This window comes from Miscanthus floridulus, chromosome 7 (assembly GCF_019320115.1).
Source record: "Miscanthus floridulus cultivar M001 chromosome 7, ASM1932011v1, whole genome shotgun sequence".
Taxonomy (NCBI): Eukaryota; Viridiplantae; Streptophyta; class Magnoliopsida; order Poales; family Poaceae; genus Miscanthus; species Miscanthus floridulus.
This window is the reverse complement of record NC_089586.1, coordinates 97,992,260-98,064,348: the sequence shown is the minus strand read 5'-3', so window position 1 is coordinate 98,064,348 and position 72,089 is coordinate 97,992,260. Positions and strand designations below refer to the sequence as shown.

The following is a 72,089-nucleotide window of genomic DNA, read 5'->3' as shown; positions in this document are numbered from 1 at the left end:
TCAAATCCAATAGCTAGTTGACTATCAGCAGTCACCGAATAGGTGACGGTGGCACCAAACAGGGGGTGGCGGTGCCCGCGGTGGTGCCCAACTCTAGTTCACCCATTCTCTGTTGAAAAGGGGTGATGCCACCGGATAGGGTGATGGTGCCTAGGGTAGTGCACCATCACGCATGTGGCGATGCACACTGCCACTTTTGGTGCCAGCCCTAGCACCAGCCCTTCTTGGCACGTTCAGGTGGGCACCGCCCTAGGGGTGGCAGTGCCACTGGACAAGGGGTGGCAGTGCCACTGGACAAGGGGTGGCAGTGCCACCCAGAACACCTCCCTCTCGGCCTCCTCTGCCGGTCACCGCCATAGGGGTGGCAATGCCCTCGTGGCAACACCCCGAGCCCGGCAATGCCTACTTTTCTTTATCTTTCTCACCACCTTTGCAAATGTGCTAACACTCCAAGTGTTTTACCATCATGTGCAACTGTGTTAGCATTTTCACAAACATTTTTCAAAGGTTATTCACTTCTCACCGATTGTGCACTAGGCCTAAAATGCAATGCAAGTATTTCAACACCTAGTGGCGCTAAATGATCGAGTTGTCCGATAAGAGCTCCCCTCTTAATAGTATGACCACCTATCCTAAATGTGATCACACTCTCTATAGTGTCTCGATCACTGAAAATAAAATGGCCCTATGGATGTCACCTTTGCATTGAGCCCATTTTGTTTTTCTCTTTCTTCTTTTCCAAGTCTGGAGCTTGATCACCTTCACCACATGTCCACAAACAACACCATAGACTTCATCTTGCGCCACCACTTGGATTGGACCATCCTATCTAGTCACACACTTAGATGCAAGGATTAGTCCAAATAGGTTTCATCAATTAGCCAAAACCAAACTAGGGCTTTTAATCTCCCCCTTTTTGGTAATTGATGACAACCTTCACAAAGATGTGAAATAAATTCAAATTTGAATCCATGTTGCTTGTCCAAGCATTTTTACCATATGTAAAGAATTTTGGACAAGTTTTATGAACCCCCATTAGTAGCATTAGCTCCCCCTCCATATGTGCTAAGAGTTTGGATTAAAAGCTTGCACATATGCATATATTTGAAATTTGAAGGGCAATGCCTACCATATGATGCTAATGTATAAGAGATGGACCTTTGAAGCGTGATACCAATTGGAGTGCACCAATATACCATCCTTAGCATCATTAATAACTAGACATGCACACAAAAACTAGAATATCTCGTGAGATCAACATTAGAAGCAAGGGTCTAGTTTTCAATATATAAACACAAGTCTAGTTACGCAATCTATGCATGCTAGTTTTTCATTTCATCATTCAAACCTACAACTAGCATACACCACATAAGCATGGAATTTTAAATTTAAAACTTGTGTCATGCAAGCAAACATATGAAATGCACATCCAAATGCACCAATCAAGTTTATGAGCTTGCTCCCCCTACTTGCGTGCTCAAAAGTATAATCAATCCCCTTACTTTCTCATATCTCTCCCCTAAAAGCTCTAATTTGGTTTTGGTGAATTGATGAAACCCTAAGTGCTAACCTAATTTATCTAAGTGACCATGAGATAGGTAGCACTATTCCAAGTGGCAGAGTAATAATGAAGATCATGATGATGGTGTGACCATGGTGTTGATCAAGTGCTTGGACTTGGAAAAGAATAAAGAGAAAAACAAAAAACTGAAGGCAAAGGTGAAATTTGATAGGAGCTTTTTGGTTTGGTGAGCAAGACACTTAGTGAGTGTGATCACATTTAGGATCGATAGCCGTACTATTAAGAGGGGTGAAACTTGTATCGAAATGCGGTTATCAAAGTGCCACTAGATGTTCTAACTCATTGCATATGCATTTAGATTCTAGTGAGTGCTAACACCCTTGAAAATGTTTGTGAAAATATGCTAACACACGTGCACAAGGTGAAACACTTGGTGGTTGGTACATTTGAGCAAGGGTGGAGAAGTTGGTGAAGTGAAGGAGATGATTTTCACTGAAATTTAGTGATCGGACGCTGGTGACGTGTTGACCGGACTCTGCCAGGTAGCATCCGATCAATTGTAAATGAAGAAGGCATGCTCGGGCTCTGTTGGTGGAGTGACTGAACACTGGGTCAAAATGTGACCTGACGCGATGGTGGCGAGTTCGGTCCAATCTGACGAACGCTGATGCAACAAGGTGAAACTAACAAAGAGGATCGGATGCTGAGCGCGTTAGGTCATGTTGGACCAGATGCATTAGGTCATGGTTTTGCCTCTGGACCCTCTCTGGAGTCGATCGGACTCTGAGTGGGTAGCGAGTCAGGTGGCGTAGCGATGAGTCCGGTCGTGGTGGTGGCCGAGCGGAGGCGTGTGCGAGCGGACTCTAGGTGGTCGTGTCCGATCGTTGTTCACTGAATTCGGTTGCCACTTGACTGTTGAGATCGAGCAATCATGGCTGAACCAAGAGGCCACGTGGCGGCCATCCAAGGACTAGACGCTAGCTCAGGTGCGTCCAGTCGCCCTGACCAGTGCGTCCGGTCAATGCGTAGAAAGTTGCAGAAAGGGGGTAACGACTCTATTTCATGGAGGCTTCTATTTAAGCCCCATGGCCGGCTCAAGCTCACCCTCTTGTCCATTTGCATTGATATAGCAACCTTGTGAGCTTAGCCAGAGCCTTCCCACTTGTCTCCATCATAGATTGATCATCTTTGTGAGATTGATAGTGAATCCAAGTGCATTGCTTAAGTGATTGCATCTAGAGGCACTTGGTATTTGTGTTTTGCTATGGATTTTGCTTGTTACTCATGGTGGTTGCCGCCATCTAGATAGCTTGGTGCAGCGAGGATTATCGAGCAAAGGAAGGTGCTTGTCTCTGGCTCTAATCGTGGTGATTGTGAGGGGTTCTTGACCTTTCCCCAACAGAGAGCCAAAAGGTATTCTAGTGGATTGCTCGTGGCTTGTGTGATCCTCATCTTGTGTTAGTTGTGCGGCACCCTATTGAGGGTTTGATGTGTGATGCCAATTAGCACGTGAACCTCTAAGTGAGTGTATCGCCACAACGGGGAGTAGCTTGCTGGCAAGCAAGTGAACCTCGGTGAAAAATCATTGTGTCACCTCTTGTCACCAGGACTCTATTGTAATTGATTGGCTTCATCTTGTGATTGGCACATCTCTCTACACGGCGGTATAAACATCTCAACCACTTGTGTATTTGCATTCATAGTGTAGCTAAGCTTTTTAGTGTAATTACTTTTGAGAACTAGCTTGTGTCGTATCTAGTGGTTAGTGAGTCTCTTTAGTTAGTCATTGAGAGCTCACTAACTTAGTGTAGTGACATAGCCTTTATGTACCTAGAGATCATAGAGACTAGAATTGTGGTAGGTGGCTTGCATTTTAGTAGGTTAGCGCAATATTTGCTTCGCCTCATAATTTTCTAACCATTTTGTTTAATGGTATTGTAGAAATTTTTATAGGCTATTCACCCCCCCTCTAGCCACCAGGACCTTTCATCCCCCTATGTCAAAGTTCTCCCCCTTTGACATTTAACATTATCTTTGTGCAACTTCTCTCCCTTTGTCATCAATGACCACAAAGGTTCAATTTTAGATAGGTTATGATTATCAATGTCAATCAATGGGGTGAGGATCATTTTCCTAAATTTGGTTCAATCTAGAACACTTGCCAAAGATATTTAACTCAATTTGATCTAAGCACAAACTTCTTCACACCTCATTTTAAGGGTTATCTTGTACCATGTTGAGTTAAATACTTATAGCTCATTTTCTAGACCAATCACTAGGTTCACAAGCCCACAAACATGTCATATGCTACCACTAGACCAAGACAAGCATAGAAGCAATAGTGGTACCATACAAGCATCAAATTCATTTGATTTTCATGAATGAGCCTAAGACATATGAGGAATGACTAGATGCACTAAACAAGTCCTTAGCAAAGAATATATGCCATGCCAATCAACTTTTACCTTGGTTGCTCGAAAGAGAGGCATGTTATATAAGTGGGGGGGTGCATCAACACATATTTGAGAAATCCAATATGTTCAGCTCATTCCTTAGCTTGTAAAACATTTTCTCATCCAATGGTTTGGTGAATATATCGGTAAGTTGATCTTCGGTACCCATACTCTCAATGCAAATGTCCCCTTTTTATTAGTGATCTCTAATGAAATGATGGCGGACATCAATATGCTTTGTTCTTGTATATTGAACTGGATTATTGGTGAGCTTGATTGCACTTTCATTGTCATATAGCAATGGCACTTTCTTGAACTTGATTCCAAAGTCATTCAAGGTGTTCTTCATCCAAAGAATTTGTGCACAATAACTACCGGTTGATATGTATTTGGCTTCGACAGTTGATAATGCAACACTATTTTGCTTCTTTGATGACTATGAAACAAGTGATCTTCCCAACAATTGACAAGTGCCTAAGGTGCTCTTTCTTTCAATCTTGCATCCCACATAATCTAAGTCGAAATAACCAACTAGCTCAAACTTTGCTCATTTAGGATACCACAAACCAATATTTTTGTGTATGCTTTAAGTACCTCAATATTCTCTTTGTTGCCTTCAAATGACTTTCTTTTGGTGAGGCTTGAAATCTTGCACACATGCACACACTAAACATGACATCCGACCTTGATATGGTCATATGGAGTAGGCTTCCAATCATAGACCGATACAACTTTTGATCCACCATATTGCCACTTGCATCACTGTCCAATTTATCATTTGTTCCCATTGGTGTACTAATGGCCTTTGCTTCATTCATGCTAAACTTCTTAAGCATGTCTTTGATGTACTTGCCTTGACTCACAAATGTACCATTCTTCAATTGCTTGATTTGAAGACCAAGGAAGTAACTCAACTCTTCAATAATGGATATCTCAAACTCATTAGCCATCATCTTTCCAAACTCTTCATAAAAGTCTTGATTGGTTGATCCAAATATGATGTCATCAACAAAGATTTGCAACACAAACAAGTCTTTGCCAATCTTCTTGATGAAAAGAGTGGTGTCAACCTTGCCCATTATGAATCCCTTTGAGAGGAGAAAGTTCCTCAACCTCTCATACCATGCTCTAGGTGCTTGCTTCAAGCCATATAATGCCTTCTTCAACTTGTACACATGGTCGAGCTTCTTGTCATCTTCAAAATCGGGAGGTTGCTCAACATATATTTCTTTATTGATGTAGACATTGAGAAATGCACTCTTGATGTCCATTTGGTAGAGCTTAATGTTGTGTGCACAAGCATAGGCTAGCAAGATTCTAATTGCTTCCAATCTAGCAATGGGGGCATATGTTTCTCCAAAGTCAAGACTTTCAACATGTGTATAGCCTTGTGCTACCAATCTTGCTTTGTTCCTTACTACTATCCCATCTTGATCTTGCTTGTTTCTATAGACCCATTTGGTTCCAATCACATTGTGTCCCTTTAGTCTTTTCACTAATTCTCATACTTGATTTCTAGTGAAGTTGCTCAATTCTTCAAGCATAGCATTGACCCAATCAACATCCTTCAATACTTCATCTATTTTCTTGGTTCAATGGATGACACAAATGAGAAATGCTCACAAAATAAAGCCAATCTTGATCTTATTTGTACACCTCTAGAAATATCTCCAATGATAGTGTCCAATAGATGATCCATTGCAATATTAGTTGGTTGGAGTATTGGAACATTGCTTGCACTTGCTTGATCATTAGGTTGAGATGATGTACTAGTCACTTGATCTTGCACATTGTCATGAGAGCCACTTGTACTTGCTTGATTAGTGTCAACTTGCACATTTGAGTTAGAGAGCACTTGCACTTGATCATCTTCATCATCAATCACTTGCCTAGGCCTCAAGTCACCAACATCCATATTCTTCATGGCATTTGAAAGTTGAATGCCTCTAATATCTTCAAGATTCTTATTCTCATCTTGGGAACCCTTGGTTTCATTAAATTCAATATCTTGCACCTCTTCAAGAGTACCACTTGCCAAATTCCAAACTCTATATGCTTTGCTTGTAATGGAGTATCCTAGTAAGAATCCTTCATCATATTTCTTGCCAAACTTTTCTAATCTAGCGCCTTTTTTCAAGATATAGCATTTGCAACCAAACACCTGAAAATATGCAATGTTGGGCTTTCTACCATTCAAGAGCTCATATAGTGTCTTCTCTTTCAACTGGTGACAATATAAGCAGTTGCTACAATAGCAAGCCATGTTGATAGCTTCAGCCCAAAAAGATTGACTCACATTGTACTCACTAAGCATAGACCTTGCCATATCAATGAGTGTTCTATTCTTCCTCTCAGCAAGGCCATTTGATTGTGGAGTATACTTGGCCGAGAATTGATGTCTAATTTCAAATTCATCACACAACTCATCAATTCTAGTGTTCTTGAACTCACTACCATTGTCACTTCTAACTCTCTTGATGGTTGTTTCAAACTCATTATGAATGCCCTTGACAAATGATTTGAAAGTTGCAAACACATCACTCTTGTCCACTAGAAAGAATACCCAAGTGTATCTTGTATAGTCATCCACTATCACAAAGCCATATTTGTTTCCACCGATGCTAGTGTATTGTGTTGGCCCAAACAAATCCATGTGCAACAACTCAAATGCTTTACTAGTGCTCATCATGCTTTTCTTAGGATGGGTGTTTCCAACTTGTTTGCTGGCTTGACAAGAGCTATAAAGTTTGTCCTTCTCAAATACATCTTTTAAGCCTCTAACCAAGTCATGCTTAACCAATCTATTCAATTGTTTCATTCCAACATGACCAAGCCTTCTATGCCATAACCAACCCATACTAGATTTAGTGAATAAACATGTTGATAATTGAGATTCACTAGCATTGAAATCAACCAAGTATAGTGTTGGTGCGAAAAGTGACCAACAAGTAAATATTTGTAGTTTTGCCTGCGTTGTGATCGGATGTGGCCTAGCACTCAATGACACATGATTTATACTGGTTCAGGCAACGTGTCCTATGTCCAGTTTCAGTCGATCGGAGACTTTATTCCTGAGCCCAGGTGCTCGAAGTTTGCTATGGGGTTACAAACGAGCGGGAATAAGAAGGGGGTGTTAAAGGCCCGGTCGAACTCTTGAACATCGGTGCCTACAATACTATTTGTGCTCTAACATGCCTGGAAGGTTGCATAGTGCCCGTCTAGCATGGCCTGGTGGCCCCATCCTGAAGGTGCTTAGGGCATGGCAGGGTACGGTCCTCGGTATTGTGATTGACTTGAGCACCTTACCTTATCTGCTTTGCCTGATCCCTAGGCCCTCACTGAGCGGGTGTCCTTGGTCGGTCGTTTCTAGTTGGCCCTGACCGTGTCGGTCGAGGAAGAATCATGAGCAGAGGTCTAGCGTATCCCCAGTTGAAAAAGGAGGTCAGAGTCGAACTGTGTCCCCACCTTGGGTAGGCCTTCTGGTTGGGGATTGGATCATCCTCCTGGCCTATCATTATGGATCTAGGCCGGCCTAGGAGGCACGTGTTGTCACAACACCATCTGCTGGGATGAGTTTTTTGTAGGGAAGCGGGTCCATTGGGGACCCTAGGTTTATGAACCCAACAGGAGCCCCTGAGCCCTTTTGGGACTTCTATGAAGTCATGAAGGGGTTGTTTATACTCATTTCATGAGCGTGCCCAGTGGGTGTAAGATCGTGGGTCACCATTGAATGAGATAGAGTGCCAACCCAAGCGTCGAGTGCGGCTGAGGGGTTGGGCGAGGCAGAGCACCAACCCAAGTGTCGGGCGTGGTCGAGGGGTTGGGTGAGGTGGAACGCCAACCCAAGTGTCAAGGTGGAGCTCCAACCCAAGTGTCGGGCGCGGCTGAGGGGTTGGGCAAGGTGGAGCGCCTACCCAAGTGTTAAGGTAGAGTGCCAACCCAAGCATCGAGCACGGCTGAGAGGTCGGGTGAGGCAGAGCGCCTACCTATTGTGTTGGGGTGCCAACCCAAGTGTCGGGCACAACCAAGGGGTTGGGTGAGGTGGAGCACCTACACGAGGTGTTGGGGCACCAACCCAAGCATCGGGCGCAGCCAAGTGATCGGGTGAGGCGAAGCGCCTACATGAGGTGTTGAGGCCCAACCCAAGCGCCAGGCATGGCCAAGGGGTCAGGTGAGGCAGAGCGCCAACCCAAGCGTCAGGCGTGGCCAAGGGGGCATGGTTGAGGGGTCGGGTGAGGTGGAACGCCTACCCAAGGTGTCTGGGCATGGTCGAGGGATCGATCTCATTTCGTGTGTTACCCCATCCACAGTTTCCACAACCAAAGGGGTTGAGCTAATGTTGCTTTCCTCGATGGCTCGAGTGATGTGCTTGGTGAGCTTAATAACAGGTACATTTAAGTGGAATCTAGGCCTGTCATTCATAACTGGGTTAGCACAACCCTCATGTGGCATTCCACTGCCCCTTAACCCGCCTCCCGACAAATGCCCAAGCCATTCTAGAGATTGACTTAGGTGGCCTGCTAGCCTCCCCTCGATGGAGATTCTATGGGCATGGCTCAAGGTTAGGATCAAATGAGAAGGTCAAGATGACCCTATCTGCTTTGGAGCAGATAGGGCAAGGGTTGCTGGGGCTCATCTGTGTTTTCTCCCTTGGCTCTGTTTGACATGAGGCGAACTCGAACCCTTCGCAGGCCAGCCTTCGAACCCTGGTCAGTTGTCGCTTATCGAATGAGATGACTACCACTTCATGACACAACGTGAAGCGTTGTGATGCAACAATTGCATATGCGATGCTTGGATGTATGAGATGAATGTATGGATGAATGTATGCATCAGAATGGATGAATGAATGATCATGCACTAGAAAGCAAAAAGGGGTTTTGGTAGAGTTACCTCGATGGCTTGAGTGATAGGTTCAGGGAGCTCTTATTGGATATGTTTGAATGAAATCTAGGCCCATCATTCATGATGGAGTTAGCATAGCCCGCATGGGGCATCCCACTGCTCCTTACCTATCTCTCGACAGCTGCCCGAGCCATTCGATCGAATTCAGGTGACCCATTGGCCTCTTCTTGATGGAGATTCCATTGGTGGACTCTTCCAAACCCTGCCTAGGAAGGCGAAGTGTCGTTTGCGTGTGGTTGCGCCTTGTTTCATGTGCCCAAATTGTGATAGTGGTGGGCCCTACCCAGGCCACGTTCCATTAACCAGGTGATGTTTCACTAGGCAGGGCGCGTCCCATTAGCCAGGGGCCATGTCCTGCCGCACATCTTTCCTCTTTAAATAGGTGGAAGGGAGAGGGTTTTCCTCCAATCCTTTCACCTTTCTCCAACTGCTGCCTCTTCTTCTTCCTCTTTATCGCTAAGCCCATTCATGTGCCACGGCGGTTTCTAGGAAAGAGGAGGGTAAAGGGAGGGAGAGAAAGAAACTCACAGATTCGTCTGTAAATCCAAGGTGCAATGTTGAACTGGAGGCCTCCTACATGGATGAAGAGGTGATGGCTGCCTTCACAGAGAAGGGGATGCTCCTATTGAAGGAGGTGGTGCATTGGAGGGCTCCTGCACCAGGGGAGGTTGTTCCGCACCCCCAGGCTGATAAGGTCGTATCCTTCCTTGCCTTCCATGAGTGTGGGCTCGGGTATGCCATGTACTGGTTCCTGCGTGGGCTCCTCACTGAGTGGGGTCTGGAGTTGCAGCACCTCAACCCGATTGGGGTGCTGCACATCTCTAACTTTGTCACCATCTATGAGGCCTTCCTCAGGATGGAGCTGCATGTGGACCTCTTCTGGTGGATCTTCAACGGGTGAGCCCTGTTTGAGGGGAAGCCACCTAGAATCATGCTGGTTGGGGGGTTCGCCTTGCAGAAGAAGCCAAAGCCATCAGCCCCCTACCCTACGTACCCCCACTGTGACTCCAACTAGGGGTGGCACGGTGAGTGGTTCTACATTAGGAACCCAGTAGAGGCACCATTCCTGATGTTTACTAGAAGAAGGCCGAAGAGGAGGGAGAGCTAGTTGTGGGGTCCCGCTGGTCGGCAGAACAAATTAGAGGTTATCAAGATATAGCTTTAGTGGCTTGTGCAGCATGGCCTTGATGGGTTGTGGGTCTTCCATACATTCTTCTACTGTTGGGTCGCCCCATTGGCAGAGAGATGGCGGCCGATGTGGGAGTACTCTAGCCCAATGGATCCCGACCGTGTGTCGCTAGAGGAGTTGTCGACGGATGAAGTCTAGAGTCGACACGATCAGGTGCTGCAACTGAGGGATAAATGTTCCCTCGAAGGGATGCCCGAACCTCTTCATGCCATGAAGTTGTCCAATCTGGTATGCCCCCTTTTCTCGTGACCTTTTCCTTCTTGTTTTTGATGTTGTGATTGATTTTGAGTTGCTCATTTCGAAGGGACTTGTGGGCTATAAATCCCATCTACATCTTTTGAGGGGGCCAGAGGGCGTAGCTCGACAAGCTACCTAGAGGGAGGTGGTGCTTGCTAAGAAGAAGAAGAAAGCTAAAAAGGCCTAGAGGAGGTTTGAAAAGGAGAAGGAGATTAGTCAACGGGTCTGGGCAGGTGAGAGCTAGAGCGATGTGGAGATAGAGCTCGAGTAGGAGGAGCCCATAGAGATGGGTGGCGACATGAGTGCCTCTGAGGACGAAGGAGACAGGGGTGTTGTTGTGATCTCAGCGGAGCACCATTGGAGGTGGGCATGATACATAGATGCGCGACGATGTTCCTGAGTCAAGGAAGCACGTTGTGAGCAAAGACACTGCCCTCGAACGAGAGGCGAAGCGTGCATGAGCGCTGCGCCCTTCACAGGCGTTGTTGGCTCTACACCCCCTACTCTGAGTGTGGTGGACCATGCCAGTCGATCGAGGGGACATGATTGTTCCTCCGCGTCATTAGGGTCGATGCGTGTGCGCGACTCCCAATGGGAAGATGCCCCGCCAGTCATTCCGATGGTTTCACCACAACTGGTAGTCATGGCCATTCATGGACTAATCGAGGACCAGTCGGGTCGGCTCCTTCCTCGGTCGATATGAGAGGGCATGGGTCATGATCTGTGAGTGGTCCTTGTCTAGTCAACTCATCTTTAGCTAGTTGGGGCTTTAGGGCTCAGCCGCTGTCGTCTAGGTACGCATTCATACTCCCTCCTGTTCTCATAGCTGAGTTTTTGAGTGTGACTAACCTATGCTTTTCTTTTTTGATAGCAGCCAGGGGTTGGTGGGTCTAGGAATCTCCCCACCTCCCATACGAGAAGAGTGGAAACCCAGCCTACAGCGGGTCACAAGGAGCGATAGAGGAAACAGGCTGGCGATGGTGCGACCTTCCTTACTAGGGGTTGCATCTTCCTGGCCAGCTGCGAGCACGGTGGCAGCAGTAGTGATGATAATGGTGGTGATCCCCGTAGTGACGGTGGAGGTCAGGTCAGAGGTGACTCTCGTGGTCCCTCCTCCAATGGCTGTGGAGGAGGAGGAGAGGGAAACTGGGCTCTCTACCTCACCTGGTGGAGGAGCGCATGGTTCGCCTGCCTGGTTAGAGTTGGAGGGGTCTAGAGGAACCATGGCTAGACTAGAGGTAGTGCATCCGCCGGCCATCCCGCCATCTCAGGAGCTAGTGATGTTTCGGTCATCGCAAGATACTGTGGTGGCCAGATCTTCTAGTGGGTCGAGGGCGAGCCACGAGCTGGTGTGGCCTTGCCCAGGAGAGCCAGGAAAGGCCTAGTTCATCCTTTGTGATGAGGAGGAGGTGAAGCTATGGCACCTACTCAGGGAGAGAGAACTATTGTAACACCTCAGGTGTTACGAGCTTGCTTAGCACCGAGGTTTAGGCCTAAGAAGATTTACCGAAACAATTTTCTCGGATTTTAAATTTTTAACTTATGTTTAAAAATGTCTGACAACAATTCTAGCAAATAAGTGGTGGATGGTTTGTTCTATGGGATTAAGTGTGAAAAACAATTTTTATAAACCAATTAAAATATAGCCTGTAATTCATATTTAGTTAAAAGTTTGAAGTGCAAGTTTAGTACATAAAATGCTATTTTCGGCGCTTGAATTCTAACAAAATTTTCTAAATCTTAGTTACGTGTTTTGGTTTGATTTGTAGCATCAAAGTGTGTACTTGAGCCTTCATCACATTAGTAAGTTGTTTTCGGTTTGCTTTTAAAAGCGTGCGTGATGTCGTTTCGGCTAGCTCGGTCGCCGCCACTGCCTTGCTCTGCGCTGTGCTCCTGCCATCTCGGATCACGTCCAGGCTTGCTACACTACTATTGGTCCTGCCATTGCTACCTGCTTTGGCCAGCGTCGTCGCATCATCTTGTATGGCACTACACATAGTCGTGGCCCCGATCACAGTGACGATGGAATGCATCGCTACGTGGCCTGGCCCTACCGGCCATGTTGTGCCAGTCAATCCTGCCCACATTGTATTTATGATGAAGATGGCCAAGCATCATGGCTGCATCACCTTGTACTTTTCTGATTCACTGACCAGACCACATGCTCGGGTGTGCTCGCTCAGGTCTCCTCATCTTTTTCTCTGTGGTGCCATGAATGCATCTGTGGCCTCTATCTGCCTCTGCGTGTCTCTGCTCCTCTTTTCCCTTTTCCATTTGAGCTCTTCTTGAGCTCCTGAAGCATGCAGTGCCCACCGTGGTCTCGCACTACTCTCCCTCTCCCCTGCTCTCCACTTCCTCTTGTGCAGTGTCGGCTGCTCCTTCGCTACTCCACCTCCAGCGCTGGACCCACCACTTTGCTCCACGGCGCTACCCCTCCTAGGCACCTCCTCCATCTCGGTCCGTGTCGTGGCCAGGCATGCCATGCCCCACTGCCTCTCCCATGCATGAGCTCTTTGGCCATGCTAGGCCTGCATCTTCCCTATGTTGGATCCTAGCACCTGCTCGCCCTTCCCCGCTGTGCTGCCCCGACATCGCAACATCCCATGCCACCCTGGTATAGTCTGGATAGCTGCTCTCTAGTGTGCCATGCCGCAGCGCTGCTCCTCCCTACCATGGTTGCTAGCCTCGGGCCATGCGCAGCGGCGGCGCTGGCGTGTCTCCTACCACTAGGTCACCGAGGAGGTTCACCGTCACCCGGAGGATGGCCGCGCACAGCTCCGCCTCACCAGAGCCTCCATCACCAATGCCTCGCCCTCTCTCGCAGCGCCACCATGGAACGCCGCCATCACCCGTGCCCATGGTCACTTGTGCCGCCTCCTCTTCCTCCCCTACGCTCGGCACCCTGGCGTCTGCTCCCTTGCCCCGGCACGCTGCGCCGCCGCGTGGCCACCATGGTTGCGCCCTCCGCCATCCTCGTCATGGCCGCACCATCATAGTGGCCATCCCACGTCGCCCCGCACCACCACCTTGCCACTGGCGTGCCCTCACCACAAAGCCACCCGGTCATGAGCACCGATGCACGTGGCCGGAGCTCCATGCTCTAGCTCTGGCCGAGCTGTGCCCACTAGCGGGTGCGCCCGATAGCGATCAATCCATAATGCCGCCTCCTCAACGTCGTCGATGACCTCATGGCTGGATTTGGCCACCTACTGGATTCCCTAGCTATGCTCTGCTTTTGAAGATGAGAAGGGTATGAATCAAAGTAGAAGTTTTGTTCAGGGTTCTAGGTGTAAAATACGTGACTCATTTAAATAGTGTCGGTGGATCTCGAGTTGAATAGAGGTAAACGCAGGGACATTTTTGCATAACCGCCTATCTAGTTTGGGCAGGCCATGCAGGGCTGGCCTGTGGTCACCCCGCTTGGGCTATCTTGGCCACGTGGGCCGGCTAGTGGGCCGCTCGCGCGCCCCTCCTAGGCTCGCCGCGTCGCTTGGGCCGGCCTAGTGCCGTGCTGTGCGTTGGGCCGCGCATCCGTGTGGGCCAGCCTCTCTTGGCTGTTGGCCACCATTGCACCGCGTTGAGCCGTTCACATGCCTGTGGGCCGCTGGGCCGATTTGATGGCTGCTGACCCTTTAGTTCTAAAGTGATTGCTAATTTAGTTCGGGAATAAACTTGTAAAGTCAATATAAAATTTTGTAGTTGTTCAAAAATTATGAAACCAATTTTGTTAGACTCCTAAAATCATGGTCTATCTATTAGCATAATTAGTTCATTTAGTTTTAAAATGTTTTCAGGGTTGCTCTAATTATTTCAAGAGGTTTAATATTACTAAAATGTAAACTTGTAGGAATTTCCGTGATAAATCATTGATAGTATTGACTTTAAAAATTTTATAGTAAATTACTAATATTATTAGCTGCTCAATGTAATTTTTGTAGCTCTAGAATAATTAATTTGCTAGATAGATAATGATGCCCTATTTCAAATAATGAGTAAATCGATAGAATGAAATAAAGAAATAACTTGAGTTTGTATAACTAAAATATTTGTTGGGAAATAATGCCTTAATCGACGACGTGGATACATAGCATAAGTACGGTCATCGTTAGAACTAGCTCGTTAACTTGAAAGTCATAAATCGTATATTACAAGTCACAGTTGCCATCGATTAATTATGTCTTTGCATTGCATCACATTGCATATCATAATAGGGACGTTGATGGATCGTGGAGTCATTGGGAGTTGCTAGAGAAATGGTGCTTTTGGAGATCATGTCGCTATGATGGAAAGCTAATTTCTAATTATATTTTATCCAGGCAAGCCCCGGTGCATAACCCCTACTTTTCTGCACTTTAAATTATATTTATGCTTTAAGTTTTAAGGAGTTGAATGAAACCCACTTGCATATATATATATTTATCTTATGAGTCTTACTAGTTTGATAGGATCATATAGATTGCTATGCTATAGGACTTCGATAGAAGTTGAATGATTGCCTGTCACTTGTGAGAGATAGGAAATATATTACTGTATTATTATCACTTGGAATATATAAAATGGTGGAAAGGAAAATGGTGACCGGGCGGGGATATGGTTTGGGTATTGGTGGGTGTGAGAGGTTGTGTCCTGCGGCCACAGGGCATAGCTTGGTCACACTGCTTTCCCTGTCTGTGTCGGTTAAGGATCGGCCATTGCATAAGACGCTAGGTAAGTCACAGATTTATTATCCCGAGCACATACTTGTGTATGGGCACTTGGATGACTTGTTACTCTCTTGTTATGGGTTTCGGCTCTTTCTAGACCGACTGTCATGGTGGTTTTTGGGTTAGAAGGTCCTTGCACCATACTGAGTTCGGGACTCAGGGGCGGGGGCTTAGAGTCCCAGTTTGGATGGGGACCTGGACCCCCGTAACAGGAGGGTAGTGGGTTGGTCCTACTTGTGCCCATGGTACAAGTAGGGTGTGTGTTTTTGGGGTACCCAGCTAGGCACATTGATTCACGAATCGCCGTTGTGTTGGTATGACTTGTCTTAACTCTAGCACCGTAGTAAGAACTAGAAGATGAAAGATAGAAAAAGGAAATCTGATTGCTTACCACATGCTTGAAAGTAGCACAGATGCTTACATAGAATGGTTAGTTAATGAACTAATGCATGGCTGTTAATAAAAATCGAATATAAGGACACACGCTTAGTAATGCTTCCTGTAGATGCAATAAACCCACAAGCCAGATAGCCTTGCATATCTTCGGAGTCTTTTCTTTCCTCCTGTCGAGTAAGTCTTGCTAAGTACAATTGAGTACCCTGGGTTTTATTCCCCCTATTGCAGGTGACAGGTGGAGGCTAGAGCTGACCTTTGTGTGTGGATTCCTCCTTGTGGGCTCAGAGAGGATTTCTTTACGATGCGATCGTAGTCTTTATTTATAACTCTCACTAAATGTTTTTATAAATGAAAGTTTTATAATCTATTGTCATAGTTTACATATCAATGATTCATCACATCATGTGTTGGGTTCATAAACCTAGGGTCCCTCATGGATGACTTCCCAACAAAGGCTCGGCCTAAGCAGACAATGCGCAACTCATGGGTCGACCCAAGTATCAGAACAACAGGCCAGAAGGGCGATCCAATCACCGACCAGAAGGCCTAGCCGAGGAGGAACGACGCTCATTTTCCATCTCCGGCCCTCCTCTCCAACTGGAGCACTCACTTCGATCTCCAGCCCACCTCTGGACGACCTCTCCGACTAGAAGGCCTGACCGAGACACAACTTCTGACTCCGACCCCACATCTCTGACCGGGGGATGCAAAAACCCTGCTCACCACTCTTCACCGACTGGCGCAACCAGAGCCAACTAGGACCGACCAACCAGGGACGCCCGCCCAAAAAGGACCAAGGAACGAACGGAGAAAGCAAGGCAAGGCACAAAAGTCACACCACGATACCAAGGACTATACCCTATACACCCACAGAAATAGTACTCTACAACCGCCCTGATAGAAACAATGTTGTAGGCGCCGACATTTTCCTTACAGTATTATGGGTGCCCTTAACTCCCATACGGTAAGGCTCTCCCCCACATGCCTCTAAGCATCGACAGGGTTGTGGGCGCCGGCATTTACCATACTAAGTGAACATGGTAAAACCCCTCACGTGCCTCTAGGCATCAATAGTATAGCAGGTACCGACATCTACCATACCTGAACAAAATGACGTAGCCTCCCATGTGCATCCGACATCCAACAGTGTTGTGGGCACCTATCATCATCCTGTACCCACCGGCGTGGGCAGCAAGGTTTATAAGCATACATACTCTCTCCCTCTCACTTGTAAGGCCATCCCCTTCATATATAAAAGGGGATGCACTCTCTCCCAAGAGACTAAGTTAAGCCAGGCCGATTCAAGTGCTTCTAGATTCATTAGATCGATCAAGTTTACTAGCAAACAACCACAGAACAGCCAGGTTCAGACCTCAAGCACACGCTTGAACACTTAGCCCATACCGAAGCTCCTATCGCTCTCGACCCTTCGGATCGAAGCCGACCGAACCTCTTGTACTTCCCATTTTTCTCCTTCTCATTTGTAACCGACATCTCTGCCCGGAAGGCCTAGCTAGAGCACTACTTCTAAACTCCAACCCATGTCTCCGACTAGGGATGCACCAAACCCCTGCTTACTGCTTTTCTCTAACTAGCGCATTCAGAATTGACTGGGACTAATCGACTGGGGATGCCCGCTCGGTAAGGACCAGGGAATGAACGGAGAAAGCAAGGCAAGGCGCACAAGTCAAACCGCAATACTAGGGACCATACCCTATGCACCTACCAGGCAGTACCCTACGACCCTCTTGGCACGATAGAACCCAAGCAGTGTTGTAGGCGCCGATATTTTCCCCTACAGTATTGTGGGCGCCATTAACTCCCATACGGTAAGGCTCCCCCACATGCCTCTAAGCGTCAACAGTGTTGTGAGCGCTAACATTTACCATACCAGGCGAACATGGTAAAACCCCTCGCATGTCTCCATGTATCAACAGTGTGGCAGGCGCCGACGTCTGCTATACCCAAAGAAGACAACACAACCTCCCACGTGCATCTGACATCCAACAGTGTTGTGAGCGCCTACCATCATCTTGTACCCGCCAGCGTGGGAAGAAAGACTTAGCAGCAAACATACTCCTTCCCTCTCACTTGTAAGGCCATCCCCTTCATCTATAAAAGGGGATGCGCTCTCATCCAATAGGTAGATTCATTAGATTGATCAAGTTCACTACTACACAATAGAAGAACCCTTAGGTTCAAACCATGAGCACACGCTCAAACACTTAGCTCATAGCGGGGCTCCCGTCACTCTCGGCCCTTCCGACCGGACCTCTTATACCCCCTATTTTTCTCCTTCTTGTTTGTAACCCCAATACAAACTTTGAGCACCTGGGCTCAGGAATAAAGTCACCGGCTAACTTAAACTAGACATAGGGCACGTTGTCTGAACTAGTATAAACCCTATGTCATTGAGTGCTAGGCCACCTCCGATCACAACGTACAGCAAAACTATAAATATTTACTTGTTGGTCACTTTCTGCACCGATAGTTGGCGCCGTCCATGGGGAAGACGCTGTACGTTTAACACTTTTTGGTCATCGAATGGCCCGCTTTTCTACCACCTTCGCCATGGCAGACTCAGGCGATAAGACTCACTTCAGCTCACTAGAGTTTCCTGCACTCCCACCAGTTAGGATGTGGGTTCCACCCATCTTCGAGCCGTCCTAGGCCTTCCTCTTTGAAAGCCTGGACTTCGTCGCCGACCGACTCGACATACTATGCCTCCGCGAGGAGACACTAGTTTCGGCACCCGTCGGAGGGGCACCCTCCATCAGCTCCAGGTTGCACGACAACTTCAATGATGCAGCATCTGCGATTCATTTTGAGCAAACTCTCTGCTCAAACCGCGCTATGAGTAATATGCATACTGTTATTTACTCTCTATTTACTATCTCCGGCCGATTATCTAGAGGGACCATATTTACCACACCAAGAACACCATATGATCAGTTCCCCTATGACCTCATGTCCCCCATGGACGCGTGTGCTCGGGGGCTTCGAGGGACACTGTTGCCATCCCCCCCTCACATCTGAATTCATGGGAATGGTGAGCTATGCTCCTACCACTTTCTATGAACTCCTAGATGACGAGGGTGAGAGCGGTGGCTCCAGCATCGGCGACGTGGCACCTAGCCACCGTCCATCCTGGGAGTGTGCTATGGCAGATGCTCTGGGACAGCCATCGGTTGTTGCAGAGTCTACACAAACTCACACCCCTCTAGACCCGCATGCAGGGGCCCTCGCGTTTGCACAAGGGCACACTGAGGAACTATGACAACAGCGGCAGAGCTAGCCACCGCCTACACCAGCAAGCTCGGTGCAGCACGTTGCACCCCATGCGCACAACCCAATGGGTGATGCCCGGGGTCATGCCCGCCAGGTCCAACATGACATCATGAACAAGAGGAATGACCTCCCATAGTTCGCTCGGGCTAGCCAAAACATCGCTGCTGCAGCAATGGTTCTGCGTGGCATTCCCAAGCCCATCGACCCTAGGAGCGGGCGGTCTACCGGAACCTCTAGGTTCTAGTAGAAGCTGCCACTGTACAACAAGTGAAAAGCTCCACATCACAACTTTGACACGTGCCCTCTCTCCCCACCAGGGGAGTGGGGATGCGCCAGATGGATCGCTCTATCCGCTTGCTACTATAGCCGCTAGGAGCGGCTCGGGAGGTAGCTGTTGCGCCTCGGTCCGACCTAGTGCCTGCTCCATACTAACCACTGGTACACGAGTGGCCCGGTCCACACCAGGATGCTCGCAGCATCGTCAGCAACTGGCATCGCGCCCGACATGATGATGACGTCCACCGAGCGGCGGTGAGAGCAGGCGACATGGATCCCGGCTGAACCATCGAGGGGAGCAGTGAAATGCACCCTAGACACGGTCACTGGCCAGATGACTGGAGTCCTAGCCCCGAGGGCCTGGGACCATGAGCCTTTGACCGGTGTATCCAGAGAGCACCGTTTCCACAGCGCTTTCGACCACCCATAAACATCACCAAGTACACTAGGGAGACAAACCCCGATATTTGGCTCGAAGATTTCTGGCTTGCCTGCCGAGCCGGAGGGGTGGATGATGAATTTTTCATCATTCAGTATCTCCCCATCTATGTGGGGGAACATGTCTAGGCATGGCTTGAATTCCTCCCGCACGACAGCATCCACGACTGAGCAGACCTCAAGAGGGTCTTCGTCGAGAATTTCTAGAGGACGTATGTCTGCCCTAGAAACTCCTGGGACCTCAAGAGTTGCCAGCAGGAGCCCAGCGAGTCCTTGTGGGACTACATCCATAGTTTCTCCCAACGATGCAACCCCCTCCATGATGTCGTCGACGCAGACATCATTAGTGCATTCCTCTCTGGGATGATCAGCGAGTCCCTGATCCACAAGCTTGGATGCCTGAAGCCCCGTACCACCCATGACCTGCTTGACGTCGCCACTAACCACGCCTCTAGTGAGGAAGCGGTCTGAGCAATCTTCAATGGGGGCCAAGACAAAGGCAAGGCCAAGCGCATGGACCAAGACGAGGGCCCCTCCACACAGAGGGGCAAGAAGAACAAAAAGGACCAGCGTCGACCAAACAACACCGCGTTGGTCGCCACAACTGACCGCACAAGCAAGTAGCCCCAACAGGGTCTGCCTGACCACTTCAACAAACTCATGGATAGCCCATGCACCAACCATGCCTACCCCATCAAACACCTCTACAAGGACTATGAGCTCCTCAAACGTTTCCTATGATAGGCCGGTGGGCTGAAAGAAGGGGACAGCAAAGAGGCGACAGCCAAGAAAGGAGGCACGGTGGGCAAGGACGGAGATAGTTTCCCCGACACTGATGAATGCATCATGATCTTCGGTGGATCTGACATCATTTGGTCCAAGAGCCAGCACTAGGTGCGTTATAGGGAGGCATGCTCTGCCAAGATGGCCATCCCCTCCTTCCTCAGCTGGTCGGAATGTCTGATCACCTTCGATCAAAGGGACCATCCCTCCCACGTCACAAGACCGGGATGCTACCCACTCATCGTTGATCCCATCATCCACAAGAAGCACCTCACCAAGGTGCTGATGCACGAAGGCAACGGCCTCAACATCCTCTACGTTGACACCCTCGATGCCATGCGCATCCCCCCATCGGAGCTCCGCCTGGTGGGCTCTCCCGTCTATGGGGTGATCCTAGGAGCATAGGCATACCCACTCGGGTAGATCGACCTGCCCGTCACATTCAGCAACTGAGCCAACTTCCGCTTGGAGGTCCTCACCTTCAAAGTGGTGGACTTTCTCAGGTCCTACCACTCCATCTTGGGGTGGCCATGCTACGCCAAATTCATGGCAATCCCTAACTACACCTACCTCAAGCTAAAGATGCTGGGACCGAACGACATCAACATCGTGAGCAGTGCCTTCTCGCACGCCTTCACATGCGACCACGAGCACTAGGAGCTCGCCACTACAGTCGTCAACTCATCTGAGCTCCCATGGCTCGGGGAATCATCGATCCCTGTAGTCCTAGACTACAACAAACCAACCTCCTCGATGGCCTTCTATACGCTCGAGGAAACCAAGGCGGTGGGGGCCAACCCCACCAACCTGGCCAAGACGGTGCGGATCGAGACCCAGCTCCTGGCCAAATAGGAATGTGAGCTCGTTGACTTCCTACATGCCAATCGCGATGTCTTCGCATGGTAGCTATCTGACATGTCAGGCATACCGCAGGTGGTCACCGAGCACGCACTGTACCTCATTCGAGCTCAAAGCCCACCAAGCAATGCCTATGCCATTTTGATGATGAAAGGCACAGGGCCATAGGCAAAGAGATTGCCCAACTCCTGGCAGCCAGATTTATCAGAGAGGTATTCCACTCCGACTGGCTTGCCAATCCCATTCTTGTTAAAAAGAAGACTAGGAAATGGAGAATGTGCGCTGATTATACTGGCCTCAACAAAGCATGCTCAAAGGTTCACTTCCCTTTGCCATGCATAGACCAAATAGTCAACTCCACCTCGGGTTGTGAGATCCTCTCCTTTCTAGATGCCTACTCGGGCTATCACCAGATCATGATGAAAGAGTCTGATCAGCTCAGAACCTCGTTCATCACCCCATATGGTTCATACTGCTATGTAACCATGTTATTCGGCTTGAAGAACACTAGCGCCACCTACCAAAGGTGCATGCAGCAATGCTTCACCGATCAAATTGACCTGCTCGATCAGCCTGATCAAGCCGAGCGGCCAAGACCAACGATTATCATATATGTTGATGACATAGTGGTCAAAACAACTCAAGCTTGTGACCTAATCACAAACTTGGCCGCAACGTTCGTGAACCTCAGAAGATTCAACATCAGGCTAAATCCCAAAAAATGTGTTTTCGGGGTTTCGAAGGGGAAGCTGCTAGGATACATTGTGTCCAAGCGCAGCATCGAGGCCAACCCCGAAAAAATCATGGCCATCCCCAACATGGGTCCCATACGCAATGTCAAGGGCATACAAAGGCTCATCGGCTGTCTGGCTACCCTAAGTCAATTCATCTCCTGGCTCGGCGAATGGGGGATGCCACTCTACAAGCTCCTCAAAAAGATGGACACTTTCATCGTGACTGAGGAAGCTCAGCAGGCCCTAGAGAGCCTCAAAACATCCCTTACGTCAGCCCCGATCCTCATCGCTCCCAAACAGGGAGAACCCCTTCTCTACATCACCGCCAGCAACCATGTGGTAAGCGCCATGCTGGTCGTCGAAAGGGAGGAGCCAGGACACCAACTTAAGGTCCAGCGGCCTGTATACTTCATCGAGGAAGTACTCATAGACCCCAAGGTTTGGTACCCCCAGGTGCAGAAACTCCTATACGCCGTGCTAATGGCGACCTAGAAGCTCCTGCACTACTTCACCAACCACAAAGTCACGGTCGCACTTCATACCTGCTCGGGGACATCATCCACAACCGTGATGCCACGGGATAGGTCTCTAAGTGGGTACTCAAACTCATGGGCCATGACATGAGGTACATCCCCCGTACCACCATTAAATCTTAGGTTCTCGTGGATTTTGTCGCTGAATGGACAGAGGTGCAGCTACCAACCCCGGACATCACCCATGAGTACTGGACAATGTACTCTAATGGGTCTATAATGGCACCCGGCTCGGTGGCTAGAGTGGTTCTGATCTCCTCGAATAGGAGTAGGCTCTGCTACGCCATCCGCCTCCACTTTTTAGCCTCAAACAGCGTCGTGGAGTATGAGACCCTCATCAACAGACAATGCATCACCATTGAGCTGGGTGCTACGTGACTCTACATTCGTGACAACTCAGAGCTAGTCGTTGATCAGGTCATGAAGGAGTCCTCCTATAAAAGCCCCCTCATGGCAACAAACTGCCAAGAGGTGCGCAAGCTCGAGGACAAATTTCAGGGGATCGAGCTACATCACGTCCCCCGAAAGGACAATGACGTCATCGCTTTTCTTGCGAAATTGGCCGCCAGGCAGGGTCTTCATCAACGACGTCCACAAGTCATTCACCCGCATCTAGGAAAGTCCGGTCTAGACACCTAGCCAGTGCCCAGGGGCTCTGACCCTGATGCCAAGCCAGCGCTCGGGGGCTCTGATCCCTATACGTCCATGACAACGTCACCCGCCAACATCATCGTATTAGCACTTGATCAAACCGACTGGTGAGCACCATGACTCGCCTACCTCCTCAAGGAGGTTCTCCCACCCAAAAGGACAAAAGCTCGATGGATCGCTCGACACGCCAAGACCTTCGTCATGTTCGGTGATGAACTCTACAAACGGAGTCCATCGAGGGTACTCATGAAGTGCATCCCCACCAACTAGGGGAAGCAGCTCCTCCTCGAGGTCCATGTCGGGATCTATGGACATCATGCAGCCCCAAGGTCGCTGGTCAAAAAAGCCTTTTGCCAAGGTTTTTACTAGCCCACCACGCTACGAGATGTAGAGGAGGTCATCTGCAGGTGTGAAGGATGCCAGTTCTACGCTTGGCAAACCCATTTGCTAGCACAAGAGCTATAAACCATCCCCGTCACCTAGCCATTCGTGGTCTGGGGCCTCAACATGGTGGAACCCCTCAAAAAGGGCCCAGACGGCTTCACTCACCTACTTGTAGCAGTCAACAAGTTCACCAAGTGGATAGATGCCAAGCCCATCACCAACATCCGCTTGGAAGAGGCAGTCAAATTCTTCCTTGACATCATTTACTGGTTTGGCATTCCTAACTGTATCATCACCGACCATGGGACTAACTTCACTGGAAAGAAATTCCTAGACTTCAGTGATGGATACGACATCAGGATTGACTTGGCCTCGATCGGACAACCGTGAACTAACGGTCAGGTCAAGCATGCCAATGGCATGGTCCTCCAAGGACTTAAGTCATGCATCTTCAACTGACTCAACAAGTACGCCAGGCGATGGGTTGTAGAGGTCCCACCAATCCTCTGGAGCCTGAGAACGACCCCAAACCGATCCACTGAGTTCACACCCTTCTTCCTAGCCTACGGAGCAGAGGCAGTGCTACCCTCCGACCTCGACCATGGTGCCCCAAGAGTGAAGGCTTTCGATCGCGATCGAGCCATGGAGACTCAGCAAGACGCAGTTGATCTGCTCGAAGAGGCCCACGAGATGACCGTCATCCATTCTGCTTGCTACCAACAAACCCTACATAGGTACCATGAAAGGAAGATCAGGGGGAGGATGATACTCAAAGTCAGCGATCTCATACTCCGGAGGACCCAATTAACGAAGGAAAAACATAAACTCTCTCCACCATGGGAAGGGCCCTATATGGTGACCGAAGTAATCCGATCAGACACCTACCAACTAGAGGACAACAACGGCAACGTTCTCACCAACACTTAGAACATTGAACAACTACATCATTTTCCCCCTAATTTTTGTCTTACCGCTTTTTAGTCAACACTTGCCCCTGTAAAAGCACCCCAGCCCGAACACTTTTAGCCCGGGTCACTGGGGCTCCATGAGGGTACAAATACTGAATACTACCTCTCTTTTTTACTCTCACATGGTAAACAACTTCGTCCATGAACGGAAGCACTTTCCTTTTCCTTTGATTGTCCTATGTAACTTTGTTCTTACTCCTAACCAAACACACCCCGCCACGACCTATGGTTACGAGCAGCCGTGCCTAGTGGGCCATGCCTAGGTTCTTAAAAAAAGCTGCAGCCTACGGAACTAATGGGCAGGTATGAAAAAGAAAGAAAAAAAAACAATAGCTATGCTAGGATAAAAACAAGGAACGGATAGTGATTCTATCACAAAAGCAGCACTGATGTATTCATTGATACAAAAACTGTTCACATAAGGACTCACCCACGAACTCAACTATTACATTTTCTACTACAACTCCAAACACTACTACGACCACTCAATGACATCGCCTAGACGCCAAAGGAGAGACCATGGCACACGTCGCCAGACGTAGCCACCGCTACAGGGACCCACCTGGTTCCGTTCCCTCGACTTTGGCGAGCGCAATAGGTACCTCAAGGGACCCATCCGGTTCTGTCCCCTTGACTTTGGTGAACGCATCAGGTACCTCAAGGGCATCGCACCCATAGATGCTCAGTAGAAGAGCATGGAGCTCCTAACCTTCTCATGCAGTCGAGGCAGCTCCTAGGTAGGGATGATGCTACTGAGGTATGGCCACCATGGCTAGAAGAGATCTCATCAAACTTTATGAACTAGCCAACCTGAGTAGCTACAGGCGCGGAACCCTCCACCAGCACAATCCTAAGCAACTTCCCCTCCGACAAAGCTCGCCTGGTGAAGATCCACCGGAGAAAGTCCACACACGGCTCCATAATGAAGAAGGCCTCACAGATGAATCCAGCATGCCACCCCCTTTGGTGAAAGCCACCCCTTCTCAGGCAAAGATGGCTAACATCGCCCCGAGCTGCCTCTAGCTCAACATCATGCTCCAGATTCACAAAAAGATTTGTAAGTCCTCCCTCTCGCTCATCCCCTCTCTCACTTAGGAACCGCCATGACATATAGGCACTCTTGGTTAGGAGGAAGGAGGAGGAGAGACAATAGTAGGAGAATAGGCAATGGACTACAACGGAGAGCCCTATTCCTCCCCTATTTAAGGAAGAAACACGATAGCCGAAGAGGGGCAAAAGATTAGAGCAAAAAACTCTCTCCCCTCCCCTATTCAATGCGGATGGGAAATGATGGGACACACCCTAACCGATGGGACGCACGTTGACCGATGGAACGATGCCTAGTCAGGCAGAACGCCACCTAGTGAAACGAGATGTGGCCTAGGTATGGCCCACCACTATCACATGACTAGGCACGAAAACCGAAGCATCACCACATGCAAGTAGCTCTCCGTACCCCTAGGCAGGACTTAGAAAAACCCAAAATGGGATCTCCGCTGGGAGAGACCATCGAGCTTCCTAAGTCGATCGAACAGCTCAGAAAAACACATCGAGAGATAGGTAGGGAGCAAAGGGACACCCCATGTAGGCCATGCCAACTCCATCACGAACAATGAGCATGGGTCCTGATCGGACATTTCCAACTAGAGCTCTCCAAACCCCATCACTCGAGTCATCAAGGTAACACTACCAACCCCCTCCATTTCTTTATAAATCATTTCATACATCCATATGCGCATTCATTCCACACGCCCATGCCCCTCGGACGATTTGGGCCCTGAATCGCCTAGGGGGCTCAGGAACTAAGCATCACACATGCAGCGAAATGCATCACAACGCTCTATGTTGCGTCACGAAGCGGTAGTTGCCTCATTCAATATGAGCAATGACTGACTAGGGTTTGAAGGCTAGCCCATGAAGGGCTTGAGGCCGCCCCATATCAAATAGAGCTAGGGGAGAAAAACGCAAATGAGCCTTGTGTGGCCCTCACCCAGTCTAGCAGACAGGGTCATCTCAACCTTCTCGTTCGATCCTAAGCCTTTGCTAAGCCCATAGAATCTCCATCGAGGGGAGGCCATTAGGCCACTCGGGTCGGTCTCTAGAACGACCCAGGCATCTGCTGGGTTGTAGGTAAAGGAGCAGTGGAATGTCACAAGAGGGCTAGGCCGACCCCATCATGAATGACAGACCCGGATTCCACTCGATCATACCCGTTAGCGAACTCACCGAGTGTGTCACTCGAGCCCGAGCGATCGGGACAAGCGACAAAACTCAGCCCCTCCGGTTGTGAGGAACCGAGGACAGGGTAATGCACACAACTCAAACTACCCCTACTAAAGCCCAACAGGGCTCTGGGGCTCAAGACACCAAACGCCTGGGCCTACGACCATGAACTCTCCCCATCCAGCTACGCTTCGACTGCACTCCAAAACTACCTAGGTCTACGACCCCTAACTCGCTACATCTGGCTATGCTTCGACTGCACTCCAAAACTACCTGGGTCTGTGACCCCGAACTCGCCCCATCTGGCTACGCTTTGACTGCACTCCAAAAACTACCTGGGTCTGCGACCCCAAACTCGCCCCATCCGGCTACACTTCGACTGCACTCCAAAAACTACCTGGGTCTACGACCCTAAACTCACCCCATCTGGCTATGCTTCGACTACACACCAAAAAATGCCTAAGTCTATGACCCCAAACTCGCCCCATTAGGATCAATGACTTTGACTCACTCGATCCCACGACGCGCACCGATGCCAGGATCAACGAGCTCCGTATCGACCGATCCCTAAACTAACTAACTAACTACCTTGGTTGCATGGGCTACACCAAGGCTAGGATCCACGACTCCAACTCGCTCGATCCCATAGCACGCACCGATGCCAGGACCCACAAGCTCCATCTAGTTTGATCCCTAAACTATCTGCCTCAGCCGATCCCATGGCGTGCACTGACGCCAGGATCCACGAGCTCTACCTCGTCCGATCCCAAAACTAAAAATGCCTCGGCTATGCAATGATGCCTTGGTTGACAATTCCATCTCAACTAGAAAACACGCACGCATGCCCACTAACAAACACCCCCAGATGATTTTGCCCAAATCACCTAGTCGCTCGGGGGCTACACCCGTGGGTGTGCTCGCGTGCACCCGCTAACAAAACAAAAAACCTCCCCCGCTGGCAATACAAAAAAACCCAGACGATTCTGCCTGAATCACCCAAGGCTCGGGGGCTACACCTACGGGTGCGCTCACGCACACCCACCGTCAAGACAAAAAAATCCCTTAGATGATTCTGCCCGAATCGCCCTAGGGCTCGGGGGCTCCTGTCAGGTTCATAAACCTAGGGTCCCTCATAGACCGACTTCCCAACAAAGGCTTGGCCCAAGCAGACAATACGCAACTCATGTGCCAGCCCAAGTATCAAAACAACAGGCCAAAAGGGCGATCTAATCATCGATCGGAAGGCCTAGCCAAGGAGGAACGGCGCCCATTTTCCAACTCTAGTCCTCCTCTCCGAACAAAGCACTCACTTCGATCTCCAGCCCACCTTCGGATGGCCTCTTTGACCGAAAGGCCTGGCCATGACACTACTTCTGACTTCAACCCCGTGTCTCCGACCGGGGTATGCAAAAACCCTACTCATCACTCTTCTCCGACTAGCGCAACCAGAGCCGACTAGGACCGATCGATCAGGGACGCTCGAAAGGACCAGGGAATGAATGGAGAAAGCAAGGCAAGACACACAAGTTGAACCATGATACCAGGGACCGTACCCTGTACACCTATAGAAATAGTACTCTACAACCACCCTAACACAAACAATGTTGTAGGCGCTGACATTTTCCCTACAGTATTGTGGGCACCATTGACTCCCATACGGTAAGTCTCCCCCCACATGCCTCTGAGCATCAATAGTATTGTGGGCGCTGGCATTTACCATACCGATTGAACATGGTAAAACCCCTCACATGCCTATGGACATCAACAGTATAGCAGGTACCGACATCTGCCATACCCTGAACAAAACAACGCAGCCTCCCACGTGCATCCGACATCCAACAGTGTTGTGGGCGCCTACCATCATCCTATACCTGCCAGCATGGGCAGCAAGGTTTAGAAGCATACGTACTCTCTCCCTCTCACTTGTAAGGCCATCCCCTTCATCTATAAAAGGGGATGCACTCTCTCCCAAGAGACTAAGTTAAGCTAGGCCGATTCAACTGCTTCCAGGTTCATTAGATTGATCAAGTTCACTAGCTCACAACCATAGAACTGCCAGGTTTAGACCTCAAGCATACGCTTGAACACTTAGCCCATAGCGGAGCTCCTGTCATTCTTGGCCCTTCCGACCAGAGCCGACCGAACCTCTTGTACCCCCCATTTTTCTCCTTCTCGTTTGTAACCCCACTGCAAACTTTGAGCACTAGGGCTCAAGAATAAAGTCATTGACTGACTTAAACTAGACGTAGGGCACGTTGCTTGAACTAGTATAAACCCTATGTCATTGAGTGCTAGGCCACCTCTGATCACAACATACGGCAAAACTATAAATATTTACTTGTTGGTCACTTTCTGCACCAACATCATGATTAGATAATTATTTCCACTATAATTCTGATCACATGTTTATATTCCATTATTCAATTAAATTATTCATAACTCTGATAATATGATTACATTATGCTATTATAATAATAAATATTATACTCTAGTGTTGTATTAAAAGTGATGTAAGAAATGGTTAAGAATGATGTAAGCTTTATTCCCTCATTTGTGATCCTGATGGAAAAATGTAGATTTTTGGGTTCTTTCCTAGGGTGTGCTCGACGGACCGAGTAATTTAGTGTTCTCCTTTAGGTGCTTAGTGTCTAATGGAAGACAAGCACTCCTAGGAGCCATTAGATTAGGCGATTCTGCCACAACTATCAATGGAGTCTGACCTCGCCCTTACCAAGGCGAGGCTCAAGGAGGCTTTGGAGAGGGTTATGGTCATCCATCATGTCATGACAGTCGACCTACTGTGTGTTGTGTAGGTAAGCTCTCTATGTTTTTGGTGTTGTCCTTGACTCTTTGGCCTCTCAATGGTTGTCTCAGCATGCCTACTCTTATCTCACAGGATCTGGAGATGATGTTGATCCGTAAGTTACGATTTCTTTGAGAGGAACATGGTCAGATGGAGTAGGAAGCAACAGCGTCATGGTGGGTCGATGAACTCAGGCATCAGCTAGAGTCCGCTCGCCATGAGTACCAAGACTAGGTGGCCGAGGCGATGGGAGCGTGGGCGGCAGAACTGTGTGCGGTCGATCGGGTGACTATAGTCAAGCGGGAGCTTGACACGGCAAAGGTCCATTTGGCGGAGATTGAGGTGGTGCTTTGGAAGTCTTTGGAGGCTCTAGAGGCGGAGCAGATGTCCCAATCGGACACTGAACAAGAAGTGGTTGTGCTTCGAGGGCAGATGCTTAGGGTAGAGGAGTCGAATGCTCGACTACTCGAGAGGGTTACCCAACAAGAGGAAGGGCTCTCCATTCTCGAAAGCACCCATCATGGTATGTATCTGTTCTGCCTTCGGTTGATGCCTTGAGTTTTACTTTCCTTTGCTTCTAAATTTGTCATCTTTTTCCAGAACTAGGTGGAAAGATTGGTTCTCTAAAGCTAGAGCTGGAGATGGCTAAATCAGCGGTCGGTCAGGGTGTGGAGGCGCTGGCCCAGTCCTTTGAGGAGTGACACACTCTCAAGGGAAAGCTTGACCCGATTCACAATGTCACGTAGGTGGTCGTCTCTAAAGTGTTTGGGTTAGGACTGACCACCAGTATGCCTATCGTCTAGCTGGCGGAGGTCCTGAACGAAGTTTGGGCGCTCATCTCCAACGACATGTTCTACGGGACGTCGGGGGTGCTGACCTCGGTGGTGACCCATCACCCCGATCTGGACTTTGTGTCCATCTATAGAGGGTACGCCGATGGGTAGAGCGTAGATGAAATCCATGTGTTGGGGGAGAGTTTGGTGCCATATGCATAGATGGTCGCCGAGTAGGTCACCGCGTAGTGGGTGATGGAAGCTCGCCGTTCAACCATGGCTGAAGACATGCGCTGGGAAGATATCGTCCAGCCTATGGAGGGAGTGGAGACTGGGTTGGAGGCGAGCGTCGTCCTGCCCCCGACCGAGCCAAATGTCATCTCGACTAGAAGCGAGCTGCCTTCGTCCTCATCGACCGTACCGTCAGGCGATGTCGTCGGGGGGCCATAGTAGAGTTTAGAGTAGAAATAGTTAGTATATGTAAAAGACAAGTTCATGGGGAAGCCCCCATGTGAGCAGTTTTACATTCATGAATATTTCAATTTTGTTTTGTGATGAAATCACTTGTGAGGGGAAGCTTGTCCCATCCGCCCTTGTTTTTACCCTAGCGTAGTTTTTGTTGTCCTTTCTTTTTTGCACCTACCCATTGACCCATAGGCTACAACCTTAAGAACTCGAGCATGGCCTGCGAGGCTTAGCTGCTCATAATTGTAGGTCATGGCGGGGTGTGATTGGTCAAGAGTTAAAACACAAGTTATGTAGGGTAATCAAAGGAACAAAATGCTCTTTTGTTTGGGCGATGCCCTTTCATTTGGGCAAAAAGTACTACTATTATGATAGTAGAAAGGAGAGTAGTGTTGCACCCCATGGAGCCCCCGAACGACCCAGGCCAAGAGTGCTCAGGCTGGGGTGCTATAGGAGCAAACATTGAATGGAAATAAAAGGTAAGACCGAGTTTTAGGGAAAAACGACATAACTATTCGATGTTCCATGTGTTGGTGAGAACGTTGCCATTGTTCTCCTTTAGCCGTTAGGTGCCCAGTTGGATCACCTTGGTCACCGTGTAGGGTCCTTCCTATGGTGGAGAGAGCTTATGTTTGTCCTTGGTGGACTAGGTCCTCCTGAGTACAAGATCATTGACCTCGAGGATCCTCCCCCTGATTTTTCTTTCATGGTACCAATGGAGAGTTTGCTGGTAGCGAGCAGAGCGGATGACGGTCGTATCATGAGCCTCTTTGAGTAGGTTGACCGTGTCCTGCTGAGCCTCTGTGGCTCAGTCTTGGTCGAAGGCCTTCACTCTTGGGGCGCTATGATCGAGGTCACAGGGCAACACTGCTTTAGCTCCGTAGGCCAAGAAGAAAGGTGTGAACCCCATGGATTGGTTTGGGGTCATTCTAAGGCTCTAGAGGATCGCTGGGACCTCTGCATCCCATCATCTAGCATACTTATTGTGTTGTTCGAAGATGCGGGGCTTAAGTCCTTGGAGGACCATGCCATTGGCCCGCTCGACCTGACCATTAGTATGCAGATGTCCAACTAAGGCTCAGTCAATCCTGATGCCGTATCCATCACAAAAGTCCAAGAACTTCTTCCTGGTGAAGTTTGTTCTGTGGTCGGTGATGATATAGTTAGGAACACCAAACTAAAAGATGATGTCGAGGAAGAACTTGACTACCTCTTCTGAGCGGATGTTGGTGATGGGCTTCGCCTCTATCCACTTGGTGAATTTGTCCACCGCTATGAGTAGGTGAGTGAAGCCGCCCAGGGCCTTTTTGAGGGGTCCAACCATGTCGAGGCCCTAGACCATGAATGACCAAGTGATGGGGATGGTCTAAAGCTCCTATGTCGGTAGATGAGTTTGCCGAGCATAGAACTGGCATCCTTCACATCTACAGACAACATCCTCTGCATCTTGCAGTGCGGTGGGCCAGTAAAAGCCTTAGCGAAAGGCTTTCTCGACCAGCGACCTTAGGGCCACATGATGTCCACAGATTGTAGCATGAACATCGAGGAGAAGCTATTTCCCTTGGTCGGTCAGGACGCACTTCATGAGTACTGTCGATGGGCTCCGCTTGTAAAGTTCATCACCAATGGCGACAAATGTCTTGGTGCATCGAGCGATTCGTCACCCTTCAGTCCTTTCTAGTAGGAGAACCTCCTTGAGGAGGTAGGCAAGTAGTGGTGCTCTCTAGTCGACCGGATTGAGTGCCATTATGGCAATGTCGGTGGGCTATGTCGCCATGAAGGTGCCCAAGTCAGAACCTCCGAGCACTTGGTCAGGGTCGGGGCACGTCGGGAGGTTGAAGCCCTTATGTGCTAGATTAGTGTTGGAGTGCATCTGGATCAGATCCTCAAGAACATGGGCAGATGGCTCTTGGAGATCATTGATGAAGATCCCATCTAGAGATGGCACCCGCCTAGTAGCCAATTTTGCGAGGAAATCAGTGGCATCATTGTCCTTTTAGGGGACATGATGCAGTTTGATCCCTCGGAATTTATCCTCGAGCTTGTGCACCTCCATGCAATATGCTACCATGAGAGGGCTCTTGCAGGAGGACTCTTCATGACTTGGTCGACGACCAACTCTGAGTCACCATGGACATACAACCACATGGCGTCGAGCTCGACAGCGATGCGTAATTCGTTGATGAGGGCCTCGTATTCTGCGATGTTGTTTGAGGCTGAAAAATGGAGATGGATCACATAGCGAAGCATGCTCCCATCCGGGGAGATCAGAACCACTCCAGCCCCCAAGCTAGGCGCCATGATCGACCTATCGAAGTACATCATCTAGTACTCATGGGTGACGTCTAGAGTCGGGAGCTGGACTTCCATCCATTCGGCGATGAAGTCAGCGAGAGCCTAAGACTTACTAGCAGTGCAGGGGATATACCTGATGCCATGGCCCATGAGCTTGAGATCCCACTTGGAGATCCATCTCATGGCATCATGGTTGCGAACAATGTCTCCCAACAGGTATGAAGTGACGACCATGACTTTGTGGTCGGTGAAATAGTGCAGGAGCTTCTAGGTCGCCATCAGCATGGCATATAGAAGCTTCTAAACCTAGGGTATCAAACCTTAGCATCGGTGAGTACCTCACCGATGAAGTACACCAGTCATTGGACTTTCAGGGGGTGTCCTGGCTCCTCCCTTTCGAAGAACAGGGCAGCGCTCACAACGTGGTTGTTTGCCGTGACGTAGAGGAGGAGGGGTTCTCCTTGTTTAGGAGCAATGAGGATTGGGGCCGATGTCAGTGATGTTTTTAGGCTTTCCAAAGCCTGCTGTGCCTCCTTAGTCCAAATGAATGTGTCTGTCTTCTTGAGATGTTTATAGAGAGGCATCCCCCACTCGCCTAGTTGGGAGATGAACCACTTTAGGGTGGCTAAACAGCCGGTGAGCCTCTGTATGCCCTTGACGTTGTGTATAGGGTCCATGTTATAGATGGCTATGATTTTCTCGAGGTTGGCTTCGATGCCATGTTCAGACATGATGTATCCGAGCAGCTTCCCCTTTAGAACCTCGAAAACACATTTTTTAGGATTCAATTTGACACTGAACCTTTGGAGGTTTGCAAATATTGCAGCCAAGTTTACGATCAGGTCGCTAGCTTGAGCCATTTTCACCACTATGTCATCTACATAGATGGCGATTGTTGGTTTTGGCCGCTCAACTTGGTTAGGCTGGTCGGGCGGGTTGATTTGGTTGACGAAGCATCACTACATGCACCGTTGATAGGTGGCACTAGTGTTCTTCAGACCAAAAGGCATGGTTACATAGCAGTACAAACCATACGGGGTGATGAATGAAGTCACAAGCTAGTCGGACTCTTTCATCGTGATCTGGTGATAGCCTGAGTAGACATCCAGAAAGGAGAGGACGTCGCATCCTGAGGTGGAATCGACTATCTAATCTATGCATGGCAAAGGAAAATGGTCCTTTGGACATGTCTTGTTAAGGCCAGTATAATCAACACACATTCTCCATTTCCCAATCTTCTTTTTGACAAGAATAGGATTAGCTAGCTAGTCAGAGTGGTATACCTCTTTGATGAATCTGGTTGCTAGGAGTTTGGCGATCTCCTCACCTATGGCCCTACGCCTCTCGTCGTCAAAGTGACGTAGGCATTGCTTGGCTAGCTTTGATCCTAGGAAGAGGCATAATGCATGCTTGGCGACCTCCCTTGGTATGCCTGGCATGTCAAAAGGTTTCCACATGAAGACATCGCGATTGGCGCATAGAAAGTCGGTGAGCTCGCTCTCCTATTTGGCTAGGAGCTTGGTCCTAATCTACACTGTCTTGGTTGGGTCAGTGGGGTCGATCCCCACCGCCATGGTTTCCTTGATCGGGTGGAAGGCACTCAATGAGGTTGGCTCATTGCAGTCTAGGACTGCTGGAGTCGATGAATTCCCAACCTCCGAGAGCTCAGCAGAGTTGATGACAGTAATGGCAAGCTCGTAATGCTCGTGGTCACACATGTAGGCATGTGAGAAGGTGCTACCCTTGGTGATGACACCGTTTGGTCTTAGCATCTTAAACTTGAGGTAGGTGTAGTTAGGGATTGCCATAAACTTGGCATAGCAGGGGCACCCCAATATGGCGTGGTAGGACCCTAGAAAGTCCACCACCTCAAAGGTGAGGACCTTTGAGTGGAAGTTGACTTGGTTGCCAAACATGATGGGCAGGTCAATTTGCCTGAGTGGGTACGCCTGCATCCCTAGGATCATGCCATGGAAGGGAGAGCTAACTGGGCGGAGCTCTGACTAGAGGATACACATGGCATCGAGGGTGTCGATGTAGAGAATGTTGAGGCTACTGCCTCCATCCATCAGCACCTAGGTGAAGCGCTTCTTATAGATGATGGGGTCAACAACAAGCAGGTAGCGACCCAGTCAGGTGGCATGGGAAGGATGGTCTCTCTGATCAAAAGTGATCGAGGAGTCTGACCAGCTAAGGAAAGAGGGGATGGCCGACTCAGCGGCGTATGCCTCTCTGTAGCGTACCTTGTGTTGGCGCTTGGAGTGGATGGCGTTGGATCCCCCAAAGATCATGAGGCATTCCTTAGGGTTAAGGAAGCCATCATCATCCTTGCCCATCATGCCTCCTTTCTTGGCCACCTCCTCCTTGCTTTTCCCTTCCTTAGGCCTGCCGGCCTGTCGAAGAAAGCACTTGAGGAGCTCACAGTTCTTGTAGAGGCGCTTGATGGGGTAGGTGTGGTTGGTGCATGGACTCTCCTTGATCTTGTCGAAGTAGTCAGGTTGTCCCTATTGGGGCTGCTTGCCCGCATGATCGGTCACAGTGACCAAGGCTAGGTTGGCCGATCATCGCCAATCCTTCTTGTTCTTCTTGCCCCTTTGTGTGGAGGGGCCTTGGCCTTGGTACTCACGCTTGGCCTTGCCCCTATCCCAACCACCGCTAAAGACCACTCCGACCGCCTCCTCGCCTAAGGCGTGGTTCGTGGTGATGTCAAGCAGGTCACTGGTGGTATGGGGCTTCACACAGCCAAGCTTGTGGATTAAGGACTCGTAGGTTGTCCTAGAGAGGAATGCGTTGATGACATCTACGTCAATAACATCAGGAAGGGAGTTGTGCCACCTTGAGAACCTATAGATGTAATAACGTAGGGACTCACTAGGCTCCTGCTGGAAGCTCTTGAGGTCCTAGGAATTCCTAGGACAGACATATGTCCCCTAGAAATTCTCGATGAAGACCCTCTTGAGATCTGCCCAATCGTGGATGCTGTCGGGTGGAAGGAATTCGAGCCATGCTCAAACATGCTCCCCCACATAGATGGGGAGATACTGGATGATGAAATGGACATCATCCACTCCTCTGACTTGGTAGGTGAGCCAGAAGTCTTTGAGCCAAATATCAGGGTTCGTTTCCCTGGTGTATCTGGCGATGTTGGTGGGTGGTCAGAAGCGCTATGGGAACAGTGCTTTCTAGATGTGACAACCAAAGGCTCAAGGTCCTAGGATGTCTGGGCTAGGACTCCAGCCATTTGGTCGGCCACCATGCTTGGGGTGTGTGTCCCCATACTCCTCGATGGTGAGGCTGAGGCCTATATCACCTGCTCTCATCGCCACTCGATAGGCGTCATCATCGTGTCGGGCATGGCGTCGATTGTTGATGACACTACGAGCATCATAGTTTAGCCTGAGGTGTTCACGCATGGGTGATTGGTGTGGAGAGGGCGCCAAGTTGGGCGATGGTGTAGCCATGGCCTCCTGCCCCACCCTCGGCAACAGTAGTGGTGAGTGGATGGAGCAATTCGACTGGTGCGGCCCTAGTCCTCCGGTTGGGCAAGAGGTCGTGAGCCAGTGTCGTGACGTGGAGCTCTCTGCCTGTTAAATGGTAGCGGCCTCCACCAACGCTCGGAGGTTCTGGTGGATTGCTTGTTCCTAGGGGTCGGCCAGCTTGGGGAGGCTACGTAGAAGCATCGCCGCAGTAGCGATGTTCTGGCTAGCTTGAGCGAACTGAGGGGGTCATTCCCTCCATCCAAGATGCTATGCTGGACCTGATGGGCACAACCCCGGGCGCCGCTCACTAGGTTATGGGCATGTGGCGTAGCGTGCTGCACCGAGCGTGCCAGCGTAGGTGGCGGCTGGCTCTGCCGCCTTTGTTGTAACTCCTCACCATGCTTTTGCGTACGCATGAGGGCCTCCGCACGAGGGTCTAGAGGGGTGTGAGTCTGTAGAGACTCTGCTACCACTGGTGGCTGTCCTAGAGCATCCATCATAGCACACTCCTGGGACAGAGGGTTACCAGGTGCCAAGACGTCACCGATGCTGGAGCCATCTCTTTCGACCTCGTCATCCATGAGGTCATGAAAGGAGGTGAGAACGTAACTAGCCATCCCCACGAATTTGGATGTGAGAGGGGGCGGTGTCAACATCCTTTAGAGCCCTCGCTTGTATGCGTCCATAGGGGACACGAAGTCGTAGGGGGACCAATTGCATGGCAGTGGCGGTGGGGACAACGGGGTCCCTTCGGAGAGTCAGCAGAAGGTATTAAACAGCAAGTAAAGAACAATATGTATGTTACTCACTATGGAGTTTGAGCCTAGCATGGGCTCAAGGTGAAGTGCAAGTGTCTCGACGTTGGGGTCATCGAGTGGCCCAGGGCTGGTGGAGAGCGCTCCTCCTCCCATGGACGCTGGGATGAGCGCCTCTTCATGGAGGCACAGTACACCAAGCCGGTCAGCTTTGAAGTCTAGACTCCCAAAGAGGAATGTCTAGAGCGGCTGGAAGACGGGAGGAACCCACATCCCAATAGGTGAGAGCATAGGAAACTCTAGTGAGGCGAAGCGAATCGTATCGCTTGAGCCCACCATGCCAAAGATGATGGAAAGGTGGGCCATCCGATGACCAAAAACATGAACACACGGCATCCTCCACACGGACGGTGCCAACTGTCAGTGCAAAAAGTGACCAACAAGTAAATATTCGTAGTTTTATCGTGTGTTGTGATCGGATGTGGCCTAGCACTCAATGACATAGGATTTATACTGGTTCAGGCAATGTGTCCTACGTCTAGTTTTAGTCGGTTGGAGACTTTATTCCTGAGCCCAGGTGCTCGAAGTTTGTTATGGGGTTACAAACGAGCAGGAATAAGAAGGGGATGTTAAAGGCCTGGTCGGACTCTTGAACCAAAGGGCTGAGAGTGACGGGGCTCTAACGTGTGCTAAGTATTGGTGCGTGTGCTCTGTGCAGCTTTAGAGTTCTAAAGCTATTAATATATTCAAGTTCTTAGGTCCTTGAGTGCTCGAATTGTCTAGCTTCTCTTTTTTAGGAGAGCCAGAGAATAGCTAGATTGAGAGAGAACGTCCTCTAGAGAGGAGAGAGTGCATCCCCTTTTATAGTTGAAGGTGATGGCCTTACAAGTTAGAGAAAGAGAGAATGGATACGCGTGCTAACTAGTCTTGTTGCCCACGCTATCGGGTATGAGACGGTAGTCGGCGCCCACAATACTATTTATGTTAGATGCATGTGGCAGGCTCTACCGTGTTCACATGGTACGATAAATGTCGGCGCCTACAATACTGTTTGTGCTCTGACACACCTAGAAGGTTGCATAGTGTCCATCTGGCATGGCCTGGTGGCTCCATCCTGAAGGTGCGCAGGGCATGGCAGGGTACGGTCCTCGGTATTATGGTTGACTTGAGTGCCTTACCTTATCTACTTTGCCTGATCCCTAGGCCCTCACTGAGCGGGCGTCCCCGGTCGGTCGTTTCTAGTTGGCCCCGACCATGTTGGTTGGGGAAGAATCACGAGCAGAGGTCTGGCATATCCCCGATCAGAAAAGGAGGTTAGAGTCGGACTGTGTCCCCACCTTAGCCAGGCCTTCCGGTTAGGGACCAGATTATTTCCCTAGCCTATCATTATGTATCTGGGCCAGCCTAGGAGGCGCACGTTGTCGCAACACCATCTGCTGGGCTGAGTTTTTTGCAGGGAAGCGGGTCCATTGGGGACTTTGGGTTTATGAACCTGACATATAGATTCTCATATCTAAAACCTTTGAAGATCAAATTAGAGCCATCTACACTTATGATCTCTACATCATCTACCTAAAATATGCATTTAAATCCAAGATCACACAATTGAGCCACATATAGCAAATTGAAGTTCAAGCTCTCAACTAGCAACACATTCAAAATGCTCATGTCATTGGATATTGCAATCTTGCTAAGCCCTTTGACCTTGCCTTTGCCATTGTCACCAAATATGATACTATCATAACCATCATTGTCATTGGTATTGATTGAGTTGAACATTCTTGCATCATCAGTCATATGTTGAGTGCACCCACTATCAAGTACCCAATGCCTTCCTCTGGCTTTGTAATTGACCTACAAGAGAGGATCAATTCTTTTTAGGTACTCAAACTTGCTTGGGTCCTTGAAGGTTAGTGACAAGCTCTTTGGCACCCAAATGGCTTTCTTCTTTGAGCTCATCCATGGTGCACCAATGAACTTAGTTTTCACACCATTTGTACCCTTAGTAAGCACATAGAAAAAAATCAAGCTTAATAGAGGATACATTGGCTTGAGGCTTCATTTTTATGCACTTTTGCTCTACATGACTAACTTGCTTACAACTAGTGTAAAACCGACCATTGTTCTTCACAAAACTAGTCTTGTGAGGAGCAAAGGTCGCCTTGCCTTTCTTGGGGGTATAGCCCAATCTCTCTTTGTAGAGAAAAGCTCTTTGGCTTCCTAAGCACATAAGCAAGTGGTCCTCACCACCATAGGCCTTAGCCAAGGTGTGATTGAGCTCTTTTACCTCCTTCTTGAGTGTCTCATTCTCAACCATTAGTGAGGCATCACAAGTGAAACCATCACTACTAGATGAGGTAGAAGTGGATGTGCTACAAGAAGGGTTAGTGGGAGCAACAATAATAGGCTTATAGAATGATTCATCAATTATATCATAAGTTAAGCCTTTGTCACATATTACAACATGCTCCTTCTCATTTTGCTCATTACGTGGAGAGGAATAAGCTTTTTCAAGCTTCTTGTGAGCCTTGACAAGCTTCTCATGCGCTTCCTCTAGCCTCTTATGAGATGCATTAAGCTCATCAAAAGCTTGCTTAAGGGCTTTTAGTTCCTTTCGCAAGTCTTTGCACTCCCTTATCTTAATATCAAAATGTTCTTTAGCATCTTCTAACATGTCATTTAGTTCATCTTTAGTCAGTTTATCATCATTGTCACTTTCATTTTCACTTTCATTATCATGTTCCTCATCACATCCATCATCACAAGTTTGTACCTTAGTGGCCTTAGCCATGAAGCATGATGGAGTGTCGAAGAGAGAAGGCTTCTCATTGATAGCAATGCTTGCAAGAGCCTTCTTCTTGGTGCTCTTATAATCATCACTATCATCATCATCACTTGAGGAAGCATCACTATCCTAAGTGACCACATATGAACCACCTTTCTTCTTCTTCTTGGAGGTCATCTTGTCCTTCTCTATCTTTTCCTTCTTGTCCTTCTTGCTTTTCTTGTCATCATCATCATTGTCGCAATTGTATGGGCATTGAGCAATAAGATGATCCTTGCTTCCACACTTGAAGCACCTTCTTGACTCTTGTTCTTGGATGAAGACTTTTTTCTTCTAGCATGGTAGCCCTTCTTCACCATGAACTTGTCAAATCTCTTCACAAAGAGAGCCATCTTCTCATCATCATCATCCCAAGAGAATGAGCCTTCATCTTCACTAGATGTGTCTTGCTTGGTCTTGCCCTTGGATGATGTGGCTTTGAATGCCACACTCTTCTTCTTCTCATCTTTCTTCTCCTTCTTTTCTCCGTTCTCATCATCATCTCTATATGCATCATCGGTCATGATATCTCCCAAGATTTGGTTTGGTGTCATTGTATCCAAACCGGTTCTCACTAGCAAGGTGACCAACATGCCAAATCTTGCGGGTAAGCATCTCAAGAACTCATGTGAGAAGTCCTTGTCCTCAACTTTCTCACCAACTGTTTTGAGATCATTGACAAGTACCTTCATCCGATGGAACATGTTTGGCACACTCTCATCTTCCTTTATCTTGAAGCTAGCAAACTTCTCCTTAAGAATGTATGCCTTTGTACTCTTCACGGCTTGAGTGCCCTCAAATGACTCCTCCAACTTCTTCCATGCCTCATGAGCCCTCTTAATGTTCTTAATTTGTTCAAATGTTCTCTCATCCAATGCATCATGAATGGCACTAAGAGCAATGTCATTGTTCTAGAGCAATACTTCTTCGGCGGCTGTGGGAGCCTCCTCATTGGCAATCTCAATCTTGGTCTCCACCACCTTCCAAACCTTCCTATTGATTGACTTGATATATGTTGTCATCTTAGCCTTCCAATAGGGATAGTTGGAGCCATTAAATTAGGGGTGGCTTCTTCGTGTTGTTGATTTGAGCCATTTTTACATCGAAGGTTGTTAAGCCTCAAATCACAGTGACCACAGCTCTGATACCACTTGAAAGGTCCTAATAGCTAGAGAAGGGGTGAATAGCCTATTAAAAAATTCTACAACAACACTAAGACAAGTGATTAGTAAATAAGATGGCGAAGCGAATTTTACGCTAGCACTACACTTGTGTTGCAAGCCACCTACCCAATTCTAATGTCTATGGTCTCTAGTATGTCACACCAAGGTTAAGTTACTAATTTACACTTAGGTAGCAAGCTAGCAAGCTAGCAAGAGAACTACAACTAAGAGCTACACTAACTAGTTACAACTACCACAAGCTCTATAAAAGTAAAGACACAATGTAATACAAGAGAGTGGTAGAGAGGTATACCGCCATGGCAAGTGGTCAATCAATGAATATCAAGGAGAGAATCAAGACACAATGATTTTTTCTTTGAGGTTCATTTGCTTGCCGGCAAGCTAGTCCCCATTGTGGTGATTCACTCACTTAGAGGTCCACGTGCTAATAGGCATCACACGCCTAATCCACAACTAGGTGCCACACAACCAACATAAGATGAGGATCCACAAAGCCACGAGCAATCCACTAGAGTTGCCTTTGGCGCTCCACCGAGGAAGGCACAAGAACCTCTCACAATCACAAAGATCGGAGCCAGAGATAATCACCTTCCTCTGCTCGATGATCCACCAATCATCAGGCCATCTAGGTGTTGGCAAACACCAAGAGTAACAAGAACTCCACCAGCCCAAATCGCCTAACTAGTGCCACAAGATGCTAGAACACTAAGCAATGCACTAGAGGCTCTCCAATCTCGCTCAAGATGATGAAATCAAGTGTGCAAGTGAGTGGAGTGGTATGCTAAGCTCTCAAAGGGTGTATGCAGCTGTTAGAAGTGCCAAGAGAGTGGCCAAGGCCGATGGCCACTAGCTCTATTTATAAGCCCACAAGCAAATAGAACCGTTACCCCTTTGGAGCAGCTTTCTACGAGGGCACCGGACACAGCGGTGCGGTCACTGGACATGGGGTGGCGGTGCCCCCCAACAGTCGAATCCAACGGCTAGTTTGACTGTCAGTGGTCACCGGACAGGTGGCGTGGCACCGGACAGGGGGTGCCGGTGCTACCCCAGCCAACACCCTGAAATCCATGCTCTCTGGAAAAATGGAGCAGTGCACCGCCCAGGGGTGGCGGTGCCTGCGGCGGTGCCCAACTCTGGTTCACCCGCTCTCTGTTGAAAAGGGGCGGTGCCACCGGACAGGGTGACTGTGCCCATGACAGTGCACCGTCGCGCCTGTGGCGGTGCACACCGCCACTTCTAGTGCCAGCCCCAGCACCAGCCCTTCTCGGGCATGTTCAGGTGGGCACCGCCCTAGGGGTGGCGGTGCCACCGGACAAGGGGTGGCGGTGCCACCCAGAACACCTCCCTCTCGGCCTCCTCTGTCGGTCACCGCCACAGGGGTGGCGGTGCACCGGACAGGGGGTGGTGGTGCCCTCGTGGCAACACCCCGAGCCCGACAATGCCTCCTTTTCTTCACCTTTCTCGCCACCTTTGCAAATATGCTAATACTCCAAGTGTTTTACCATCATGTGCAAGTGTGTTAGTATTTTCACAAACATTTTTCAAAGGTTATTCACTTCTCACCGATTGTGCACTAGGCCTAAAATGCAATGCAAGTATTTCAACACCTAGTGACACTAAATGATCGAGTTGTCCGATAAGAGCTCCTCTCTTAATAGTACGACCATCTATCCTAAATGTGATCACACTCTCTATAGTGTCTCAATCACCGAAAATAAAATGGCCCTATGGATGTCACCTTTGCCTTGAGCCCATTTTGTTCTTCTCTTTCTTCTTTTCCAAGTCTAGAGCTTGATCACCTTCATCACATGTCCACCAACAACACCATGGACTTCATCTTGCTTCACCACTTGGATTAGACCATCCTATCTAGTCACACACTTAAGATACAAGGATTAGTCTAAATAGATTTTATCAATTAGCCAAAACCAGGGCTTTCAAGAGCTCTAATGCCTCACCGAAGAGCACCACCAGAGCTTTACAAGCAGTAACCCGCAGCTTAGAACTAGCCATTAAACTCCAATGACATCTCAGGAGAGCTTTGCCCAACGGTGTATAAAAACCCCGGTGCACAACTGTGGTGCTGCACTAGAGAGTTCTGGTGCTCTTATTTGAAATTGTCGCCGCCTAATAGGCACCGTCTCAAAGCTCCGATGCTCATGAGGCACCGAAAGATAACGTGTACGTGCTCGACAATAGCCTAGCTGGAACACTGTTCCAAAGCTTCGGTGATCAGAATGACGGTGGTCATCGAAGAGCTCCGGTAAGTGTAAAAACACTCCGTCGAGCTCTTTTTTAGACCTTTTCAAATGGAGTTTGAATATTATCTCCTAATATTATATTAGCGAAAATTTTGTGAAAAGTACTCCTGCGAAGAGGTTTTATTGAAAACATTCAAAAATCATATACCCTTTTTGGGTATGCCTTGCAAGCACTTTAATTTTTAATGTCTCATCTTTTGTGAAGAAGCTCAAATCTTTTTTATTACTTCCATGGTCGTGCCTGAGCCACGTGGCATGGTAACACCCATACTATGACCACCAGCTTTTAAGTCTAAGTTAGCATTTCACAAAATATTTTAAAAAAGGTTTTCACTCAAACTTACATCACCACTCGATCCTAATGCATATCAAACAGGCCCTAATGCGAACTAGGCTGGTTGGAAACGGTTTGAGCTAACACGGGGCTTGGCAAAATTATCCATTAGGCCAACACCCCTGATATGAACTATACCCTTCCTTTTGTTAGCGTTAGCCTCTATTTTCTCGGAGTACAAGTAACTTGCACTGAACTAGTCAAGCATAGCACATATTTTGAGTTTGCTTACTTCGGAGCACCATATTCTGAATTTACAGCATTTTTTTACCATATTTCATTTTTCTTCAAAAAATGAAACCCAACAAGTGAACTTACATACCACCCTACCCATAATTTAAGACGTGAGCGAAAGGCTCATTATTGACAATAAAAAAAGATGAAGTAAGCCAAAAGCTCATTCGAAAAAAAAAGGAGAGTAAGCCAAAGGCTCGTTATTGACTTATCTGGCGCGGAAACACTGCATTTGCCAGCATTGTTTGAACAGGTAAAAAAATATTCACGGTACCAATACCATGACACCCACAAAGCGAAAATGACAATTGGCTAAAAGCGAAATGTGCGGTTGAAGCTGACAGATGAATTATCTCCAGTCAGCTGATAGTGTTGCTCTCTGTAGCCCTGTAGGACTTTCTCTTTCATGTACAATTTAGGCCTTTCGGGTAAATAAATTTGGCATACCAAGTTTCGCAGTACTGACAGTGTATGTTAGATGAAGATTCTGATCTCTAGCAGGTGCACCAAGGAACAGTAAAACCCAATCCCCGAATAGTGTGAAACTCACTATCTCCTATCTATACACAAACTACACTCCTGAATGGCAGTGACTATCTTACGTATTCAGATTCATGCTATACTCTTACAGGAAAACCAAAGTTTTGAAATGTTCTGATTTGACCTCCACGGCCTGCTGTGACAATTACTAGGCCCCAGGCCGACCGATTCAGAGCTTGATCTCCCTCGTTGGCATGGCAGGTAGTAGCCCTGAGATTCTGACTTGATGGTGTGATAAGTTCTTCAGGCCAAGTCGGAGATGTCCGGTCACCATTATGATTCAAGTTGTTACTTGTGATATTTGTGCTCCGGTACTCAACATCTGGCATCTCCTGTTCCTTAGCAAGTTTGGTTTGCAGACCTTGCGGTGAATAGTCATTCTCAGACCCACGATCAAGCTCTTCTTGTTTCCTGGGGTTCATTAAAGAAGTCATTGTGGTGCTGGTAAAAGGCCAGGTAACAGCAACGGTCACACTCTCGCAGTGGAAGTGTTCATGGGTATTTGTAACAGAAACAATGCCCTTCTTTCTACTTGGTTTCAAACCATCATTGTTCCTCCAGACATATACATGGGAATCCTCACTTGCTGAGATAATATACCGCCCATTTCCAGTTAAACAAGCTGAGATTTGGCTGCTGGTGTTTCGGAATCCTGAAATATGGCAAGACATAAGAACTATGTAACTGGACCAAGCAGCAGAATAGAAGATGAAAATTGAGCAATGATTCCTTTTCTTAATAACAGACAGAGAGTGACATGCACAGGAAAACAAACAATGTGGCCGTTAGATCTATCAACAGGGACGAGCTATTTTAACATGTTAAGTGAACAATAGAGCCAATGATAGCAGAAAAGCGCAAGCTGACATGTTCCAGCACTGCCCTTGAAGGAAAAACAAGGCAGGTACAATTGATCTTCAGTATTCACAGTCAACAATGATTGCACCATGTTCTGAAGTTCTGAACCAGTGTAAATTGTAAACTTAAGTGAAAAATAGTTGATAATAAATTTTTACCTTTAAACTTATGAACTAGCTCAAAACCATCAAGAACTCTGATTCGTGAATCTGCAGATGTGATTATGACCACTGAAGAATCCCCTGGGATAAACTGTTTAAGGAGCTATTATTCAGTTTAACAAACCAAAAATATCATAACTCTGGTGCAGAATGATTCACATCACAACACAATGTTTAGTCAAAATAAGCACCTGAAATCCTGTTATTTTCTTCTGGCTAGATTTTCTTCTCTTGTTTTGCAGGTCGATCTGTGTTTTGTAGCAAAGCATGTCATCTAGCCAGGAGAAAGAAAAAATATAAGGTTAGGGCTTGCAAGACACCGAATAGGAAATAAGGTCTTTGAATGAGAGTTGAGAACAGAACTAAAATGCAAGCCGATGTACCAGATGTATCATACAGATGGCAACTGCCCTTGTGGGACCCAACCAGCGCGCCCTGAGACAACATCTTAAGGTATTAGGATGAACAACTAGCAGCTCCACTTGACCAAAATTAAGAAACTATGAAATAGATCAAATTCAAACCTTTCCATCTGGAGTATAGCAGGCAGCAGTAACCATTTCATGAAGATCGACCCAATCAACAATTTCACGCTTTGGAATACTCCAGATACGAACCTTTTCATCCAGGGAACCACTAATGAAGTATCTATCATCAACAGGATTGAACTGGATGCAAGTCACTGAATCAAAAAGAAATTATATTAGACGGACAATGCTGTTGCAGTGCTTAGACAGTGAGAGGGACGGGGTGGGGTGATTCTGAAGTGATGTTCGTACCATAGTCAGTGTGTGAGAAGGTTTTCAAACAATAAGTGCTTGACATGTGCCACAATCGTACTGTTTTATCCATTGATGATGAAAGCAAATACTGCAGGAACTAAAAGATGGTTATAAGGGATGCTGAACTAGCAGGAAACTACAATGAATTCATAATAATTATACTTCAAATTCAACATGCTGTAGAAATGGATATGCCTTTACAAACAGCAGCAAGTATACCAAGAGACGAGCAAGACAAGTGCCTAGCAAAAAAAAAAAAAAATGCTGTGCATGCTGTCTGGCTGTCCGCATATGCTTTCAGTGTATTTGAGTACAGAGTAGCTTGACTAGTTATGAGCACTGATTCCTAAATAAATACCAATGGAATAGTTAATTTGCACTTTTAAAACCAAGATTTATCCATTTAAAACAAGGCAAATCTCATTTCATCTTAGAGATATAGAATACCAAATTCATGATTTTGTCAAAGTATTTGCTATCCATAAACTATTCAAAAAAGAGGTCTGACAGAGGCAAACCTACACTACATCAAAGTTAACTTATTCTATTTAACTTCTATAACTTTGGCCAAGTTTATAGACAAATATATTAACATCTACAATGCCAAATAAAAGCATTGTCAAGACATATTTGATGTTGGATTTAATGAAACTAATATGATGCTGTAGATGTTGGCGCATTTTTCTATGAACTTGGTCAAAATTAGAGAAGTTTGGTTTCGGTCAAAGCTAAAACAGTGTACATTTTGGAACAGAGAAGTAAATTACAACTCTCTTGACAAGCTTAATACCTTCTTTGATCTGATGCAGAGAAAGAATGAATATCGATTAACAAAATTGGAACCTTACGGGTAAAAAACACAGGGGAAAAAAAAGAAAAACTTTCAATTCCAGTTCAGTATCATGAAACTGGTTAGCTGACATTCAAATGTAGGACTCAAATATCTACATTTTGACAGCACACAACAATATCATCCAGATCATAGACAATAGGTTCTCCAAATGCCAATAAGTTAAGAAAGAACTGTGTTGTAGGCCTCTGAACTTGTGCGGTAGCGGTAGTCACCTAGCCGGCTAGCCAGGCAAACTTGCAAATTACTTCTCATCCCCTTCAACTGGCACAGTTGTCACACCTAGCCCCTAAACTTGCACAGTTGTCTGATTTAACCCCCTAAACTTTGCTTCTGTTCAGGGGTTTTGGTGAGACCCATGCAAGTTCAAGGGGCTCTAAAAGTTTGAGGGGTTAGTTGAGACGACCAGGCAAGTTTAGGAGCCTGCAGTGTAATTCCTGCTTAGTTTTTACGTGCTGAACTTTCTAGATGCACTGAGACGGAAATTAAAACCATAGTAAAATGGCAATGTATAAGCGTGTAGAGACCATGTCTTAGTTACATGTAGAGAGCACCTGGGTCTTATGCACATGGTAAAAGCTTGGGTACACTTGGGAGCAATAAAGTCAATTTATCTATCGCAAAAACCAAAATGCATAAATGGCAGCTGGTCAAGTTTTCCTTTCCAGACAGTGCACCAGTTGCACTATGCCAGATCTGGATGCCAAGTTATGTACGCCCAAACCCAACAATAAATAAGTTTAGCTGGTGTGTGATCACGATGTTTCTAATATGACGATTGTTATTACACAGCTTTTGTGTTCTTAATAACATGAGTTATGTTCGGATCTAATTTCCGTGACTGATATCCTACTTTCAGGTATTCCACATTCTATTGTAGCCTGAACTTTGCACTTACCCTGAAAATTAATATTTACACATTAGAATTGAAGATAAATTAGAAATGTGTGTACATTACCTGAGATTTGGACCAGCTGAGATCAAGCACATCCTCTGAATGCCCTGCAAAGGTTATCACAGGCTTCTCGGACAGTGCAAACACATACTCAGGCACCATCAACCTGTCTGAGCTCACCGATCCCCCACTGTGCAGTACCTTTGATCGCAGCTTCTTCTCCCAATGGCTCCCACTTGGAGCAGCTGATGCCACCATCGTCCCTGATGACTCATTGCACACCATAGCAACTAGCGGATTGCACACCCCGTTCTCCTTCACCTCCCTCTCCTTCCCTGCCCTCTCGAACTCCAACACTTCCCAAACATGAATTATGCAATCCTCCCCGGCACTCGCAAGGTAACGGCCATCAGGACTAAATTTGATGCTCCAGATGGAACCATTGTGTGCCTGTATCTGCTGTGTCATAAACAGGCCACTGAGCTCCTTATATGACTTCCCGTACTGCCGCACCTTGACACGGGCGGGGCCATGGCGTGGAACACTGTCCTGGCTGTCATCCGTCGCGGAGCTGGAGTGGTGGCCGCCTTTCTCTGAAGACGTGTCCTTCTCGTCGCTGCTGCGGCGGTCGCGGGAGTGGGCGACCAAGGAGCCAGCTGCGCAGCGGATGCTGCGGAGCCAGCTGCTACGCCGCTTGTAGCGCGCCCCACCGTTGCTGGAATCTGAGCTCGATCTCTCGATCGGCGTGGAGGCGCCACTTTGGGAATTTGAGGTGCAGTTGGAGTTGGGAGTACTGAAAGCTTGGCGGCGCATAAGCTCCTGAACAATAGGTGAGCGGGCCAACTCCTCAACGGTAAGGTGGCGCTCCGTGCCGACCTCGCGGAGACCGAATTCTTCCCTCACCACGTACTCCCTGCCGTCGTCAAGGTTCCTGATCAAGTACCTGGGGTCCTCGTCGGCAGCATCGGAGCCGTCGGACAAGGAGGACCGCAGACGGCCGCCCCCGAGTGGCGGCTTCCTGGCGGAGCCCAGGGCGGCCCCGCCTGATCTGGACCGCGAGACGGGGGAGGCCGGGGGCTGGCCCGCGGCGTCTTCGGAGGCGGACGGGCCCGTCTCAAATCCGGCTAGGGAAGGATCCCCGGCGAGCCCCATCAGCTGGAGCAGCCGCCGGCGCCGCTCCTGGACGGGCGCCGGCTGGGAGGTCCACAGGTCGAGCGCCGCTGCCGCGGCCGGCGCATCGCAGCCGCGGCGGCGGCGCGGGCGGTCGGCGCCGTCGTCGTCGTCGTCCGAGGCGGAGGTGGAGGAGCTCGAGGAGGAGAGGATGCGGTCGAGCGACTCGTAGAACAGGTCCTCCTCCTCCTCCTCCCCACGCTCCACCTCCTCCTCCACGCTCATCGCGCCGCCAGCATTGGCCGTGGAGGCGGCCGTCGCGGGGAGGCGAGGCGCGCGCGGGCGGCGTGTTCGGCGAATTGCGCGAGAGGGACAAAGATGATGATGAGACGGAGGGAGGGAGGTCAGAGGGGTGAGGGGAAGGAGGGGAGCGTGGGGGGAAGTCGTAGCAGCAAGTGGCGGCGTTAGATGAGATCCGCCACGCCCAGTCGCGCACGCCCCAGCGCCCGCGCGCGACGACAGCCTAACCGCGAGCGACCCCGTTGCTTCTTCCTCTGATCTCACCGCCCGCCCAGCGCAGCGCCGCCCCCTGCGTCTTACTTAAGGGTGGTTGGTGCTCGGCTGCTCGCGTCGCCGTCGTCTGTTGTCGCGGTAATTGCTTGCTTCTTGTCCGCCCGGCTAATGGTGGCGGGCTTTGCCGGCGCGGTTATTCCTGCTCGCTGTCCTGAACTCCTTGATGACTGGCGAAAGCGGGCCATCATCCATCGCGGAGTTGAAATCGGGTGTGCGTGGGACCACGGTGTCAGTGGGTGGCACCGGAGTAATTTCCATTTCCGCGTGACGGCGGGGCAAAGGTTAACCGGTTACCGACCGGCTCATGCGGTCATGCGGTTTGGGCCTTTCGGGGTGCCACGGCGCGGCGTTTCGATTGGTGCCGCGTAACTGCGGGCTTCTGTGAGAGGGCGAAACGGCGACATAGCATTTTGCATTCTGGCCGCTCCCGTCCGGGCGTCCCATCCCATATGTATGGCCATATGTCCCGTGTTTCTCCCATTTTTATGTCGACGGCGAGGCTCTCTTTGAAACAACGGAAAATATAGAATTCTTTAGAAAAGTTTGATCCAATAGAAAAATTTCTATAATGATCCTTTGGAACAAAATGTTAAACCGAAAATAATTTGGATTTTTATGGGATGGATAAAACCATAGGAATTTTGAAGAAAAACTAGCATTTGGCTGGATCTCATAGAAACTTTCTTTAAGGCCACAGTAAAAACTTTTCTAAATTGTGAATTTTGTAGGATTACAATTCTCATGCAACTTCAGTTCTACGTTTTTTTATTATTATTCTTATGTTTTGCAACACCTGCGTTCTAGAGGGATCCCAAATGGTTATGGCAGAACACATAAAGATGTCGAGCTAGGCTCCGCATGGATATGTTGGAGAAGCGGATTTTTGTAGATAAAAAATAGATATTGTAGTATGACTCACTCCATTCCAAACCTTAAGACGTTTTATCTTCAGATACATAGTTTTTGTTATGCACTTATAGATGTATAATGTATCTAGATACATAGTAAAAGCAATGTATTTAGGCAAGTACAAATGTCATACAATTTATAATGTAAAATTAATATTTAGTTTAGCATCAAAACATTAACCGGGAAAAAGGTTGACGCCTAACTTAACTGTTTTTTTCCTGAAAAATAAAAACAGTTAGCTCGTTTAAATTAGTGGGTTAGTTGAGTTAGCATTGTAAAGGCAGTAGAAGTGAGGATATATGGTGAGTTAGCATATTCCGGCCATTAAATCAATCACCTCAGGAACGTCACTGCCGTGCTCCACGACACGAGAGGTATGCAATGTTATCATCAGTTGGGCTTGTGAAAAGATACGAGTGCACAAACGAGAGCCATAATATTAATGCCGCTGTACCGTTGCCGCCGTTAAAATGTTGCTAGGGATAAGATTATGGTCACGTTTGCTTATCTTTTTAGCTTATTTTTTAATCGGAATAGTGTTTTTCTCTCACAATAAATCCGTCGGAACAATGTTTTGGCTTGTTTTTTTTTCCAGTGAAGCGAACGGAGCACTGACGTGACTGATCACACATTCTAGTACACACAGAAAGCAAACAAAAGACTCGCCGAGCAATCCGTTTATACGGAGTGAATTCTGCATAAGCCACAACCGAGAAGTATAATACTACTACGGTACAATACCATGCAGTACCAACTAGTAACTTCGTTATTGCCAACACCAAAAAAAAAACTTGAGACCTAGATCAACAGGAAAGGAAGCGGCAAGCAAACAGAGGGAGATGCTATCCGTGCTCCACCGAGGCACGTAAAGAGAAACACCGCATCATATGTACGCCCACAGGCCACATGCACGACAGACACACAGGACCACAGCAGGGAGAAAACCCCTTCGATCGTCACGTCAGGCAGCATGTCCGCTCCGCTCCGCAGCGGCGCCGACGCCGGCTCCAGACCCAGCGGCGCCCAGATGGCCAGATGCATGCGGTCCCGCGCGCGACGACACAGCGCGCAGACACGCGGGCAACACACGCGCCGCGCGATCCGGCCGGCGCCGCGGCGTCAGTACCCCGGTCGCCATTGACGTCGCCACACTGGACCACAGGCCACGGCTGCGCAGCGTGCACACCCCCCTCACCGCGGACGTTTTGCGCCTAAGGTAGGTTGAGCTGTCAGCAGAGCATCAGCCGGCACCGGCAGGTCGATCGATCTGCATGTCACGGGGGGACGACGCCTAAAGTTTTTGGCCGTAGAAGGCCCGGCCGGGGATCGTCGATCGATCCCAATAGTAGCTAGGCGATTGATCGGAGGGTCCGGTCCGGATGCATGGCATATGGACCACCGGCCACGGGGTCCCCGGCCATTACGCGCCCCTGTCGGAGCTCGCGTGGGCAACTGGGCTGGGCGATCTCCCAAGACGGCGAAGATTCCTGCCTCGCCGCCGCCGGAGCCGGTACCCGGTAGCCTTTGGACGGGGGCGCGCGCGTGATGACGTGAGAATCTGCCAGCTGCCAGCCCAAGAGAAGAGACCGCGAGCAGTGGCGGATCCCGTACCCATACGCCGTACCCCGTACGTGAGTGAGTGGCAACCGACCGATAGGCGGTAGGGGTGAAATGTCCTGCTCTGACAGCACCATGCATGACAACTGCTGCTGCAGACCCCGTCTCGCGTCGCATTGAGACGTGCAATGCGATGCATAGTATATCGAGTACAAAAAAAATGCACAGGCAGCACAGCACAGCGGGACACGAAAGAATGGAGCAGCATGGCCAGTGCAAAGATCCGGCAGGGTACAGTGCGTATCTGCATCGACAAAGACGCGCAGCATCAAGTCGTCCTTCTTTTCTGTAACCGTTGCTATCAATCGAGCAGAGCTGCCCGGCTGCCCCATGCCTCCTTTCTCCTCGCCAGTCCCGGCGTGGCGATCCCTTGCGCGGATAAAAATAAAGCGGCCCCAAGCTGTGCTCAGCAAGTATGTCACCAGCACCAGGAGCAAAGTGCGCCGTATCAGCTTTTGTTACCCAGGGCATGTGAATCGCAATCGCAGACCCAAAAAAAAGCATCAAATTGCACACATGCATGTAGGATAATGTTGAATACTACTAGATCAGTGCTAATTAACGCAGCTCAAGACGAAAACGAGCGTTGTCTGAATCTGCCAGGGAAACTGAATTTCTATCACTGTACATGTATGCGCATTGCACCTCTTTGATACTACAACCTTATCTTCTTCTTCTTTTATCACGAATACGCTTTTCGTTGAGAGGAAGAAACGATTACTAACAAACTACAAAATCCCAATAGTGAGCCTACTAGGCAACAGGAGTTCGAGGACAAACAGGAGGGATCGGAGGGCACGCTGTTCGTTTCCAAATTAAAAGGAGGAGCTGGCCAGCAGGGCACATGCACGACGTTGTGCGCTACAGATGGTGGTGTACGTGTGCATGCGGTGGTCTGATGGATCGGCCGATTCGGAAATTCTTTTTTGATGTAGACCGACCGCACCATCGCAGCGTGCAGACCCGACGCAGCGTACAGCCACGTGTCCCAGGATTTCATCGTGCGGCGAGGCGAGCAAGCCCATGGGCCTGGCGGCAATTGCGACCGCGCCATGGACGAGTGTCTCGTGGCTGCCAAGGGCAGGTAGACACGTGTCAAGATATGATTGGGAGTCTGCATGCTGCTGAAAGTGTTCGGCTGGTATGGATTATTTATTGTTCATGCTGGAAAATACTGTTTATGCTAAAATATTGTGAGAGAAAAATACTGCTCCAACTGGAAAAAAAAAAAAATAAGTCGAATAAGGACTCGATCCTGGAATGTTGTATGCAATTTTTTCCACTATTTCAGCCCTGCCCAGGACTCGATCCTAGACTGAAGCAGTATAGTGTGTCAGCCTGTGAACCCAGCGGCCGCGCGCACAGCTAGTTGCCAAGCATACAGGCCAGGTTCCCTTCTCTAATAATCCGTTTTTTTAGCTTATTTTTTCGGTTGGAGTTTTTCTCTCACAATAAATTGGCTGGAACAGTGTTTCAACTTGTTTTTTCAGCAAAGCGAACGAGGCCATACGCACCTCGGCGGAGGACCACGGCGTACGGCCATCAAGCCATCGTGGTTAGATGACGACGCAGACTGTGGGGGTATTAACCCTTATACCCTTACGGCTAAGCTTGGGCCGGCCTGGATCGGTGAGTCCGGTCCACCAAAAGACGACGCGCGGCCCGGCCAACCTGTTCGGAGTCCCGCGCAAGGAGTCAAGGCAGATTTGGCGAACAGGCAAGATCCTGGTCCGTTAGAATAGGAATCCTTATCCGGTCACATATGGCAATTGTAACTGGCTAGGATTAGTTTCCAGATCTGTAACCCTGCCCCCCGGACTATATAAGGCGGGCAGGGGACCCCTTTAAAAAATATCTCTCATTGACATACAGCAATACAAATCAGACACAGGACGTAGGTATTACGCCTTCTTGATGGCCGAACCTGGATAAAACCTCGTGTCTATCTTGCGTCACCGTCTTGTTTGTAGCTTGCGCATCTGTCTGTCGATAATCTACTACCTTGGGCATACCCCTAGGTAGACTGTCGACCATATTTCGTCGACAGTGGCGCGTCAGGTACGGGGTGTGCGTACTGCTCTCCAAGCAAACAAGATGGTCATCGTCTCCGGCTTCATGGCTACGTCGAACGGCCTCACGTTTACCGTTGGCCAGATCACCTGGACCACCGGCTCCGATGGCTTCATCGCCATGGCCCCAGAGAAGGCGTGGATTCAGTCCGCACCGACCACTGCTTCATCTGCATCGGCTACGACTCTGACCACGGCAGAAACGGCTCCGACCACGGTGGATACGGCTCCAACCACGACGGATACGGCTCCGACCACGGTACATCTAGCTCCGACCACGCCTGCATCATCTTCAACCACGCCGACAACTCGTCATCTGCTTTCTCGCTACAAAGGGAAGCAGATCGACAACACCGACCTTCTCGACTCCATCGATCGGGTCGGCACCAAACTCGCTGAAACCCTAGCTCTGGTAAGTACGATTCAAAGTCAACCTAATGAGCAGGTAACCGCTCCCCACAATAGATCTACCCGACTAGCTCGGACCAGTCGTCCTGCACGACTTGGTACAGATCTCGTGGTCATATCTACTCCTGAAGGGCGCTCCACTCGTCACCGGCCAGCCTCCGCGACGGGTATCCGGCTCTCTGAGTATGAAGCCTCGACAGAGAACCACCAGGTCCAACCCTACGGCCTACGAAACGCTACCTCCAGCTACGCGTATAACCTACAACGCCATTTGGATCTGTGTTTTATGCACCGACCTCAGCCGAAGCCATACAACTTCGTCAACATGATCTGGATTGAAGATTATCAAGAAGGATCCGTCCACATAGTCCAAGAGGGCGACTCCAGCTCCTCGTCTGGCATCGCATCTAATGCATCTGTCCACACCGAGCTTCAGCATCACGAAGATGAAGACGTCAAGTACGATCTGGATATCCCAGACCATGCCCTGGGGTACTCATAATTCCCGTCTTTCCCGCCAAGACGAGAGGATTTGATCTATGTGGTCAGCAATGACGAACCGCCATCGGTTGGCAAAACAGAACAAGAAAGGACTGCGCGCGAAGCACGCAATATTGACCGATTTAATCGCCGACAAATCGAAGCCGAAGCAGACCAGGAGGCACGACGCATAAGGGTCCAGCCACGTGACCTCAACTATGCTTTCGACAGGGTGGGGGACAAACAGGTCTTCAGGACTCCAAGTGCCAATGTAGCCGTCGCCATGGCGACAATGCAACGGCTATCCAACACCTCGGAAATCCAAGCAGTTCACGATGAAATACAAGCCTATCTGACGGCTGATATGGCCCAGACCATAGAGATTGTAAACCAAGCTCGGGCCCCATCCATCTCGGTCGAGTCAAGCCACAGCCGCTAGCACCCAAGTCGCTCACAGCCACTCAACCAACGTGGCTCGCGCAACAACAACCCATCAGACAACCGTCAAGGCAGAAACGATGGCCATGATGGTGGCTAGGATGACAACCGCTGTCGAGACGACAACCGCCACGACGTCCGGGACGATAACCGTCGAGACAACCGCGACAATCGCCGCGATAACCACGGTCACAGGGCTAATCCAGATGGTAATCGAGATCGCCGCGATGGCAATAATGATCTCCGCCATTACCTCGGTGGACGCGATCTGCGTGCTCGCATCAACCAGAGAGCCGACGATCGAGCATCCCATGAAAGTTATCGCCGTATGGAATATGACACTGCCCACGGCCCGCCGAGTTTGAAGCAGTTTACTCCACACCTTCACCAAGTCATATGGCATAAGAATTTCAAGCTCGAGAAACTTTAGAAGTACGACGGTAAGGAAAACCCCGAATTATGGGTCATGCTCTACGAGACTACGTGCAGATCAGCCATGGCTAACGAGCATATCATGTCTAACTATTTCCCAGTCGTTGTTGGCCATGTAGGTCACCAATGGCTGGTTAGCTTCCGGCGAACTACTTTGACTCTTGGCAGGAGCTCAAGCAAGCCTTCATCGACAACTTCATTGCAACTTGTGAACAACCAGGCAACAAATACGATCTGCAACGGATTTGAGATTGAAAAGACAAGCCACTGCGCGAGTACGTTTGGCATTTCTCGGAGATGCGCATCAAGGTCCCATCAATCTCCGATAATGAGGCAATCGAGGCTTTCATCACTAGCCTCCGCTTCCACGACGCCCTAAGGGACAAGCTCCTCCATAAGAGACCTAAATCGGTCACAGCGCTCCTAGCCACCGCTAAGAAATATACGGACGCCAACGACGCTAAAAAGATAATTATTGAAGAAGCAGCAAGGGTTCCATGCTCCGACCACCTCCCACACCGCGACGACTACCGCGGCAACCGTGGTCGAAACGACAATTTTGACCGCCGCAACCAGTGCAACGAATCCCGCAACCACCGTGACCAACGTAATTAGTGGCGTAACCGCCGTGACGATTACAGGAGCAAGCGTGCTCGGGAAGACGACGACGAGGTCAATACCATTAAAAAGGGTGGCGGACGTCGTAACTATGAAGACGACTACGCCAAAACATTGAAAGGGCCCTGCCAGCTCCATCCTAAGTCAAACCATACCATGGAGAATTGCCGCGTTCTCAAGTCTATCTACACGCGTCAATAGACTCCGGATACATCCGACAAGCCTAACGACGCAGGAGAACAGCGCAACGAGGATAACGACGACGACGATGTAGACCCTCGTCACAAGTACGTCAAACCAACCGATCATGTACACACCATCATCGGAGGCAAAGTGTCCATCGAGACCAAACGAGAACGCAAGCTGCTCGCCCACGCTTGCTTGAACGTTGCCAACACCGACAACCTCCTCGCCGATCCACGGCTGCCTCCGTGGTCTCACCGCGAAATCTCCTTCAGCAGAAAGGACCAGTGGGCCGCAATACCTGAGCCAGGGCGTTTTCCCCTGGTCCGCGATCCTTGTATTAACAAGGTTCAGTTCGACAGAGTACTGATCGACGACGGTAGCTCCATCGATATATTGTTCAAGAATAGTCTGCCCGCCCTGAAGATAGCTCAGGCGGACCTCAAGCCGTACGAGGCACAGTTCTGGGGTGTTCTCCCCGGACAGAGCTCTACACCTCTCGGGCAGATCATGCTACCTGTGCAGTTTGGGACCCCGGACCACTTCCGCACCGACTACGTCAATTTCGTGGTTGCTGTCTTCGACGGCACCTACCATGCTATTCTTGGTTGACCGTCGCTCACCAAGTTCATAGCCATACCTCATTACAGGTATCTGGTGCTCAAGATGCCTACCGAGAAAGGAGTTCTAACCCTCCGAGGCAACGTATACGCAGCTTATACCTATGAAGACGACAGTTTCAAAATAGCAGAGGCTCACGACCTCTCTATTCGCATGGCCGAGACCATGCTCGACGCCAAGAAGACCTCGACCGACCACCTGGAGATCCCGGAGCTCGAGGCCCCACGCAAGAACATCAAGTCCAAGGAGCACAAGGTGATCCGGCTGGTCGACGGTGATCCCAGCAAAGCGGCCCTTATCGGGGCTAACCTGGATCCCAAATAGGAAGACACGCTCGTCGGGTTCTTGAGGAGCAACGTGGATGTGTTCGCATGGAAACCTGCTGATATGCCCGGTGTACCTCGGAACCTGATCGAGCACTCCTTAAATGTAAACGGCAAGGCCAAACCTATCAAACAGAAGCTACGGCGGTTCGCTCGCGACAAAAAGGAGGCGATTAGGGTAGAAGTTACACGGCTTTTGGTAGCCGGATTTATCAAAGAGGTATATCATCCGGAGTGGTTAGCCAACCCAGTTCTTGTACGCAAAAAGAATAATGAATGGAGAATGTGCGTTGATTACACTGATCTCAACAAACACTGCCCTAAGGACCCTTTGGCTTACCTCGCATAGACGAGGTCGTAGATTCAACCGTCGGTTGCGAGCTGCTTTCCTTTCTCGATTGCTACTCTGGTTATCACCAGATCACTCTCAAAAAGGATGACCAGATCAAGACATCTTTTATCACGCCCTTCGGTGCCTACTGCTACATGACTTGTCGTTCGGGCTCAAAAACGCCGGGGCTACCTACCAACATGCTATACAAGCTTGCCTCAAAGATGAGATAAAAGACAAGGCTTATGTTGATGATATAGTTGTCAAAACCAATGAAGCGCATACCCTTGTTGACAACTTGGAATGCACCTTTGTAGCCCTTAACACATTCCAGTGGAAGTGAAACCCAAAGAAGTGCATCTTTGGTGTTCCTTCTGGCATACTACTCGGCAACGTCGTCAGTCACGACGGCATACGCCCTAATCCGAAGAAAGTCAAAGCTGTCTTGGACATGAGGCCGCCCAAAAAGGTTAAGGATGTTTAGAAGCTTACCGGATGCATGGCCACCCTTAGCCGATTCATATCAAGATTAGGTGAAAAAGGATTACCGTTCTTTAAACTACTTAAAGCATCCGAAAAGTTTGAGTGGTCGGAGGACGCAGACGCTGCCTTCACACAGCTGAAACAATACCTTACATCACCTCCGGTCCTCACTGCTCCCAGAGAAGACGAAACACTCCTGCTTTACATTGCGGCTACTAATCGAGTGGTCTCCATGGCCATAGTGGTCGAGCGAGATGAGCCCGGTCACGTCTACAAGGTACAGCGGCCAATCTATTTCATCAGTGAGGTACTTAATAAGTCCAAGACCAGGTACCCATAGATTCAGAAGTTGATTTACGCCATACTGATAACATCCCGAAAGTTGAAACATTACTTCGACGGATACCGTGTAGTGGTCATGACTGAGTATCCTCTGCGAGATATCATTAGCAACAAGGATGCGAACGGACGCATCGTTAAATGGGCAATGGAGATATGCCCCTTCTCCTTAGAATTTGCAAGCCGTACTACAATCAAGTCTTAGGCACTCATCGATTTCATCGTCGAGTGGACAGACTTAAGCACGCCTGCTTCTTCGGGATCCGACGAGTATTGGACGATGTACTTCGACGGCTCTCTCAACATTGACGGTGCGGGAGCAGGAGTCCTTTCGTGTCATCATCCAAGGAGCAGCTCCGGTACGTCCTCAGGATTTATTTCCCAGCATCTCATAATGCCGCCGAGTACGAAGCATGCCTACATGGTTTGCGCATTGCGGTTGACCTTGGCGTCAAACGTCTCTACGTCTACGGAGACTCTGCTCTGGTCATCAACCAACTCAACAAGGACTGGGACACGACCAGCAAAAAGATGGATGCATACTGCAAATCGATCAGAAAGCTGGAAGGCAGGTTCTATGGCATCGAGTACATACACGTGGTCCGGGACAAGAATCAAGCAGCGGATGCACTGTCAAAGTTAGGATCATCCCGAGCCAAAATCCCGCATGGTGTATTCGTCCAAGACCTGCTCACGCCTTCCATCGAAGAGGAAGATTCCACGGCAGACAAGCCTCCAGACCAGCAGTTGGTGGCTACGGTTCCGGCGTCAAGCACCGCCGAGCCGCCTCCGACCACTCATGAGCCCGACTAGAGAATACCTTTCATCAAGTACCTAACAGATGGCAGCGGTTACACTGATCGGACAGAAAACGAGCGCCTAATGCGTCGCAGTAAGCAGTACCTACTCGTCGATGGCAAGCTATGGCGCAAGAACGCAATGGAGGAAATCTTGATGAAGTGTATAACCCAGGAGGATGGCGAACATCTCCTGGACTAAATCCACTCTGGCTCCTGCCACCTCGGGGGGAGTCGCGGATGAGCTGGAGCCGGCCATCTCAGGTTCGGTGATGAAGGTCTGCGCACGGGTAGCGACGGGCGGAGTAGAGGTGGCACAGACGTCGATGCAGTGCAGACGGACAGCGTAGCAGTGGCGACGGCGAAGTCAGTGGAGCTTCCCGTCGCTGGCTGCGCGCCCTCTCAGATCGGTCTAGGGTATGTCGGTGGGGTTTGCGGCTCACGGTGAACCTCGTACCTCGAGCCGCCGGCCCCCACCTCTTTATATATAGCGCAATGCGACGGGGGTCCACCAACCACGTAGGGTTGGGCGCCCCCGATCAGGACGCGTGACCAAGGCCCAATAGACCGTTGGGCTTCCAAAATACCAAATTTTTCAAGATTTTTCGTCACATCAAATCTTTGGACGCATGCATGAAGTATTAAATATAAATAAAAAATAAAACTAATTACACAGTTTAGACGAAATTCACGAGACGAATCTTTTAAGCCTAATTAGACTATGATTGGACACTAATTGCCATATAACAACGAAAGTGCTACAGTGACATTTCGCCAAAAATTTTGCCAACTAAACAGTACCTTTATAGTGTCTAGACGTCCATACTCCGCACGCTCCTTTGCAAAGGGAGCAAACAAGCGTACAATGCACCGGGTTTGTGAGGGAGTGCACTGGTCCGCGCCGCCCCGGACGTCGCCCATGCTGCCCCAAACGTCGTCCGCGCCATCGGCCGCTTTCCACGCACATCCCATGTGCAATAGCGATCTATTTTTGAAATGTCCAGATGCAACAGTTGCAACATACAAAATACGGCAAATGACACTTGAAACAAGCGTCTGAAACCCTTGCGAAAACGCCTCAAAAAATATTTGAAAACCATTGCAAACATATGCAACATCTAGATGAAATACTCGCAAGCATATGTATGAAACACCTGAAAACACTTAAAACATATGCTTGCAATATGCCTGTATATGCAACATCTAGATAAAACACTTGCAACATTCGTCTGAAATAGATAACATTTGGAACATACACTTGAAACATACGTATATAACCATTACAACATGTGTAACATCCCGATCTACTTTTGCAACATCGATATACAACACTTGCAACATACCTCTGAAACATCTGAAACACTTGAAACATACTATTGCAACATGCGCTTGGACGAATGGAGACTCGTCGACGTGGAGCTTGATGCCGCGGAGTGGCGCGGAGGTCACCGGTGTGGAGCTCGGCGGCGGCACGGACCTTGACAGGGACAGGGGCAAACAGAAGGAGCATGGCCGCAACGGGAGGTGCGAGTCTGGGCGGTCGGGTGGGGGCACGCGGCGCGGATGGGTGTGCACGGCGCGAGCGGGAGCGGCGCAGCCAAGGACGGGGTCCGTCCAGGAGGAGAGGCGCGCAGCGTGCTGAGCGAGCAGGCGATGCGGGCGGGAGCGACACAGGCGACTTACACTAGGTCGATCTGTCTGGACGAACGACCAATAAGCAGCATTACCGTTCCTTGATCCGTTAGAGACTTAGAGGATTATCGTATTTGGTTGGTTTAATTTGAGGAATGAAGTAGTGTGTTGTCTTACCTTTTTTTGTTTGTTATTATGTGAAATGAAATAATTCGATGCATTACCTTCACATTCTTCATAAGCTAATACAATAGTAATAGTATGAGAAACAAAATTACTAAATCTAAAAATTAATTCATGATGCAGCATCTGCTATGTAGATCGAGTGAGTCAGTTTCTCGAACCAAACGCTATGTTCGACTGGTCCTATAAGCCGCTTGTGTTGATAGGTACAGCTGATTTGTTAGGAGAGAAAAACACTGTACCATGACTGATAAGCCGGCTTATATAGGAGGAATGTGTTAGCTGCAAACGCGGTGATGACCAGTGGTGATGCAGTGGGATGGGGATTGTCGGTGCGGGACCCACGGGATACCCCGCAAGGAAGGGAGAAGATCAAGTCTAACTAGGATTCTTCCCCTATAATCTTAGTAGTAGTATTATTCTATAATCCTACTAGGAACTCTCATTATAAACTGACTAGGATTCTGACCTCCTGACTATATAAAGGAGGCTAGGGTTCCTAGAGACACGACTTTGACGACACAACATTTTACGATCAATCCAACGCAAAGGCTAACGTCGACTGGACGTAGGGCTATTACTCGATCAAAGATCGAGGGTCCGAACCAGGATAAATCGACTGTCTCTTACGTTAATCATCGAGTTTCGCATACGATGAAGCCCAAACATACTGCCCCGGGTACCCCCATGGCAGGCTATCGATGGATTACACATCTTACAAGACCCAGCGAACTCGGTACTACGACAACCAAGGTAGCAAAGAGGAACCCGGACACGGCTAGGCTCTGAAACGACTACGTGTTCCAAATTACTACTCGGTAGAACAAACCGCCCTCGGCTACACTGTTTTCTTTAAAGGACGGACGCAGTGCATCCAAGGCGAAAATCAGCAGCACATCGGGACAACATGGAGCAGAGAAGGCCGACAGGCATCTGTCTACCCAAGTCCGATGTGATGCTGGATATGGTGTTGATCTGCGTCGGACAGTCTTAGGGCAGGCGACGAGGATCAACCTAGAACTGCCAGATGAAGGAACGCATCCCACATCACAAGACTCCCTCCGACTACCGCCACGTACTTCCAAGTACAATGCTGCTACGGAATTAGCCTACCTCTAATCCTTATCACAAGACTCCCTCTAGCTACGGCAACATGCACAAGAAATGCAAAATATGCCCGGAGGCTGCTTTACTTCACAAACTACCATATTCATGACTACGGAGACTTCAGACCACGCAACAAAATACTCGATGAATCAAAACAGCACACAAAGAGGATATTTATAGACCAAAGAAGCGGTGCACCTGGACCAGGAGCACCAACGGAACAAATATAACAAAGGACGTGAAGGGGCAGTACTCAAGAACGAGCATATTCGAAAGAATATACCAACATTGTACAACTTGTGAATAAACATCATTTACTATCACCCACCACCATACAACTACATCTGACAACAACAGACTACCAGAGAATATACCAAGAACCTATATCCAAGTTCTTTTTGGATAAAAAAAACCTAGCAAGAGGCTCGGGGGCTACACTCAGAGAGTGCATTTTTTCCTTCAAAAAGCGCACATCACACAGAAGACTTCCTCAAGATAGCAGTTTTTCAAACAACATAAGATTTAAGACCCTCCAACTTTTTGTTTCAAATAGCAAGAGGCTCGGGGGCTACACTCAGTGAGTGCACTTTTTCCTTCAAAAAAAGCGCACATCACTCAGAAGACTTCTTCAAGACAGACCACTTCAAGGCCACACGACAAAAGAACCCGGACATAGCTATATCCGAGCTCTTTTTGACAAAGGACCCGGGTATATGTTCAGGAGCCCTTCAACGAAGAATCAGAACAATTTCAAGAGAAGACCCTCTAGCTCCTTGTGCCAAACAGCAAGAGGCTCGGAGGCTACACCCAAATGAGAGTATTTTTTTCTTCAAAAAAGTACACACCACGCGAAGATCTCACGAAGCGCTACACGGTTTCGCTCAAGAAAGCACTCGGACGACGCTTGTTCCTGCTCGACAAGACCTGAAGGAACAAGACGAGGCTTCCAGAGCTCAACCATGAAGTGCTCGGGGGCTTGTCGGTGCGGGACCCACGGGATATCCCGCAAGGAAGGGAGAAGATCTAGTCTAACTAGGATTCTTTCCCTGTAATTTTAGTAGTAGTATTATTCTGTAATTCTATTAGGAACTCTCATTGTAAACCGACTAGGATTCTGACCTCCTGACTATATAAAGGAGGGCAGGGTTTCTAGAGACATGATTTTGACGACACAACATTTTACAATCAATCCAACGCAAAGGCTAACGCCGACTGGACGTAGGGCTATTACTCGATCAAAGATCGAGGGTCCGAACCAGGATAAATCGACTGTCTCTTGCGTTAACCGTCGAGTTCCGTATACGCTGAAGTCCGAACATACTAGCCCGGATACCCCCGTGGCAGGTTATCAGTGGTCAAACATCGACAGGGATATGATTCCGACCACACACACAAAACCCCACCCCCGCTCTCATTCCAATCTTGAAAAAATCCAGCCGGACGAGCTCGCTAGGCTCCACCGCGACGTTACTATCTGCTATGTACTGTGTCACTTCGAGCTGGTTGCTGTCCTCGCCAATCGATCTGCTCTTTCCTTTTCTTCTGCATCTCGTCAAGCTCTGCTGCTGTACCATCGGTCCGTAGTAGTAGTGGAAATAAGCCACTGTTACATCAATGCCGGCCTTCGCCACTCCATTTCTTCTTCTTCTTCTTCTTCTTCTTCTTCTTCTTCTTCTTCTTCCCCTCTCTCTCTCTCTCAAAAAAAAAAACTTACCAGAACCGGCCATATGTACGAAATTTTATAACCGATATAAGAAAACTGTGGCCTGATCTGCGACCTGCCACTTCCACTTGAGATCCAACGACTTCCTGAAAACTTCATGTCGCATCGATCGCGTGACCAGAGAGCAATCGGCCGGAAATTAAGGCCGGTACAGTACAGTCGCTGGCCAGGTCGAGGCAGTACATGCAAAAGCAGGATGGAAGCAGAGGCGGGTGCGAGTGCAACGAAAAGCGGCACGCGTCGTGCATCATACGCCGACCCAGGCCAGACACACACGGCACATGATCATTGCACAGTGCATCGGCCATCAAACGTTGGACGACGTACTCCGCCTCATCACGGATCGCTAACAATTCCTCGATTCACTAACCCAGCTGGCCCGTACCACCAGTTGACCCCAGCAGCAGCAGCAGCAGCAGCAAGCAAGATCACACAACGCTGCTGGCTGCCAACGAACGAGCTCTCTGGTTTGCAGGAATATATATAGTGGCAGGAGGCGAAGCTAGAGCTCGAACAAGGGGGTGCAACACTTCACTACTGACCTGTTCGACACGCCTCTAAAATGCTGTGGCTCCTTCCAATCACGCCTCTAAAAAGCTACGGCTACTTACAATCACGCCTCTAAAAAGCTGCGCCTCCTTACAATAATGCAGGAGCTGGAGCTGGTGAAGCTAAAAATCATGGTTTGACGAAATCTTAGTTCATTTTTATAAAAGAGATAAAAATGTTATTACTATAACGAATGAAGGAGTTGGTCGGAGCTCCACCAAATAGGGTTTTAACATTGATTTGCAAATTTTACGTGGTAAATTCAATTTTTTCTAAGACAATATACATGCTTCTACACAAATTTATTTATATATTGCAAAATCAATAAATATATACTAGGTTTCGTAAGCCTACATAAACATTTATCTCAAATTTGTGCATAGATTCAACATAGGAAATCACTCAGATCTTTGTAGAGATTGAGTATACGAAATTAGATGCTATCGAGTATTTGACACTTAATTATATGACATTAGTAATTTAAATGGCATACTACTATGGTCAACTAATTTTAATTCCTAGACTCTTATAGAAGCCTACAGTTTGACAAATGAAACCTATATACAATAGGAGCTCCTAATTATGAAATAATGAAAAATGGGTCTACTTGGTATCCAGCCTATCCATACCCCAACTGGAAAAAAAATCTTGCAATACAAGTCTAAACACCTATATATATCTATTCCTAGGACAGAGGCGATTAGCAAGAAAACAATAATTATAAATTTATGTGTCGTTTGGTATTGGTATTGGTTTGCTCGAGCTTTCATGCTTCCACGTCGGACTGTGGGGGTGGTGCATGGTCCTAGGCTGAGGGGGGGTGCACATATGGTGAATCTAACATAATTAGCACTTAGTTTTGTTTTTGTTGTGGGTGCATCGGCACCCCCCACCGTACATGCAGCTTCGCCGCAGGATCCACCACGCACGTCTCCGGCTGGGGGCACGGGATCATGGATGGATGCCGCCGCGGTAGCGGGTTGTTTTAACCGCGATCCATGCGTATGGTATGGCTTCCGCGAGTAGATCTGGGGAGGCGGCAGGCACATGCGAATGGCACGAAAGAAAAAAGAGGTGGGGGATCAGGCAGGCACCTGGTGGAAAAAGGGCACACGCACGGCGCGGGGAAACATCGGATGCATCTGGTTCCGCTGGGGGCGTCGGGCACAAAGGACGAGAGGGGCAGGGGCAGGGAGGGACAGATGGATCTTTCCGTTGCAGGTGTCAGGAAGCCGTCACATGCATGCGCCACCCCCAGGTCTAGGCTTTGCTTGGTCCGGACTGCGGACCCCTAATTTTTTACAATTTAGCTTTTTTTTTAAAAAAAAATTTATGTTTGGCCCTCTGGACAACTTAAACTCATTTTTGGACCATGGGGGTCGGCGCCAGAACTCATGGCGCCGGAATAACATGTCTCGGCGCCATAGATCTTGGCGCCGAGATGTCTGGCCGTGCACAGCAGGGCATCCAAAGTGGCGTTCACGTAGCCGGTACCTCAGCACCAGAACACATGGCGCCGACCTCGGCACCACAGATATTGGCGCCGACCCGCGGGAGACACGGCCGCGAGGCGGAAAGCAGACCGCGACTTAACCTTGATAGATTTAAATTAACATTTAAGACTTTAAACATTTAAGATCTGTGGCGCCGAGGTCGGCGCCATGTGTTCTGGCGCCGAGGTACCGGCCAAGTGAACGCTACCTTGGATGCCCTGCTGTGCACGGCCAGGCACCTCGGCGCCAAGATCTGTGACGCCGAGATATGTTACCTCGGCGCCATGAGTCCTGGCGCCGTCCCTCATGGTCCAAAGATGAGTTTAAGTCTCCAAAAGAGCCCAACGTAATTTTTCTTTAAAAAAAGAGCTAAATTGTAAAAAAATTAGGTCCGGCCCCCTCCTCTGCCGCTGCCGCCCTATATCTCCTTTTGACAAACAGTAGCACTGCCGATCGGCGATGGAGTAATTATGAATAGTTGACTTTGTTCGAATAATTCTGCTGCAGGCCGTCGAAGCGTTAACCACCAGGGAACCAGCCATCGTCCAGCCCGTGATGCGCCGCCGCCGGCCGGAACCCATGCGGGCCGGCTGTGCTATTATTGTCAGGGAATTCGCTTGGTCGTAAACAATCGTAAATTTCCAGTCGGGAAAGTGTTTTTCTCTCACACCAAACCAGCCAGCAGTAAATAATCCACGATACAATACGGCCTCCCGAACAGGCTGTAGATCACCGGCGGCTCTGCCTCCTCCATGTATGTATTGCAGCAAAATAGAGATGGAACTGTTTGTAGCTGTGCCAACAAGATCTAAACTAAAGATAACATGACTCCAAGACTAGTCTCTGCGTGGAGATCCGGAAGCAGTAGCATAATTTTTTTAGTGACAGTATAGCCAAAATATAGAGAAAGTATTGTAGGTCTGAATGGAACGTATACTTTATTTAATTCATATATAGGATAGGTCACCATTGTTGGACAAGGCCTTGAAGTCAAGCGGGCCGTAGGAAGCTTTCCCTGGGCCGTCAGGCCTTTATGCCGTCTACAGTACAAGTGAAGCCTGCTAAGAATGTGCAGATTTTACATGGCCCAGAGAGCCCCAGACGCACCAATCCTGAACTGGATGGCTCCTTCCTGTTCTTGTTCCTGGCTTCCTGTGATGCCTCCTGCCCTAAATCCTGAACTAGGCACCAGCTGTGCACCACACACGCGAGTACGTGACACGCTCCGGTGTTGTGTACTCCTACCTCAAGTAAACGGAGAAAATCAAGTACTATGTACGATATATACTGCTTCACGAAAAATGCCTGTGACCCTACGTGATAATCAAAGACGATCACCGAGTCTTATTAAGCTGCTTGCTACTAGGTACGTTGCAGTTAAGGTCCCGTTCGCTTCTCTTATAATCCGTACTTTTTAGCCTATTTTTTCAATCAAAATAGTATTTTTATATCGAAACCGTGTTTTTCTCTCACAACAAATCAGCTGGAACAGTGTTTCGGTATATTTTTCAAGCGAAGCGAACGGGGCTAAGATTAAATATGAAGATTCGTAACACGACCAAATAAAAATTGCAGTGCTGTGCAAAATATCTCTCTCGTCTAATGTTCTTTTCGGCTCTGCTGCACCCCCACCTAATAATACTGAAAATGCGTATTGCTACTTTGCTAGTGTGGTTAGGTCAGGTGTCATTCAAAATGTTCGAAAAACGCATGCATGCCGACCATTTTTTGTCCATTTCTGGAGATTTGTTGGCAGATATTTCTCGCTCGCCCAGTCAGCACACCCGAGTCGGACGACTAACTAACGAGTGCGTGACATTGGCATTTCCCGTCCGTTGCCCATTTGGCACTATGCTACGTTGAAGAACATCCCTTATTGATCGCTATCTCTACGTTAATCGAGACAGTTCCCTTCAAAAGTTGTTATACTCTGAAAAACATTTGCATTTTGCAATGCCACAACCACAAGCTTATGCGCAGACCGTGGATGACTTCCATTGCAGTCCCTACAGGTTTAGTTTTCAAACTAATTGGATCTGTTCTACGATGCACACAAGGTCGAAATTAAACCAATCAACGCCACTTTTTGTTGCGAATTAACTAGCGAAGACTTCCTCATGTCATGTCGCAGTCAACTGCCGTATCTGCGAGCGCGCACGAATGCATGGCATGCGAGCAGCTGTTTTGCGAGATCTTTTGTTGGTTTTGCTTGAGAGAGAGAGAGGTCGATGGATCGAGCAGTTCCTTGCAAGGGTTGACCTTGAGAGAGTGACGCCATCTCTGCCACCCCACGCACTAGGGTTGACCTGAATAAAAACACACTCAAAAGGGTGGTGATCGCTTCATCAGATCAGAGCACCTCCGGACTAAACAAATACGCCTCCTCCGGTTCCGGTCCATGCTAAGGACGGTTCCAATGGGATATTTAGGATGGTTTTTACTGATAGACCTAAAATAGGATCACTAGCCATAGATCTAACATGTAGTGGTCCTATTTTAGTCTATCAATGGAGTTGTCATTAGACTTAACAGCTATAATACATCTCTCTGTTTTGAAATAGATACTCAACTAGTCCCTTAGTATCCAGAAATCATAGGCTTTTACATAAACCTATGTCGACTGTGTGTTCTCTGAACGTACTGTGTGGTTAGCCTTTGGTAAGCGGATCCGCAAGTACCTACTCGGTACTTATGTGCTCAATGCTTTTAAAATGATTCTGAATTTTCTCCTTTACAACATATAACTTAGTGTCAATGTGTCTGGCAACACACTTGACCTGTTGTCTTAGGAATTAACTTACTTTAAATGGTTATTGTTGATAAATCCAGGATTTGCCTGTTCCTTAAGCCTCATGTCAAGCTATACTATGGTATGCATCACTGATAACACCATAACTGTTTGTTTGGAGCTTTTTCACGATAATACTCCAAATGCGAGTGTTAGCAACTGCTGTGGATTTCACTACACATCTCGCTAAGACTTAACATTTGTACCCTCAACTATTTGAGAGTGATTGTTCTTTCTTACTCAGCATGAGACCTATGATACTTTGCAAAATTGCACGACATTTTCAACTTCATTCCAGTGATCTATATCTGGACTAGACTTCTGCTAAAATATCCCGGATACGTAAACTACGTTATGGTAAGTTCTTACTTGTATTTGTACACTCATCAAGCTTCCAACAGCTAAAACATATGAAACCATGTTCCTGGAACACTTAAAGTTTCCCATATCTGTCGCCCTTGACTATGAGAGCAGGTGATGACTTATAATTTTGTATACTGTATTTCTTTAGAACTTTTTCTAAGTATGCCTTTTGTGATAATCTTAAAACCCCATTTTCTCTATCTCGGTGAATCTCTAGGTCCTAGGACGAACGAAGCTTCACCGAGATCCTTCATATCAAACTTTGAGAACAAGAACTTCTTTGTTTCTAGTAGTAGATTAACATCACTGCTGGCGAGCAAGGTGTCATCCACATACAAGACTAGAAAAATATATTTTCCATTCTTAAACTTTGCATAAACACAATTGTCCTCTATATTTTTTTGAAACCCAAACTTTGTTATTGTACTATCAAACTTCAAATACCATTGTCTTGAAGCTTGTTTTAATCCGTAAATGGATTTCTTTAGGCGGCATCCCATACGTTCTTTTCCTTCCACAACAAAACCTTTTGGTTGTGCCGTGTAAACATTTTCTTCCAGATCCCCATTTAGGAATGCCGTCTTTACATCCATCTGATGTAATTCTAAATCGTAATGTGCCATGAACACCATTATAATTCTAAAAGAATCCTTGCATAAGACTAGAGAGAAAACTCTCATTGTAATCTATTCATTTTTCTTTGCGTAAAGCATATTGCTATAAGTCATGCTTTCTATCTTTCTATATTCCCTTTGGAGTCACATTTTGTCTCGTAGACCCATTAATAGCCTATTATTTTGGCTTCATTCGGAATTACTTCTAAGTCCCAAACATCGTTGGTATTTATCGAATTCATTTCAACTTTATAGTTTTCTACATTCTCTTTGGAGTCACATTTTATCTTGTAGACCCATTAAAAGCCTACTGTTTTAGCTCTATTAGGAATTACTTCTAAGTCCCAAACATCGTTGGTATTCATCGAATTCATTTCAGCTTCCATAGCTTCTTGCCATTTAAACAAGTAAACGCTTCTCATGGCTTCTTCAAAGGTGGGATCACCCTCATTTGTATTTCTTTACTAACATAGATTTCATAGTAATTAGAAATTGGTTTACTAATTCTTTGAGACCTTCTGGGGCCTCAGCTACTGGCACTTTCATATGGGGCTATTGTTGCTCTTTATTGCCAAGAGGCAATTGATTCTATAGGTTCCTGTATCACGAGATCCTTGTTTACCTTATTCATCTTCTTTGAAGAGCCAACAACAGGTGTTGTATTGGTCATACAACATTAACAGGTATTGAGAAACTTATTGCTCCTGAGTCACTGGAGTGGGCACGTGAAGGGTCGAGATGGCGACTAGAGGGGGGGTGAATAGTCTTTTCTAAAACTTAATCGCGTCGGCTAACCGATATAAATGCGGAATTAAAACTATCGGTCTAGCCAAAACTATACCCCACTATTTATGTTCACTAGCACCTTGCAAAGATAACAATTATGCAACAAAGGTGCCGGGCTAGTTAGAGCTCTCCTAAACAATTCTAGGAGCAAAGTTACACAAACCTATGCCACTAGTACTTTAAGCAACAAGGGAGCTCGTACACATGCTAGTAAGCAAAAGCACAAAGCTAACGATGCTCACTAGCAATGCTCAATAACAAGGCAACCAATGCCTAATTAGAGAGCACAAATACTTAGCTACACAAACTAAGCAATGTGACTAACAAGGTTACTAAAACCAAGTTAGTCACGTAAGGGAGCTACTTCTATGCTACACAAGCAAGAAGGTAATTAGCAAGCTACACAAGCTATCTAATTACAAGAGCAACTACACAAGCTTAATATGTATAAAAGTAATTGCAAGCTTGTGTAACGGGGATGCAAACCAACGGGAAGAATAAGGTTGACACGATGATTTTTCTCCCGAGGTTCACGTGTTTGCCAACACGCTAGTCCCCGTTGTGTCGACCGCTCACTTGGTGGTTCGGCGGCTAATTAGCATCACCCGCTAAGCCCGCACGTCGGGCGCCGCAAGAACCTACCCCTTGAGTGAGGGTAGCTCAATGACATGCTTTACTAGAGTTGCTCTTCGCGACTCCTGCAGGGCGAGCACAATGCCCCTCACAAGCACTTCTCCGGAGCGCCGCACAAGCTTCTTGCGCGCTTCGACGGAGACCACCACCAAGCCGTCTAGGAGGTGGCAACCTCCAAGAGTAACAAGCACCACCGGCTTGCAACTCGATCACCTAGTGCCACTCGATGCAACCTCACGATGTAATCGCACTAGAATCGCTCACTCACATAATCGAATGATCACTATCAAGTATGTGTGTGATGGAGGGCTCCCAAGCACTCACAAGCATGGACACTAAGTCCCTTGAGGTGCTCTTCGCCAGCCATGGCCGAAGGCCACTTCTATTTATAGCCCCAAGGGCTAAACTAGCCGTTACCCCTTCACTGGGCAATGGTCGGGCCGACCGGACGCT

General features: G+C 48.4%; 1 protein-coding gene across 2 annotated transcripts; it reads right to left on the bottom strand.

The window, feature by feature from the left end:
- Positions 1 to 44,399: 44,399 nt before the first annotated feature.
- On the bottom strand, positions 44,400 to 49,810 carry LOC136467393 (uncharacterized). 2 transcript variants are annotated; one of them, XM_066466078.1, is made up of 7 exons: positions 48,098 to 49,810; positions 46,287 to 46,386; positions 46,032 to 46,189; positions 45,891 to 45,942; positions 45,699 to 45,781; positions 45,505 to 45,598; positions 44,400 to 45,140 (listed from the first exon to the last, which is right to left on the bottom strand). In XM_066466078.1, the coding sequence occupies exons 1-7, from the start codon at positions 49,427 to 49,429 to the stop codon at positions 44,566 to 44,568; spliced, it is 2,394 nt and encodes a 797-aa protein (XP_066322175.1). In that variant the 5' UTR covers positions 49,430 to 49,810; the 3' UTR covers positions 44,400 to 44,565. The 2 variants fall into 2 exon arrangements, with proteins under 2 accessions (XP_066322175.1, XP_066322176.1); XM_066466079.1 differs by having other exon boundaries at positions 46,287 to 46,377; positions 48,098 to 49,809.
- Between the last annotated feature and the right edge of the window lie 22,279 nt (positions 49,811 to 72,089).

Bases quoted from the DNA above. Each gene is read 5' to 3' on its own strand.
- LOC136467393 (XM_066466078.1), bottom strand. From the start codon at position 49,429: ATGAGCGTGGAGGAGGAGGTGGAGCGTGGGGAGGAGGAGGAGGAGGAC. The intron at 46,387-48,097 runs GTAATGTACACA...ACCATCTTTTAG, and splicing joins TCAGCTGGTCCAAATCTCAG to TTCCTGCAGTATTTGCTTTC. The intron at 45,782-45,890 runs GTACATCGGCTT...TCTCCTGGCTAG, and splicing joins CCATCTGTATGATACATCTG to ATGACATGCTTTGCTACAAA.